The 72089-nt window shown below is 32.5% G+C and overlaps 1 protein-coding gene and 2 pseudogenes across 1 annotated transcript; 1 reads left to right on the plus strand and 2 right to left on the minus strand.

Moving 5' to 3' along the window:
- Positions 1–18059: 18059 nt before the first annotated feature.
- Positions 18060–35754, plus strand: LOC129287891 (regulatory-associated protein of TOR 1). Its single transcript, XM_054924156.1, has 23 exons — positions 18060–18766; positions 20948–21050; positions 21674–21756; positions 21840–21998; positions 22945–23061; positions 23175–23332; positions 24028–24182; positions 24313–24457; positions 24533–24611; positions 24804–24905; positions 25851–25934; positions 26052–26162; positions 26460–26813; positions 27292–27481; positions 28229–28828; positions 28970–29299; positions 29389–29503; positions 30618–30742; positions 30830–30975; positions 31100–31201; positions 34358–34443; positions 34638–34722; positions 34859–35754. Exons 1-23 carry the CDS (start codon positions 18464–18466, stop codon positions 35195–35197), a joined length of 4071 nt encoding a protein of 1356 aa, XP_054780131.1. The 5' UTR covers positions 18060–18463; the 3' UTR covers positions 35198–35754.
- Positions 35755–42250: 6496 nt separating this feature from the next.
- LOC129288235 (uncharacterized) lies at positions 42251–43543 on the minus strand (annotated as a pseudogene).
- Positions 43544–49006: 5463 nt separating this feature from the next.
- On the minus strand, positions 49007–50925 carry LOC129288960 (protein LURP-one-related 10-like; annotated as a pseudogene).
- Between the last annotated feature and the right edge of the window lie 21164 nt (positions 50926–72089).

The raw sequence follows: 72089 nt of genomic DNA on the forward strand, positions 1-72089 counted from the left end.
ATGAACCTTTAAATTTCATATTTAATTATTCTTTACATGTTTTGGTTTAATTTTAAATTTCCATTTATTTTGGTGCCGTAGGCAACCAAGAAGAACAGAATGCAAATATTATGTTATCCATTACATGTATGAGATAATTCAAGTTGAAAATACTGAAAGATTATAAGAGGTATTTGATTTTGTTATTTTAGTTTAAATTCTTGTATTTAATTCCTTTAAATTATTATTTTGATTAACTTTATCGTTTATATTTTTGATAACATGAAGCCTTATAATGAAGAAGAAATTGATGGCATTTGGGATATTTTGGCTTAACAATTTTTCTAAAAATACTTTTAAAATGATTGAATACAATTCTATAGTTTTTAGTAGTTGAGCAAATATATAGTATAATTATAACTTGTTGTAAAGTGATTGTGGTTCTGCTAGCTGGCTATTTATAATTTATACAATTTACATGTTTTCAATTGTGGATGCATAAAAAAAGAAAAAAAATATTTTTTAAAAAATAAACTTTTAACCATGGTTTTTGAAAAATTGCTGTTAAAAATTATTTTTAGCTTTATTTATCTATGATAACCATAGTTAAAAAGTCTTTTAACAATGGTTTTTACAAAACCATAGTTAAAATTCAAATTTTTTAAAAAATTTGAATTATTTTCTATGACAATTCAACGTCAGTTTTATATATATATATATATATATATATAACAAGTGTTGAAAGTAATTTTTGACATCAGTTATTTAATTGACATCAAAAAGCTACTTTTTGCTTTTCATTTTTTTACTTCTCCTTAATAACCAACATTAAAAATCTAAAATATAATCATTGTTAAAAGTTCATCCTACAGTAGTGTACCTTGCTTGAAAAATTGTCTATGGTACTAACATACCTCTCAACCATTATCTATGGTGGCCTATGTTGTCTTCTCTACTGCCTATATACAAATGGTGTTGGATCTAATTAAGCATAACAAAGAAGGATGGAATGTGGATATCCTTACCTATCTTTATTCCTAATAAACTTGTAATAGAATAATTCGATGAATTTTTCTGTTTTTTCAAAGGAAGATTCCATATGCAGTAGGAACCTACACAATCAAGCATGGATATCAACTAGCAAAAAACATAGAGGATAAGGTAGAACTTCCCCATATTTAGGACATTCTTTGAAAGATCAACCTATCGTATTGAATTTTGTTGAAGATTTGAAAAGTTATGAATCTTGTGATCCCAACTAGAGATGAAGTTAAACATCATTACATATCTTGAATATTTCTTTGTCCTTTTTGTAACAATGTAGATAAAACCATATATCATTTGTTCTTTAAATATGGTTTGGGTAAAAGCAATGCAGTTTGGTTTACTAGTCCACTAGCCATCAAAATTAAGAATATTTATTCCCCATTCTTTATATGGGTTAAGTAATGGCTGGCTCAAACAAATATAAAAAATACTCAGTAGGCAGAGGCTATTAATAACTGTCATTTGTTCATATCATTTTCCAAAATTTTGACATTTTTAAGGGTATTTTGTGCATATTAGAAGCATTTTAGATTATTTGGGCCAATTGTGTTATTTTGGAAACTTTTAAGGCAAAAGTGCAAATTTCTAAAAGTTAAAGGGAAAAACTATAAAATTTTCTAAAAAATAAAAAATTCATCATTTGTTAAATTTTAGTTCTTCATTAATTCCATAAATTTAATTTAAGTTAGTTCAACTTAAATTGTGAGTTATTCACTAAAGCATCCTTTAAAGTAAACTCTTTTTATACGTTAATTGTACTTTCTATGAGTTTTAGAAGTGTAATAGGTTTAGTTTTCATAACCAAGAACTCTTAGAAAACTTCTCATAACTAATCTCATCTCATATTCTTTCATTTAATCATTTTTATTCGTTTCACCACATTTTCATAATTCACACATAAATTGGATAAATTCATGAGACATATAGAATTATTTGTATATACCTTGCTATTTAATGAGTTTATTATTTGTTTTAGGCCATGGGAATCTTTTGGATGATAATGGAAGCTAGGTGTCACGATTCATCATTTTTCATGAGGTTAAGAAGCTCCGGTACGTTCTAGAACCCTCCAGAAGGCTCCCGAAAAAGCTCAAGAGTGCTAGAGAGTGGAAGAGCATTCTAGAGAAGTCTACACAACTCTAGCCTCTATATTTTAATATTTGCTACTAGATCTTTCTATGTAAATATCTAGATATTTATTGTAAATATCTAGGAGAGGATTCTAGAGAATCATTTGTAACCGTAAGATCGATTCAATCTCCATCGTCCATCAAGGAGGTGGGAAACATCTAGATCCAAGGGAGAGGCCTATAAATACCTCACCCTTGCTCATTTGTAACACACAACTCTTGAGTTCTCAAAACAATATACTCTCACATTCTCCAAGTTCTCTTCCAAGTAACCTTTACCCTTAAGCTTTGCCTTTCCTCAACTTAGCCAAGCATCTTCCTTTGATATGAGTCAGGCTTACTTAGCAACTTCCAGTGAAGATTGTTTAAGTACCGCGCGAGTCGAAAGCCTAGCCCCGTGACAGTTGGTATCAGAGCACGGTTCTAACCTTTGTGCTTGAAGGAAGGTATTGCACGATGGTAACCGAGGAAGCACAAGAGCAAGCTCATGTACAAGAGGAGCAAGCTCACACCAAGTCCAAGTGAGAGCGAGACCGGAGCAGGGCATCTGCAGGTGAGTCCTTTGAACCTCATGTTTCTACCTTGGAATCTAACATGGAGGAAGTGAGAAACATTATGGGAGGACTCGATGAGCAACTCAGCAATCTCATCCAAGAGAATGTTGAGATAACGCGGGTTGCCAAGTCAATGATAGCAGAACTTGGTGATGATTTAAGGGACGACATTCGTTCCCTTAGACATGATCTCGCCGATCTCCGCAAATACGTTAGAGATGAGGTGCGAGGTCTACGCTCCTAAATGGATGAGATTCGTCATGAGTGGGAATCTCATCACTGTATGAGTAGCCCTATTAGTAGTAGTACTTCAAACGCCACTTCTCAGGGTCTGAAAGTGCCCAAGCCGACCATGTACAATAGGACTCGTAGTGCCACGGTTGTGGAGAACTTCCTCTTTAGCCTAGAACAGTACTTTGAGGCCATGGGAGTCTCTAATGACTTGATTAGAATCAACAATGTTTCAGCTTTCCTTCGAGATGCAGCCCAACTATGATGGCGCAAAAAGCATGCCGAGAGAGAGAAGGGCCTTTGCATTCTCAACACCTGGGAGCTGTTCAAGTCAGAACTCCATAAGCACTTTGTTCCCTACAACGATGAGACGGAGGCTCGAGGTAAGCTCCGTAGGTTGAGACAAAGTGGTGGCATTCCTGACTACATCAAGGAGTTTACTACTATCATGCTCGAGATCGACGATTTATCCGACAAGGAGGCTCTTTTCCACTTCATGGACAGACTCAAAGACTGGGTTAGAGTAGAGCTCGACAGGCACAAGGTGCAAACTCTAAATGAGGCGATTGCAGCTGCTGAGTGCCTAATCGATTACTCCACCAAGTCCAAGAAGTCTAATCCTGGTAAGAGTGAGGGGAGACAAAGGAGGACAAAAGAAGAACTTTGATCACAAGGATGGTGGTAAATCCTCTGGTGGAAGCTCTAAACAGGACAAGCCATCCTCAACCAAGCGTGATGCCTTAAAGCCACCAAAGCCATGCTTCATATGCGATGGTCCACACTGGACTCGCGACTGCCCTAACCGCAAGGCTATGAATGCCTTGGTTGCTGAGATGAAGGAAAAGAGGGACAAGGAGCAACAGGTCAATCTTGGTTCCCTCCAACACTTGAATGCATTGACTAGGCTCTTTTCTCCATCCAAGAAGGAAGAGAAGGGTCTACTTTATGCTGATCTTGCCATCGAAGGCAAGGTTACCTCAGCCATGCTCGACAAAGGAGCATCTCATAACTTTATGAAGGCTAAAGAAGCTAAGAGATTGGGCATCCAACTCAATAAGGGAGAAGGAACCATCAAGGCGATGAACTCCCCAGCAAAACAAGTCCTTGGGATTGCCAAGGATGTGAAGGTAAAGATCAGGGACTGGCAAGGTATGCTGGACTTTACTGTTGTCCCTATGGATGATTTCAAAGTTGTGTTGGGACTTGCTTTTTTTTCCAAAGCACATGCCTTCCCTATTCCCGAAGCCAAGTCTATGGTGGTTATCGATTCCAACATGATCCGAGTAATCCCCTTGAAGCGCTTGGAGAAATCCAAACCTATGATTTCTGCCTTGCAATTCAAGAGGGGTCTCAAGAACTCAGAAGGATATGTTGCCACCGTACGTTCATTGGTCGAGGAAGAAGATGGCATAACCAATCCACGGGAAACCTTGCCCCCTTGCATCCAAGAGGTGCTATAGGAGTACAAGCACGTCATGCCGGATGAGTTGCCGAAGAAACTACCTCCTTGGAGAGAGGTAGATCATCAAATTGAGTTGGAGCCTGGTGCCAAACCGCCTGCCTTGGCACCCTACCATATGTTACTTCCAGAACTTGCTGAGTTAAGGAGACAACTGCAAGATCTCCTTGATTCAGGATACATCCAACCATCTAAGGCCCCATATGGCGCTTCGGTCCTCTTCTAGAAGAAGAAGGATGGTTTGTTATGGATGTGCATCGACTACAGGGCCTTGAATAAGATCACAATTAAGAACAAGTACCTGATACCTTTGATCGCTGACTTGTTCGATCAACTTGGAAAAGCTAGGTACTTCTCTAAGCTTGATCTTCGATCCAGGTACTATCAAGTACGCATTGCCGCAGGTGACGAGCCGAAAACAACTTGCGTGACGAGATATGGAGCATTTGAGTTCCTTGTCATGCCCTTTGGACTAACGAACGCCCTAGCAACATTTTGCACACTCATGAACAAGTTGTTCCACCCTTACTTGGACCAGTTCGTGGTGGTCTACTTAGATGACATTGTGGTGTACAGCAAGACTTTTGAAGAGCATGCTCAATACTTGAAGAAAGTTTTTCAGGTACTCTCTGATCATGAACTTTATATTAAGCTAGAAAAATGCTCTTTTTCCAAACAAGAGGTAGACTTCTCGGGGCATAAGATCAAGGATGGAAAGCTCATGATAGACCCAACCAAGGTTCGAGCCATTCAAAAATGGCAACCTCCCACCAAGGTCCTATAGTTAAGATTATTCCTTGGTCTGGTGAACTAATATCAGCGGTTCATCAAGGGGTATTTAACAATTACTGCTCCATTAACTGACTTACTCAAGAAGAATAAGTCTTGGCAATGGTCACTAGATTGCCAAGATGCTTTTGAGAAGCTCAAGCAGATGGTCATGCAAGAGCCTGTTATGTCCTTGCCCGACTACTCCAAGCCATTTGAGGTACACACCGATGCCTCAGACTTTGTAATAGGGGGTGTGTTGATGTAAGAAAGGCACCCTATTGCGTACGAGAGCCGTAAGCTAAATGACACAGAGAGGCACTACACGGTGCAAGAAAAAGAGATGTCTGCCATCATCCATTGTCTCTGAACCTGGTGCCACTACTTACTTGGGAGTAAGTTCATTATAATGACAGATAATGTCGCTACGAGCTACTTCCAAACCCAGAAGAAGCTCAGCCCGAAGCAAGCTCGTTGGCAAGATTTTCTTGCTGAGTTTGATTATCGGTTAGAGTACAAGCCAGGCAAAGCAAATGTGGTGGCGGACGCATTAAGCAGGAAGGCTGAGTTAGCCACTCTCACAGCAAGCATGCCCCAGAACGACTTCCTTGAATGAATCAAGGAAGGTATGTCTCAAGACTCAATTGCAAGCGACTTAGTAAAGCTTGCTGCAGAAGGTAAGACTCAAAGATTCTGGGTGAATGATGGAATACTCTACATCATTAGGAACCGAGTCTATATGCCGAAATGGGGCAACCTTCGAAAGGATGTCCTAAAAGAGTGCCATGATTCCATGTGGGCCGGACATCCAGGTATGACAAGAACCATTGCTCTCGTACAAAATTACTTTTACTGGCCACATATGCAAGATGATGTCGAAGCATATGTGAGGACTTGCTTAGTATGCCAGCAAGATAAAGTTGAACAACAACATCCTGTTGGTCTACTCGAACCTCTGCCGGTGGCTGAGAGACTATGGGAGAGTGTCTCAATGGATTTCATAGTTGCTCTCCCTAAGTCTGAAGGGTGTGGGAGCATTATGGTGGTGGTTGATAGAATTAGCAAATATGCCACCTTTATACCAACCTCAGCAGATTGCAAGGTTGACTAAGCGGCACGCTTGTTTTTCAAGCATGTCGTGAAATTATGGGGGATCCCTCGTAGCATCGTCAGTGATCGAGATCCCTGATTCACCGAGAAATTCTGGAGAGAACTTTTCAAGCTCTTAGGGACAGACTTGAATTTCTCAACAAGCTTTCATACTCAGAGTGACGGACAAATAGAGTAGATCAACGCTTTGTTAGAGCTCTACCTTTGGCACTACGTGAGCGCTCATCAACAAGATTGGGCTAAGTTGCTTGATGTGGCTCAATTCTCTTACAACTTACAGCGAAGTGAGTCGACAGGTAAGAGCCCTTTTGAGATAGTTACTGGGCAAAAACCTCTAACCCCCAATGCACTTGCCATACCATACAAGGGAGACAATCCAGCTGCCTATAAGTTTACCAAGGAATGGTAAAAGGAAGCCGACATAACTCATGCATGCCTGGACAAAGCCTCCCGTAAAATGAAGAAGTGGGCAAACAAAAAGCAGTGCCCTATTGAGTTTTAAGTTGGTGACTTGGTCATGATCAAGCTATTGCCAAATCAATTCAAGTCACTACGCAAAGTCCACAAAGGCTTGGTTAGGAGATATGAAGGTCCTTTCCCTATCGTCAAACGTGTGGGAAAGGTTGCGTACCAGGTACAACTCCCTCCCAGGCTTAAGATTCATCCTGTCGTCTATGTTAGTCTCTTGAAGAAATACTGCAGAGATGAAGAGGACCCATCTCGAGGTATCTCTAAGAGAGTACCAACAGCGATCGTCACCGAGTACGACAAGGAGATAGAAGAAATCCTTGCCGACAAGGTGATCAGAAAGAGAGGTGTTCCCAACTACACCGAGTACTTAATCAAGTGGAAGGGTCAACCAGACTCTGAAGCTAGTTGGGAACGAGAGGACCTCATGTGGCAGTTCACCAACTAAATCCAATGTTATAAGGAGGAAGGCGCGGTGAGGGAGTCGCGAAATTAAGTGGGGGAGAATGTCACGATTCATCATTTTTCATGAGGTTAAGAAGCTCTGGTACATTCTAGAACCCTCCAGAAGGCTCCCGAAAAAGCTCAAGAGTGCTAGAGAGTGGGAGAGCATTCTAGAGAAGTCTACACAACTCTAGCCTCAATATTTTAATATTTGCTACTAGATCTTTCCATGTAAATATCTAGATATTTATTCTAAATATCTAGGAGAGGATTCTAGAGAATCATTTGTAACTGTAGGATCAATTCAATCTCTACCGTCCATTAAGGAGGTGGAAAACATCTAGATCCAAGGGAGAGGCCTATAAATACCTCACCCCTCCTCATTTGTAACACACAACTCTTGAGTTCTCAAAGCAATATACTCTCACATTCTCCAAGTTCTCTTCCAAGTATCCTTTGCCTTCAAGCTTTGCCTTTCCTCAACTTAGCCAAGCATCTTCCTTTGATACGAGTCAGGCTTACTTAGTAACTTCCAGTGAAGATTGTCTAAGTGCCGCATGGGTCGAAAGCCTAGCCCCGTGACATAGGACTACACAAAGGACTGACCCAACAGAATTTCGACCTAACCCAAAGTCTAGTCTTTTTTATGAAAAAAACTGAGTTAGCTAACTTATAGTTTAGTTTGATCTTGGCACAACCTGAAGTTGAATAGGACCAGACTAGTTTAATAAGACTAAGAGACTGATCTCGATCTTGTCTAGTATCTCAATTTGTCTTTTTTTTTCATCTATAAGATGCAGCAATTTATTTCAACATAATAAACTCAATTAACATAATAAAATTATTTATAGTCATATAAAAGTTATCACAACAGCAATTATAAATCCATAACAATCTTCAATAACAACAAAAAGTATTTTAATTACAACATGAAGGATTCAAATTAAACAACCTTTAACATGTCTAAAGTTTATTACATCAAGTTAATAATAAATTTCACCAACAAAAGGAGAAGATCGAGGTTGATTTATGCTATAAGTATGCTCAATATTCATAACACAAAAAATTACCAATTATTATTATAAATTAACGTATTGTAATAATAATTAATAAATTAATTATAATTATATTAAATAAATTTATAGAACTAGACTGGACCAAGTCATTTAGATCCTCAGTTTCTTATCCAATCTAACCTAGAAGAAAGAGTCTGGTCTTTTTGGTCCTGAAAGATCAGTTTTTCTCTAGATCGGACCTGATTATCTCAAGTTAGACCAAACCGGACAAGACCAAAGGAGTTTTGCATAGCCCTAACGGAAGCCCACTTGAGCAAAATTAAAACCTTGGATGAGCTATTTTGATGATCAAAAGATCACAAATAGTTGACGAAATCTCAAGAAAGCACAAGGACAGTCATGATAATTTCATCTTTTAATTTTAATTCCCTTTTTTCTTATTTTTGTTATGCATTTTTCCTTCATCCCCCTCATGTTATTTTCAAAATTATCCTTTTATTTTTAGATAATTAGATGACTTTTATTTCTATTTATTACCATTTAAATAATTCATTATCAAAATTCATGACCACACATAAAATACCATGTAAAAAGATCCTTAAATGCACATGAGGCTCACATCACTTTAAGGAACTTAGTGGGCATAAATCCTATTCCTTGGATCAATCATTTGGAGCCTCAAACAACTTCAAAACATCAAAATTTTGTGTAGCAACATCATAATCTCCTCATTCACATTTTTCACTCATCTTCCACCTCTATTCATCCTTATATTTTCTCTCAATAACACCAATGAACCCTATAATCTCTTCCACCATTTCTCCACCTTAAAACCCTTCATTTTACCATCCAAAAAAACCATTCAACTCCCTTATCACTCCGCATCATGACCCCCTAAAAAAATCTATCATTCACTCCATTTCCATCTTAGCCAAATCTCAAGGTCTATTTTTGTAATGTTTTAATTAACTTTGGATCTATTTCACATGTGTACATATGCTCCTAAAAAGATGTGTATTAATAAGTAAAGGAATGAGGAGATATAAATAAATATGTTTAAAACAAATAAAGTAATAATTAACTAAATAAAATGATGGAGTATGTATATCAAGAGAAGAGGGAATGAATGGATAAAGATTGACAAGACTTGGAGAAAAAGAAAACAAAAGATAAGCTTGACAAATAAGATAATTTAATAAGTACGGATAAGAATTGAGTAGACTTGGTGAAAAAGAAAACAAGAGATAAGCATGACAAGTAGGATAATTTAATAAGTACATTGCATTTAAAAATTTACTATTCACTATATATATCCTTATTTCCTTAAAAGAGACAATGTGAATTTTACTAAGAGAATTAACAAAAAGATCAGAGTAAAAGTTGAAGATCAAGAAAGGTAAGATTCTTTCTTATTGAGTAATATGCACTATGTATTATACTATTTCAAATATTTTATAAAAGCATGCATTTACTATTCTTATATATATATATATATATATAACTAATATATGAGCGTGTAAGAATGTATAGGCCTTCATTCATTCAATATTTTATTCAACTTTATTAGAACAAATGTTGAATTTGAGAAATCACATGTGGTTCCAACAATATTCTTGATAGTTCATATTTTATTAATAATAATCAAAGTGAGGTATTTTATTTTTGCTATGGGTTTCATTTGCTGCCAACACATGGTTCTTGTAATGCTAAATTCTTTAATATATGTGCCCATCATCCTAACTTTATCAATATGCATATATAATGAATTGTCTATGGGTGTCACTTTCTCCAATTTCTATCTACACACATATATATAAAAATTACAATACTTGTAATCATTATTATGGACATAAGAATTATATTACTGCACATAATTATATCATTTTCCATGAAAAGTCACATTCGTGTTATTTCATACTTAATTTATGCTATTTATATTTTATTATACTTGTAAACTAAACTAGATGACAGATTTTCTAATATTAAGTTCTGTTAAAAAAGAAGAAGAGAATTTATATGAGATTATGCAAAGAAAATTATATTGTTGTGTGTTAGCATTCTTGAGAAAACTCCAATCTAAGTGAAAATAGGGTGAGATTTATTATGTGGATCCACATTGGGGGACGCCTTGGTTATGCTTAATGCTATATTTATATAATTATAATTTTCCATTGCTTACTCACATATATTTTTGATGCAAGGATGGAAAAATTTTCTGCTTAATAAGTAGTTGAATATTATTAATTGAGCTTTAATCTTTTATATCACTCACCTTATTGCATAATGTTCAGATGTCGATAATTAAAATATTAGTTCGAATCGAATGGGATACTCTTCATGTTTCTAGGATGGGGAGTTTCCTAGTTATTTGTAATATAAGTAACCATAATATTGCTAATGTACCTGTCAATCCACCTCTACCACCACCTTCGGTTACTCCACCAATGTTTTATGAATTCTACACTCCATCAGCAACTCAATATGATATCCCTCTACCAGAAGACTTTCTAGTGCCACCAATACGGGTGTCAGCTCCTCCTGTGATTCACATCGACACGGATGAAGACTTCTTAAAGACTTTTAAAGATATTAATATGAACCAGCCTAGCTCTTAGATTTATAGATACTAATACGATATGGAATAAAATGGCTTAGGCCCATTGCTTGATTATATATGATTTTGGGACAATGATGTAATTGTGGTGGATGCAATATTAATATTACGATGATTATCTTAGATGAATTATATGATTATCCTTTAAATTATTTCTTTCCAAATTTCTACATTATAGACACATTTAATTGAAGAAATGATTAGCATTAGTATTATTTATATGTTTAGTATGAATTAAATATATCTATATTCCTAATATAAATAAATAGAGACATATTATATAAGTTCCTTTGAAATAGCATACTATTTACTATGTGTCTGTATGATAATACATAATCTATAAAATAAGTCTTTTTTATAAAAATAATATTAGATTTCATATGGAGAATTTGTTTAGGATTTAGTGAATAAAGCTAATCTTCTTGCCCTTAGTGTGTATATATATACAAATATAAATTTTATTCAGTTTTATAATTTTCTCTCTCATTTCAACATTAAGTATTTATTTATGTAAATAAATAATATTTTAATTAGAGATAAAAACTATTACTTTGGAAGAGATAATATTATCCATGGTGGTTTCCAAAGTTGGTTAATAAAAAGAGACTATGGGGATGTAATGAGAAGTAGCTAGGCTTGTCTTCTTTTTCTAGGATACATGGATGAACTCTATTTGAGCTCTTGGATTTTGAGAATTTATCTTATCTTTTATCTCTTATTTAATTCCTTTATTTTTTATGCTTATGACACTGTAGTGATAGTGGTTGTTGGAATTGAATTTTGTGATACTTGGTTAAGTATTATATGAGATTTTTATGTTATTTATTTACCAATTGAGGTGCTATGATTTCAAATTTGGGGCTATCTAAATTTAATTTTATTCAATCCATTATTACATTTAATTTCTAGTTGCTTCTTGTGAGCTTGTGAGTCATGGTTGTGCATTAAGCACACTTAGGGTTAGCTAATCATTTTTCTTAATCAATTAAGGTCTCATTTGATTAAGGAAAAGGCTGGAATTGATAACGAACTTCATAATCAATTGGTTTTATTTGAGCATAATAAGCTCTAAAGATTAATTTAGGGTCTTAGATAATCCAAAGAATCTAAGAGTGTTGATTTCTAGTAGTTACTAGGGTGTCTTTTAAACCAATTGGAGTTAAGAGAAAATTATTTAGATAGAGCAAGAATTAGAGAGGGAGTTCATGTGCCTAGGAATGCCATCCATTTGCATTTTAATCATAAATCAATTCATTTTCCAAATTTGTCCAATGTTTAAAAAATACCAAAAAAATTAGTTTTCATTTAATTTTTGCTTGTTTAATTCCTAAACAATCAAACCTAATTAAATTATTATAGTTCTTAGTTAGTTTACATAACTAAGGTTTTAATTTTTAATCAACTCCATGAGAAATTCAATTTAGGTTGCGCTCTATACTCATCAGGGTGATTCTTAGTTTAATTTGAATGATTAAGTGACTAGTACACATTAGCCATCCAAACTCTAGTTATTATCATCTTATTCAGATGGGATGCCAAAAATGAAGTTGTTAATGGTGGTAATATCCCTCATCCGATCTCCATATTAGCAAGAGTAAGAAGTTTTTCTCGATCTTTCTTGGTTGCATTCTCTAGCCATAAGATAAATGGGAAGGTCTATAAATCTCTTCTTTGTCATTGGTTTGTAATATATGAGGATCAAGCTCAAAAAGAGGCCCTGATACATGGATGGCAAATTTTGTGGCAACATAAGCCTCGTTTGGTATAAAGGACTGAAGGACTGAGATTGAGACTAGGACTGGGATTGGCTAATCTTATGTTTTCATGTTTAGTAAGTAGGAATGAAAAATTTAATGCCAGGCCTAATCCCATCTAGGTGTGACTACCTAGCACCACCTACCCCTAGTATTGTAAATTCAATCCTAAGATTGAAAATCATCAGATCAAATTGCCTTTTACTCCACCCCTTTCCTTGTCAGAGTTGTCTTTAACTTTGTCCTCAATAGTGTCTTCCACCCTTATCAACGACGCTATCTTCCACCCTTGCAGGCAATGTTGTGTCAGTGACATCATCTTCTACTTATGGCAACCATCTTCAATCATTATTCTTGTGTATGAGATCCTTGATCGCAAGACCTCGCTTCTCAAATCTCAATCGTAAGGCTTGATTTTTTCTTGCATCTCAAATCTCAAATTGCGTATCAAATCTCAGAGCTTTAGGATTGGTAGTCCCTTCTCCCTTACGTCTCAGAGCTGGCTACCATTCCTCGTGTCCTTGTAGAAATGTGTCCTATAGCGAGAGTAATGGAGATAGCATTCAAACACCCTAAGAGCAAACTTGAATGAGATGTAGATGAGAGCGAGATGACACCAGTGAGATGCAGATGAAAGCAAGAGCTAGTAGAGGAAGAGGTTGATTGATAGCAGATGAAAGCGAGAGCTAGTAGACCAATCGTAAAGAAGAAGATGGACTATTGGGTTACAATTTTATTTTATTTATTATAAGGGGTATTCTATTCTTTTAATTTATATTCAATTGTAAAAAAATTAAGTATTCCCTGCAATTATTACTCAATACAAAACATGATTTTTAAAGCTTCATTCACACACTTAATCCCACATTCAATCCCAATCCTTCAAAATTTAGCCTGCGCACCAAATTGGGCCATAATATAATGAACAATAATAATGGGAAGTTTTTGCAGGTTACTATGCAGGTGTTTCATGAAGGGAAATTTATGAAGCGATTCATTTACTGGTAGTCAAGAAAACATAGCACACGAGAGTGGCACTATAATGTTTCAGGGGATTGCTATGGTGGATACACAATAAAGATTTGCTCATTTATGGACAAGAGAGACTGACCATCTTTGTAGGATCACACAATTCAAAATCTTCCATCTTATGCCAACCAAGCAGGATTCAATTCATTATGATTTGTGAGTTGCATCCACAAACTTTCAATCCCTATAAAGGATTATTTCTAAACCTTTATTTTTATCTTTCTTGAAGACTTGTTCTAGAGAAATTATGTTTAACCCTAGTGGTACTTTATTGTAATTTGCTCCTTATTACCCAAAAAAAGCATTAGAATAAAATGAAGAACATATTTATTAAATTGATATATTGGTAACTTAATTCAATCAAGTGAAAAAATTTTCCTGCAAATTATATAAATTTCAAGTAATTAGCCCATAAAGCAAATGATCAACACCTAAATCTAATTGAGTGTCAATTAAATGCTAAAAGACTAAATTTGAGAGGTAAAATTGTATAAAATATATCGCGAATAATAATTTTGATTCAAAATATAAGCAACGTTTAACTTACTTTTTAAGTAAAGGAGTTAAAAGTTGATCAACTCGATAAATTTATTCAAAAAAAATTATAATACTATCCAGTGTCAGCCTTTTTATGTGCATGAATTATCATGTTAAATACTCACATACTTCTTAATTTGAACTAAGCACAAAATAAGGGGGAACAGTTGATGCACTAGGCATTACTTGAAAGTAAAAATATTATAGATTAGAAAAGTTTTCTGAAGATTTATATTTTAAATGGAAGAAAATATTTTAAAATGAATCATATAAACAAAGAATCCCATGTATATTTATGCATATCATGGTGAGTAAATGTGCCTAGTGTCTCGTTCAATGCGCATGAAGGCGCAAAGCCACAAAATCGTGAGGTTCTTCTATCGGCACAACAAACATACTATGAATAATAATTAATATTTCATTTGATAGAATAACAAATACATTAAATGTATTTAGTAGGTGTCTAAAAAATAATGGCTTTCAATAATGCCCCATTTGGTAACGTGAAATAGTTTTTGATAAAAGTAAAAGTGGAGGTAAAAGTGAAAATAAAAGTAATAGTGAGTTTAAAAATATGTTTGGCGTGGAAATGAAAATGAGATAAAAATTATATTTAATATAGTTATATATTAAAAAGACCAAAATACCTTTAAAATAAAAACAAGTCCGTCATCTTCATTGTTCATCATTTAGCCTCCACCCAAACTAGAAAACCCTCCACCGCATTGAGAACAATATATGATGAAGAAAGAGATAAGCATAACAATAAATTTGTGATTGTAATCAACTAAAATGCGATAGCTAATAGTAATAAAATAATTTGAGTTATGTAAAGGAATTGTCAAACAAATTACTACTCTTCAATTTTTTATTTTACTTTTCATTTTCATCCAAAGAACTAGAAGAAATTATTAGATAGAGAGGCATAACAAAAGATTAAAATTTTAAAGTTCTTATCCTGATATGGACCGAATAAACTCATTTAAGTCAAGGTGGGTAGAAGAGTTTACGTGTTCTCTTCAAGAGTTTGGATCTCAGGAATTGATAATGTAAATCTGCTCCCTCTATCGATATCCACATGAATAGTTCTTTAACTCAAACAGTGTGCTAGTACTCCCAACATCCATTCTTTTGTGAATGTTAGTTTTCCTCTCTATAGGGTGTTTCATGACTTTCAAAGTATTTTTGCTATCAGAACTTTTCCAAGTAACTTGATAAAACATGTCCCTATCTATATATAGTATATGGATTAGGGTTTTGGTCTTTCACTTAAAGAACCCATGAAAATTTAATTAAATTTATCTCATAAATTTAATATATGATATCATATTTAATTCAAATTTATCTTATAAATTTAAATTATAAAACTGACATATTATTCTTTCATATCATGATATTTATTAAATTTAATCTATCATATAAAATTAAATTTAAAACTAGCACAATATAATATAATATAATATATGTTATATTATATTATATACATTTAATTTTATATATCACACACACACATGAATATGTGTGTATATATATTAAATTATATTTTAAATTTTGTATTTAATATAAATATATATAAAAATATTTAGCATATAAATATTCAAATATATATATATATAATTCATTTACTATATATTATATTCATTGAATCTAGACATATTCCACATTCTATGAACTTAAACATTATAGCTCGACTTAGGCTATTCTTGTGTGTGATTTTATAGGCCCATATGAAGTTGGTAATAGGCTAATTATGCTATTAGCTCAAAGTCACAAATGACCTCCAGCAAGATATTGGAACTACTAAATTTACATGAAGATCGATGATCCGATATAACCTATCATATAACTATATCACATTCTTTTTGTTACGCGATATTTCAGTTAAGTGCGAGACATGAAATTGTTATTCTCCTTTACCTGACCATTAGTTTCTCGATCTTTGAGTAGACTGACTATAGCAATAGAAAGACATTTTTCATTATAGTATAGCTATACATTTTTTTAGTCTTACTCATTGAGGGGTTCAATAATATCTCTCACTTAATGTGAGGGATAAATTCCATCTTGACCACTCATGTTTCTCCGCATGAATATTACTAAACTTAATCATAGCTTTTATAATCACCCGGTCAATGGTGACTTTTGATTAGGTTAAAGTTTAGTGGTTATCATGTAGGAGTCCATGATGATCTCAGGTCAAAGGGTTCAGTGATATAATTACATATGAGATAAATATATGACTTATATCATGCAGCTTTCTCATAGCGGGTCGGTCCAGCACCTTATACTCCTTCAAGTGCCCATGACTTTGATTTGTATCTCTATAATTAATCAAAGCCATACTAGTTTTGTTTCATCTATGATTCCTTATAGATGATCAACCAGAGGCATTTAGGTCAATCACTATAATTTGTTTAAGAATACAATCATCATAGTAAACACGCAACTAATATGATAACAAAAAAAAAATTTATTAAATAATAATGTGCATTGTACCATGATTGGTCCTAAGGTACAATTTTCAACAGAAATTTCATTTCCAATTTTTAGATATTTTCTAATGTGGAATTTTGGAACAAGAGGATGGCATCCTTCTAGGCATTTTCATTGAAATGTTCATCATCTTGTGCTTGAATGTTGTCAAAATCAAATTGAGAAGAAAGAGAAGATAAGGGGTTAGGAAGCCATTATTGGAACTTGGAAGATTTCATCTTTCGTCGGGAAACCAAAAACAAAGAAGAAGGTGGAAAACATTGTTTGTTTGCAAGTTGAGAATTGAGATCAAAGAAGGTTGAGGAGGAAGCGTTACCAAAGGAGGGGGATGCACTAAGGGGGAGACATCACAATTCATGAAGGACTATGAGACGAGAAGATTGGTGTTTTGAAAGGGAAGGATTGAAGGGTCTAGAAATTGCGGGTGAGGAGATTTGAGGGGAGTGAGAAGGACACTTGAAGTTTGAAGGATTAGAGTGAAGCTCGAAACATTGGAAAAGGTGGCTGTCAGTTTGAGGAACTAGAGAGACAAAATTTGTTCAAAACTTCAGAGAGGCACAATTGTCAATTGGTAAAATATATGAGGGTATAATAGTCTCACTCTCATGGAACCCGAGTCATTTTTATGGAGTAAGGTGAGTCACTTTTATCAAATTTAATGGAAGTGAGTTCCAATTTACCAAATAATTCAATTTTAAAATTTAACTTCCACTTTCACTTTTCTTAGCTCAATTCTAACGTATCAAACAAGGCATAAAAGAATACTTATAACAATTAAAATTACACTAAATGCAATTAAATATTTATTATGAAGCAAATACTTGATGTGAACTACTATAATTTACTGCCACTAAATATACTTTGTAGGTCCTATTTACATAGTAAAAGAAGTTAGTCAAAATTGACTAATAGTATTAACATTTTTTTTTTAACAAATCAACTTCAACTTTTGAAAACTTATTGTTTTACATCATTAATTACAATTCTTACTTTAATTAATCTCCCATCTCTCATTTTTAAATGAAGGATAATTTAAAAAAAAACATTCTTCAATGCTGTATTAACTTTCTATAATGACTTAAAATAACGAAAGAAGATACTTCATATTCATATACTATAAATTTGCATTAGTTAGGCAAAAAATTGCACTATAGCCATGAATGATTTTTCCCCCTTTCGGCCAAAGTTACGAATGATTTGCTCTGGCTTGATAAATCACAAACTCATATTTATTTGTGCATTATACACATATAATAAACAGGAAGTTGATAAAAAATCAGGAGTCATATTAATTTAATTAAGTTACCAAGATCAATAACCCAATTCATTCACTTTAAACTCCAATGACGGAGCAATAATCTCTCAGATTTGCTGCCCAAAAAAAAAAAAAAATCTTTCAGATGTAAGAAATTAAAAAGAGGGAAAAAGTTTTGGGAGAAAGGGGAAGCCAAGACGTGGTGTAGCACCAAGGCGCCCGCACTTCCGATTCCCCGAATTCTTTTATTCCCTTCACAGACTACAGCATTACCGGAGTGACGCCCCTGTTCAATGCGCCACCACCATCACCTTCCTTGGTTAGGGTTTCTAGGGTTTTCACACCTTTGCTTTTCATTCTCCAAGACTTTCAGAGCTGGATTACCTCACTTTCATCTGGCGAATCTCTATGCGCCGCTGGTTCAGCGGCTTCGTTGATTAACTTCCCAGCTTCACCAATCCCACAGCTTTGAAGAAAGAACTCTTCTTTTTGGCTTTCTCTACGGTTTTCCGGTCAGCTCAGGGTTGAATGATCCTCTGTAGTTTCGCTTTGTCGTTGGAGGGTTTTGGGTTTGGATGGCATTGGGGGATTTGATGTCATCTCGGTTTGCGCAATCGTCGGTGGTGGCGGTTTCGACCCGCTCGGACGATAGTGTCTCGTCAACACATGAAGATAGTGATTTGGGATCGCATAGAAGGGATTCTGAGGCTGCCAGCAGTAGTTATGGTAATGCCGCGGTGTCCGCCACCACCACAAGTATGGCGTATTTGCCCCAGACTGTTGTGTTATGCGAGCTTCGACACGAGGCCTTTGAGGCCTCTGTCCCCACCGGTCCATCTGAAAGTGGGTTGGTCTCGAAATGGCGAATTAAGGACCGAGTAAGATTTCACTGTCTAATTCAGCATATTTCTGATAGCAGTTCCGTTTGAGTGAACGACAAATATATTCTTTATCTTAATTGTTCATGGAACCACTCGGCTGTATTCTGTCTGACTTCTATTCTATCAGCTGTCTGATGAGAACTTTTAAATCCGGATGACTGGTCTAGTTGTCTTAAATTAATGAGTTGTGCTTTGGATGCTGTGCTTCGTGAACATTGCTTTTCATTTTCGTGTCATCTGCATTATGACGTGATTATGAATGTTTTTGTGTGTCATCAGTAAAATTAGTACCCTAATTATGTATTATTCGTGGTAGAAATTAGGCAATCAATACGATAGATGGAATGCGATGTTGTTTAAACCTAATTAACATAATATGTGCAACTTGTTTTGGGGAGGCTTGTCTCTTCTGTGAATCCCTGTAACTCCCACAAGTTAGTGGCATGTTAGATCGGAACTTGCAAATTACGTAGGGCTCATTTTAGTGGAGATTCTTAACGGAGATTGCTTCTATAGCAGATAGAACACATAATGATAAACAATATCCTTTTCCATGTATCTATGGATTTTATTCTGGCTTTATCCCCATCAGGCGGGATGATGACCTCTGATAGAATTCATGTTGCCCCAGATGATTGAATGATTTTCAGTTGTTACTAATTGATGTAATTGTTAAAAAAACATTTGAACACCCGTTTGTGTGGTACTGTAGATCGTTTTTAATAATTTGATTAGATTAGATTGAAATAAAGTTAGTTTGTTGGTAGTCGTACTTGATATATATGGCTATTGATGGAAGCCATATATTCTAAGTGCCTAAAGCTTGTATCTTTTACCTGGCATCTGAACCTTTTAAAACGGGCTGAAGCTTCTCTGCATTGGTTAGGTGTTGTGAAAAATGTCCCCAAGATGGAAGCTCAAATCATCTAAAGCATTTAGTTTCATAATTATGTTTTTTTTTTCCCTCAGTTCGAGACAAATTTGAAAGAGCACCTCAGACATAAACGTTTTTTTAACTTTAAAAACAAGCAGATATGGTTCCGTAACACATATTACATTGTAATCATGAACATCTTGTTTGATCTTATATATGAGTGGGAGTCCCGTTGTCACTAATTAAGAATTTAAGATTGTATCAACTGCGAATTATTTCGTTGGTAATTGTCCTTTGTGCTTTCTTCAATGGAACAACTTCTGCATTTGCTTTGTGCCAAGATTGATTGATGCTTACCCAACAAGATAACCTGATTTAAAGTGGTGATGACAATGTAAGCCGGCATCAGTAAATGTTTAAAGGCATTAATGGAACCTGAAAATACCAGGAATTCCGTGATTTACATGGCATTGGAAGGAGCTTTTTCATGTATTTGTTATAGAAGTGACTTGTATGGATGAGGTTTCTTGTAAGAAATATCAAATTCCTGTGGGAGATCATTTCAATTGGTGTTTGCCATACCGCTGATACTGTGGTGATCTTTGGTAAAACTTCCTAGCATGATGATTTCGGTTTTATGGAACAAACCTAGTTGAATATATTTGTCTTTGTTGGAATTCTATCTTTAGTTTGTTTTGGGACTTGGTTGGTGAGGGCTTTGAACAGATCAAATTCGTCTTAGATCAAATTCATCGTAGCTAAATTCTCTTTAACATATGAATTGAATTGATGGAATCGCTTGTTGTATAATCTTTCTCACATTTTACCTTTCCTGGTTAGAATAATTTGTCCTATGTTGCATTAGAAGTTCAAAACAGTAAATGTACATGTATATGGGACACTTACAGCACTTCAAATACATGTTACATATTCTAACATTTGTTATTACTTTTTTAACTCTCAAATGTTCCAAATCAACTATAAACTTTTAAGAAAATTCAACTCTTGGTTGCATGTTATGAATACATAATACTGCTTATTAAACTTGTTTAAAATTCAAAATATTTTATGTTCAATATTTTCACGCGTTAATTTGTTGTAATATTTCTTGTTTTCGTATCTTAAAATTTTAAATTTGTTGCATCTAATTTATCGCATTGTGTTGCACCTGACTTGCTGTATCTGTGCATCATAGAATTTGTCAATCAGATATGTCATGATGAATGCTCCTGGAAGATGCTTATATGTTGAATCTTTTGTGGATGCTTATATGCTTTATTGTAACTCCCAATTTTGTGGTGCAGATGAAGACGGGATGTGTAGCTCTAGTGTTATGTTTAAACATTAGTGTTGATCCACCTGATGTAATTAAGATATCTCCCTGCGCCCGAATGGAGTGCTGGATAGGTCTCTTTTTACTTTGCCAGTCTTAAATTTGTTACATATTATACTTTCTTTGGGTTGTGGACAAAATTTATTCATTGTTTTGAAAATTTTAGCATCTTTGTGATGATTGACTAATGTTTGGAAAGTGTTTGGTTTATAAATACAAGTTTTTTTAAAACCTTTTTCTTTTGTTGTCCATAATATTCTTGTTAATTTTTTAAACTGTGTTTGCTGATCAGTCTAAAACAGTAATTGTCTGTGCATTAGGAGTAAAGCGGATTTTGTTGTGCAATTTTCTAAATTATAATCTTTTTAGGGTGTATTGTAGATTGGTTACTGGTTTTCTTATGAACCTTTGTGGTCTAGGTTAACTCATATCATTTTTTGGAACTGTTTTTACATAATCCCCCTTTATCATCATGCATTGTTTCATTGCTGAGGAAACTTTTTCTGAATATCAAAACTTTAGATGCTCACAATTTTAATTATAGCACATGATAATGTGGGGGAGTAAATTGTATCATTTCAATTGTTTACTCGGCAAATGAATAAAATAATAGGGACAGTTGGAATTGTTGTTAATCTAAAATGAGGTATGAGGTAGGATATATTATTTTAAAATTTTGTCTCTCTCATTGCTGCAGATCCTTTTTCTATGGCAACTCAAAAAGCATTGGAATCAATTGGTAAAACTTTGAGCAGTCAGTATGAAAGGTGGCAACCAAAGGTGTGGATGCATAATTGATTTCCATCTCATTGTTTCTTTGAAGTTAGTTTCTACTTTCTAGTTAATGTTGTTGCCATGAGCAGGCCCGCTATAAGTGTCAACTTGATCCTACAGTGGATGAGGTCAAGAAGCTTTGTACTACATGTCGAAGATATGCAAAATCAGAAAGAGTTTTATTTCACTATAATGGACATGGAGTGCCAAAGCCTACTTCCAAGGGTGAAATTTGGGTCTTCAATAAGGTCATACCTTTTATAGTCCTTGATGTGAGATGTTTGTTTGGTTGATCAAATGGACCTGTCAACAAACCATGGATGATCAATGATGGCAGACTTGTGAACAATTTTAATTTCAAAAGAAATAAAAGATCATAGAACTTGGCATATAAATCTCTTTGCTTGCATGCTATTTAAATCCTAGTTTCTTGAAATTTTCATTTGGTGATATGGTTCCAAAGATAAAAGCCAGTCACATTATTTTGTGTGACACATTTTGGTAATTAAGGAAATAGTAACTGGCTTTTGTATCACTGCAATAAAAAGTTTGTGAAAACTAATCCATAGGCCCCAAGTCTCTATCTAGATCCCTCTAAAATTCTCTCCATTTTCACAGTTCACCATATTTTACTATATTACTTTTGACCTTTCGTATTGGGGAAAAGTGAAGTTAGTTGATTGCATGTTAATCTTTCAAAGCTTTGACAGCTAGCAAGAAAATAACTTCTGTGGATTGTTGCGCTTCCTATTCTATTGGTGTAGTTGCATTCCCCTCAACTGTTAAGTTATATGGAGAAATTTCTAGGTACATTTTGTATGGAGGAAATAAGTTTGTTGGGTACCATTCAAATACCTCTATTATTAATGCATTGCCCAACGTAAGATGTCTAGATCTACCCTTCTCAGTTTATGGAAGTGTAAATAGAGAAAAGAAGGGGAGGGGTTGGGGAATGGGAGGAGATACAATAAGATAACTAGGCAGCCAGTAATACAAGAAGTCCCATTTCCATGAATGAGTACGAGGGTTAACAACATTCTGATGTAGGAAAACATCCTTATTCTACTAATAAGAAACCAAATGCTGGGAATTTTAACTGAAAGTCCTGATGTTTCTAGTTCCCAGATAGCTAATTATAGTTAATTCCACTTAAAAATTATCTTTATTCTCATCCTCTGTTTGACCATTTTGTAGAGTTATACACAGTATATTCCTCTACCGATAAGTGACCTTGATTCATGGCTGAAGACCCCATCAATTTATGTTTTTGACTGCTCTGCAGCTGGGAGGATTGTCAATAGTTTTATTGAGGTACTCAGCGTCATAATGTTATCTAAAAGAAAATAACAAAAAGAATATTGGAACTGATTTATCACTTTGTAATTTGGATTGCCACATTGGTTGCTGGGCTTGTGATTGGGTAGCTTCATGAATGGAATGCTTCTAGCTCTACTGGGTCCACAAGGGATTGCATTCTGCTTGCAGCATGTGAAGCACATGAAACTTTGCCTCAGAGTGCTGAATTCCCAGCTGACGTGTTTACTTCTTGTCTTACAACACCTATCAAGATGGCATTGCGATGGTGAAGAATTTCTCCTTATCATTTCTTGCTTAGGTTATGCATATGTCTTGTTGGTGATGAACCTTGCAGTATGGAATCTGGGTTTTCTCCTCTTCATTTTTGAAGAAACTGTATTAGTCAGCGTGTGTGTGTTTGAAGAAATTCTAAATAGATGGACTAATATTGAGAGGAGAGGAGGTATCCTGTCAACCACTTTGCGTTTCTTATCTTTATGATTTATGATTCTCTCATGGAGTTAGAGTGTGAATGGACTAATAACAGGGTTGCCTTCAACAGAAAGATGCTTGTGAGCAATAGAAAAAAAAGTGCATTGTCTCATTCTGTGTGTTTATACATTGATTAAAGATTTTATCAATTATTTAATTTCAATGAATATAAAAGGAAAATATAATGGTAGAGCTATATGTATGAAGAGAAGAAACTTCCTCTTTCTAGAGAGAAAAGATATTTGACTGTAGTTTGTGGGGTACTTTGATGTCAGTGGAGTTGGGCCATTGTGTAACTATCCTTGATATTGTTTGTCGATGCTGGCTACCAACTGTTCAGAGTGTGGTTTCATTTTTTTGTTGTTGCATTGGATACTTTCTTTTCTGAAATTTTATTTATTCAGATTCCTCATTTTATGTGATTTTATATGCATACATATCATGTTAAAATGCTATTTGTAACTTTTTGTGGCATGATTCGTCTTCTAGGTTTTGCACTCGTTCATTACTTCACGAATCACTTGATTATTCACTTATAGACAAGATTCCTGGCCGGCCAAATGACCGGAAGACGCTTCTGGGTGAATTGAATTGGATTTTTACAGCAGTAACTGATACCATTGCCTGGAATGTTCTCCCACATGGTAGGCCTTAACCATCCTCATCCCAGATGGTGTGCATTTTTGACTCACCATTTTATTTTTTAGTCCAGTGGTTCTTTTATTGACTTTGTTGGTGTCTTGTATTATGATTATGTGTATTGTTGTCCGGCAGATCTTTTCCAGAGATTGTTCAGACAAGATTTGCTCGTTGCTAGTCTTTTCCGAAACTTTCTACTTGCTGAACGCATTATGCGATCTGCAAATTGCTCTCCAGTCTCTCACCCAATTTTGCCGCCAACCCATCAGCATCATATGTGGTACATAGGTGTTAATTGTAGAGTATTTTAATTTATGCTGACTATAGTTGTCACTGTGTTATATTCCTGCTGCAGGGATGCCTGGGATATGGCTGCGGAGCTCTGCCTTTCCCAACTTCCTTCATTAGTTGAGGATCCTGATGCAGAATTTCGGGTATTTTGGATATGTATATTTATTTACTTCATGTTTTTACAGTTGTCTGAGGCAGAAAAGTAGAGTTTATTTCCTGATACATCCTTTTATTCTTTCTGTACTGCATCAAAATTATAAAGGAATACCTGAATTATGATTGCTGAAGGGGTTTAGCTTTGTCTTACCTGCTGAAGTATATGCCTTTTCTTTCAGCCTAGCACATTTTTCACTGAGCAGTTGACTGCATTTGAAGTTTGGCTTGACCATGGTTCTGAACACAAGAAACCACCAGAGCAGTTGCCTATAGTTCTTCAGGTGTGGCACAAGTCTTTCTTTCTTTCTTTTTTTTTCCAATAAATCTTTTGAACCACTAATTTGGTTCTTTTCACTTTTGTTGTGCATGTTGCATAATTTTTGCAAAATCTGTTGTCAGGCTTTGTTCCTTTGTTGGTGGGTGGGATGGAACCGGGAGTTTCTTGCTTGAAGTTGTCTCATATATGTTGATGACTGTTATGATTCCTGTGGTGACTAGATTTGCAATATTTTATCGATGTTTAGCTTTATAATTCATTACTAGATCCAAAAGTAGTTATGCAAACTAGACTAATTTTGGGTCCCATTTGGCATTTCAACTTTTGGAGATTATGTCCACATTGAAGTTATATGCTATTTCTCAATGGCTTGGCCCGTCAATTTTCATGCCTTTTCAATTTGTATCTATGCTTACTAATCATTACCTTGTTCAATGTATTGTGACTGGAAACATTTGTTGATATGTCTATGATTTCTCTCAAGTTTAAAATATCCTTTGAGTTTACTTTCTTTACCTCCTTTTATATCCATTTATACAATATGCATTTAGTTTTTACCATTTGCTTTACTTGAATATGTATATATAATATTAATGATTATAATTATATAGCTCCACTGCATATATGATGATATATATATTTGGATAAAATATTTTCTACAAGTTATTCTTTTGAACCTATCTATAAAAATTATAGTATAAAACCCGTGCATCGCACGGGTACTTTACTAGTTACCTTGTTCAATTTATGGTTACTAGAAACATTTGTTGATATGTCTATGATTTCTCTCAAGTTTAAAATATCCTTTGAGTTTACTTTGCCTTTTGCTTTTTTACTTTCAAGCTTATCTATCGTTTCTTGTTCGTATCATGTGTACCTTCTTCACTCTGAAAGATTGTTTGGCATTTGGCCTTTGCATTTATTGGAGTTAGCATTGTTCTTACTTCAGGTTTTGCTTAGTCAATGCCATCGATTTCGAGCTCTAGTTCTCTTGGGAAGGTTCCTTGATATGGGGCCGTGGGCTGTAGATCTGGTAATATCTCACGTCTTTTTTAAATCATTAGCCCTATTTGGTATAGCCATCTTATATATTCATGATTGATGATTGATTTGTGATGCCATAACCTTATACCAAGTTTTCTACGTGTAGGCATTGTCAGTTGGAATATTTCCGTATGTTCTGAAGCTGTTACAGACAACAACACCAGAACTCCGGCAAATTCTTGTATTCATATGGACAAAGATTCTTGCGCTTGATAAGGTACCTTTTGAGGATCTTAGTATAATGGATGACTTGCTATTAATACATTTAATAGAGTCCTTATATTCATTAACTTGCTAGTAATATTTCCTTATGTTCCAAGTGGAAGTCTTCAGTTGTTTGAAAATGCTGATACACAAATTCCAATACGTTTAATAGAGTCCTTTTTGACCAGTTAATGATGTTATCCCTTATGGTACTAAAATTTGATCCCTTTGGTTTTCCTTTTACTTGATGTTTTAAGCATTACCTGTTTTATGTCTGCTCTTACAACAATGCTTAATTGTTGGGCTGCAGTCATGTCAGGTTGATCTTGTAAAGGATGGAGGACATATCTATTTTATTAAGTTTCTTGATAGTATGGAAGCATATCCTGAGCAACGTGCAATGGCTGCTTTTGTTTTGGCTGTGATTGTGGATGGGCACAGGCGGGGCCAAGAAGCTTGTATAGAAGCTGGTCTAATTCATGTCTGCTTAAAGCACCTTCAGAGTTCATCTCCTAATGATATGCAAAATGAACCCCTGTTCCTACAATGGCTTTGCCTCTGTCTTGGGAAACTTTGGGAAGACTTTACTGATGCCCAAATAATAGGTTTGCAGGCAGATGCCCCGTCTATATTTGCTTCTCTACTGTCTGAACCGCAGCCAGAGGTTTGACTTATTTATATCTAGTTCTATTTCTAGTGTGATCAGATGAATGTATTTTTTTAATAGATTTATATGGGGCATGTTTGTTTCAACGTCAGGCATTATCCCACTGGGAGGGGGGCAGCCAAATGAATTGCTTGTCACCATTGTGCACATGGATTTTTTAAAAATGATTTTCAAATATTTTAAAAAGGGTGATGGTTGTTTAGCTTGACTCAAAAAATCTTTTAGCAATAAGGGACATAAAAAAGCATTTTTTAAGAAAGTGGTTATTTTCAAAAGCTAATCCAAGTAGCTTGTCAAAATAAGCTGAAAACTTTTTTTTCCCCTGGAAAGTGATTATTTTAGAAAGCTTAAACAATTAATTCAAAACAAACAAATCCCTCATGTTAGCTTAATTAAAATCAGTTCTTTTTAAGGTTGAACAAATAGTTTCATAATCATAAAATTATTTAACTCGCATCTTGAAAATCTGTATCAGGTTAGGGCCTCTGCCGTTTTTGCACTGGGTACTCTTTTTGATGTGGGCTTCGACTCTTGTAAAGAAGGTGTTGTGGGAGATGAAGAATGTGATGATGATGAAAAAGTTATGACTGAAGTTACCATAGTTAAAAGTCTTTTGAGAGTTGCTTCAGATGGGAGTCCATTGGTTAGGGCAGAGGTTGCAGTTGGTAAGTTATTAAGCACAAGAGTTTAATTAATTCATTTTTTAAAGTTTACCTGTATGTATTATAAGAGCGTAAAGTACCAAGCATGGAACTCAATTGGTATTCTTAACTGATTAATGACTTACAGATTTGCTTAGTGCACTACTCTCTGTAGGCTTGTGTAAAATTGTTGAAGCGACTCCACTATCACCTTAAGGTTCCTCAACCCCCATGTGCTGGTGAAGGTGCTAAAATTGGGAAGAGAAAGAAGAATTATATAAATTATTATTAAAAAAAACTTTAACTATTATAATGTAATATTAGCAAATAAATTGATTGACCATAAAATTCATATATAATATTAAATGTTCAAAATAAATTAGGATAAAGTGATAGACATTCAACTACACAACCAAAAGAATGAGGCAGCCCTAATATAGCTTTGATTTAGAACTTATTAAGTTAACTAACTCTTGTTCCAAAGGTGTTTAAGTTGTGGGCCTGGCTGAAGGAGGCTTGCCTTATTCACTAACAGTTGAGGTCTCCTGGCTTCTTGATGCCTCATGCACACCTTTAACTTCATTGGCATGTCTAAACTCAACATGCATGTCTAAGGAAGGATGTTTGCCAATTTTTTGGCCCTTTTTAAAACCTTTTCATTCACCTCATCTGTTCATAAACTTTGTTGGACTAGTTAAGGTTTCTCGATTGTGGAACTTCTCTGGAATTGAAGTTGATTTTTCCTTATTATGGTTTCTTTTAACTTTTCAGCTCTTGCACGCTTTGCCTTTGGCCATAACAAGCATCTAAAGTCCATTGCTGCTGCATATTGGAAACCACAGACAAATTCTTTGTTGAACTCCTTACCTTCATTAGCTCATATAAAGGGTTCAAGTGGTAATTATCCTAGCCAAAACCAACATGTGCCTCATGGCAGTATAGTTTCATCGCAAATTGGTCCGCTTTTAAGGGTTGGAAATGATAATTCTTCAATGGTTCGAGATGGACGGGTCTCTTCTAGCAGTCCTCTCGCAAGTTCTGGAATCATGAATGGGTCACCTTTGTCTGATGATTCATCTCACCATTCTGATTCAGGAATACTTGGTGATGGTTTAAGCAATGGAGTGGTTAACCACTCCATACGAAAACCCCTAGACAATGCATTGTACTCGCAATGTGTATTTGCTATGTGCACTTTAGCTAAAGACCCATCTCCACGTATTGCAAACCTTGGTCGCCGTGTGCTATCTATTATAGGTATTGAACAAGTAGTGGCAAAACCATCAAAATCAACTGGCGTTCAGACTGGTGAGCCAACATCTAGTCTTGCTGGGCTAGCTCGTTCGTCTTCATGGTTTGATATGAATGGAGGTAGAGCCTTCTTTACCTTCTCTCCTTTTGCAATGAAGTTTGGTGTAGCTTCTCTCCCCTTTTTATCAGTTTGATTTTGTGATGATTCTTTCTATTATATGTCATTGGCCTTCTTGTATGTGTTGCATGCTGTTTTGGCAGGTCACTTGCCTCTAACCTTCAGAACTCCTCCTGTCAGTCCTCCTCGCCCAAGCTACTTAACTGGAATGCGAAGAGTGTACTCTTTAGAGTTCAGGCCACACTTGATAAATTCTCCTGATTCAGGTTTAGCTGATCCACTTTTGGGTTCTGGTGGAACTTCTGGGCCTTCAGATCGTAGTTTTTTTCCCCAATCAACTATATATAAATGGAGTTGTGGGCACTTCTCCAAGCCACTCTTAACTGCTGCAGATGACAGTGATGAATTATTGGCTAGAAGAGAAGAGAGAGAAAATTTTGTATTGGAGCACATAGCGAAATGCCAGCACTCTGGTTTGTGTTATGTTTATATTTTTTAATTTCATTGACTAATTTATCTTAATACCTTAAATCGATTATATAATTCATTCTGTTCTGTTCAGCTGTTAGCAAGCTAACAAATCCAGTTGCCAAATGGGATATAAAGGGCATTCAAAAAACATTGCTACAGCCTTTCTCTCCAATAGTGATAGCTGCTGACGAGAATGAACGGATCAGGTATGCATATTTCGTTGATGGCTCTAATAGCCAAGTGGAGACTGGTATTGCAATGCCATCTGGCTCAGAAGTGTACGGATGTATCATTGGATTTTTTTGGGGTGTAAATGTTTGGGCAATGTCCAGAATCATAATGGCCGTAAGCTGGAAAGGGATATAAGTGTATCATAATGACTAATAAATGTTATGGGGAATTAATGAATTAAATATCCTAATTATGTGGTATGGTATAAATGAAGAACATGAGGTTGACGCCAAAGAAATAGAAACTAGGATTAGGAATGGGGATGCCAATTATTTGAATTAGGAATCTAATTGAATTATGAGTCATTTTCAACATCAAGTTAAACATTGCTTGAGATTTGTGTAGTTTATAAAAGAGCACAATTTGATCGTTTTGAAATATTAAATTACACATAATAAGACTCGCTTGTTTATGCTGCTTTTAAATTCGATGGAGACAAGGTAGTATGGGAAGTCGAGTACTAGCTTTTCTAATAGGGCCAATTGATGGAGACTAAAGTAGCATTGGATGTCTAAGTACCACATGGAGTAGCATGATATGCTCTATGGGGCTTTTAAGTATGTTGGCACTTGGTTCTCCTATCTCAATAACTACCTTTTGGGGAGAGCTCCCTATCCTACTTGAGAATCCATTAAAATTATAATTCAATCATTGTCCAAGTAAAAAAAAAAAAGATATTAAAAGTCACATTAATTAGTATCTATGGACTCTGACTGATACCTGTGTAAAGTCATAATCTGATCGTCAAACAGTCACATCACATTTACTGCAAAAGTTCTGGGTTCTTAGTGGTGGGCCCATGGAAGAAAGTATTAGTGAAATAATACTATTCTTGTTTGGGCTGCCAAGATCCCATCCAACCTGATTACCTGAGGCTGGCTGGTTTCTTACATGACAGATTAGTCAGGGGTGCTGCGCAATTTATACAAATCCGATCATGACTTGTGACTTGATTTCTATAGTCTATCATTTTATTAGTTACCTTGAGTAGCTAAACAAATGCATGTCATTCCTATTTTAGATTTGTAGTTAATAGCAATTCATTTTATTGAGTTATTGTTACCAAATGTTCTGTGGATTTTTCTACAGAGTATGGAATTATGAAGAAGCAACACTTCTGAACAGTTTTGACAATCACGATTTTCCCGACAAAGGAATTTCTAAGCTCTGCCTAGTAAATGAGCTTGATGATAGCTTGCTTCTGGCTGCTTCATGTATTATTCTCCATTTCTGTTCCCCCTCTCTTTTGGTTGTATAAATATGTTGAACTCTAAATTTGTGATTCATTTGTTATGATGCAGCTGATGGAAGCATTCGAATTTGGAAAGATTATACTTTTAAGGGTAAACAAAAGCTTGTCACTGCTTTTTCTTCAATCCAGGGTCATAAGCCTGGTGTGCCGGCTTTGAATGCTGTTGTTGATTGGCAACAACAAAGTGGTTATCTGGTATGCAGCTCTCTACGAACTTGGGAGTGTGGAACATCTTCCATGCTCCAATGAATCTATATTTCTGACCACGTTTTTATTGTGATGATTCCTTTGATGATCTTATTCCTTGTTATTTCACTAGTATGCTTCAGGTGAGCTATCATCTATTATGCATTGGGATTTGGATAAAGAGCAACTCGTTAATCCTATTCCTTCATCATCAGATTGTAGCATTTCAGCTTTGGTAAGCCTCACTCATTTTATTTTTGGCCTTGTAGTTATTTCTTTGATATACTTATGTGAACTATCTTAGCAAACCTTGCGGCTGATAGCATGGACAAAGTTGATGTTTCCTGACATTTGATACTAGGCTGTAAATTCCATCTGGAAAAATTAGCATCTTATGAAGCCCTGTAGATAATGACTCTATCTGCTTTCTAGAAAACTGTGACTTAGTTTCTTGGTTTAGATTGCATTGAATCTTCCAAATTGTGTTCTGTAGTCGAACTCCAAACCCAATTCTAACGTTGTACATGTCTTTGCCAGAAGTAGATTCTTCCTGTTGTGGTCACTTGGGTTTCCTTCTCATAATGGCTACAAAAAGTAAACGCTCTAAGAAGCAACTAGTTATTTTTTGGTTTAACATATGGGTGGCTATGGTGACCCATGATCTGATCAACCATCATTGGTCCATCTTTGTGTGCCTTTCCCCCTATTGAAATGTACAGATCAAATGGATTTGGGAAAATTGGATCCAAATTTTATAGATATGGCTCTAGACTAATCCAACAAATCGCAGATATGTTGTGGATCCATTCACTTCTGATATGAGACTATTACAGAAAGTTGAATTAAGTGTTATTTAATCGTTATTTTGAATTTTGAATTATTTTTGAGAGATTTTGTTAAGATATCTAGTTATTTAGATTTTATTCAAATAATTACTTAGATATAGATATTATATTACCTATATATTGATATTATGAGATCTTTTTCAAATATTTAGGATTTTATTAATTATCTGGATATTTAATTATCTAGATTTTATTAAGTTATTTTGGATTGTATTTAGCATTATAAATATGTTTAGCAACTCAGAAGCTAGCATATCATGAATAAAATAGACTTTTGAACTTTTGGAGATTCTCCCAAGTGTGGCTATTGAGAGAAGTATGGAGCAAGATTTTTGTTTTATATCATCTTAATATAATTATTCTTCTAATTTTCTTCTATCAGTTCTTTGTTCTCTTATTAATAGATGAAGTTACATTATGATTGCATATTTCAATAAAGCTTTATTTTCCTTATTTCTCTCTACCTATCTTGGATTCCATTATTTGGTATTAGAGCCTTTGTACTAGGAATGAAACCAACAAGCCTCCTGTCACATCACCCAACAACGCGCCACCAAATATTGAAACCCTAGAAAATCAAAACCCGTTTGCACTAGACCTATTAGCTACTATCGTTTCAAAACTTGAGACGCTCAACTTGTTGAAAGAAAAAGCAGAGGCACTCGAGACCTCTACAACCCACAAAGGTAGAAGAACAACACACGGCCATCATACATGATCTTGTTGGAATGAAGAGAGCAAAGACAAACCAGAAAATCAAAGACAAAGAATACCTCACACTAAAATTGAATTCCCAAACCCTCAAGGTTCGATTCTAAAAGCAGAAAAATACTTTAGGTATTATGACACACTTGAAGAGCATAAGGTGGACGTTGCATCAATGTCTGGGAAAGGTAACATGCTTGATTTTTTTGCTTGGATCTACGAGTGAACACTTCTCTACTGGGATTGATTAGTTACAGCATTGCAAGAGAATTTTGGACCCCTGGAGTACCAGAATCCAGATGAGTTCCTCTGCAGCATCAAACAAGAGGGTTACGTGCAGGAGCATTTCTAGGAGTTAGCCAAACGATCTGCACAGGTGAACAATTGCCCCTGAACACTGCCTGTTGGGAGTATTCTTGAACGGCTTGCGTGAAGAAGTAAGAGATGTGCATGTTCACAAACCTAGAAGCATGTATCGTGCAATTAGTCTGCCCCTAGCGTTTGAGAGCAAGCTAAATGTGCATGGGCCCAAGCCCAACTCTTCCTGCAACCAAAAATTACTGCTGCAACTTACCAAGCACACGACCAAAATCCCTCTACGTGTACTCTGAATGCATACAGACCACTGTGTTCAGCAATGCTTTCCTCCCCTCCTAGCCTTGTGAGTTCAATGTCGGCTAAACCCACACCTATGGATGCCAAGCATCAAAGGAGGAGAGAGAAAGGCCTTCACTTCTGATGTGGTGAGGCATTCAGACCTGGACATCATTGCAAGGGCTCCTTTTCACTATTAGAAATTATTGAGGAAGGTGAGGAGATTGTTCAACCCATCATGGACGGTGTGGAAGAGAAAGAAGAGCCCCTTGCTGGCTCAATTTCCCTCTTTCCAACTTGAGGACAGGTTGAGTTTTCAAGGGAGGGGTAATGATAAGAGGCCATTATAGAAAGTTGAATTAAGTTTTATTGAATTATTGTTATTTTGAATTTTCAATTGTTTTTGAGATATTTTGTTCAGATGTTTGGTTATTTAGTTTTATTCATATAATTATGTAGATATAGATATTAGCTTATCCAGAGATAATATTAGGAGATCTTGGATTTTATTAATTATCTAGATTTAACCAAGTTATGTTGGATTGTGTTTAGCATTATAAATATGCTTAGTAATTCAGAACCTAGCATGTCATGACTAAAATAGACCTTTGAGCCTTTTGGAGATTCTCCTAAACGTGACTATGAAAAGAAGTATATAGCTAGATTTTTGTTCTATATGATCTTGATAGAATTACTCTTCCTATTTTCTTCTATCAACTCTATGTTCTCTTATTAATATATGAAGGTAGATTATGATTTCATATTTTAATAAAGATTTATTTTTTGTTTTATTTCTTTCTACCTATCTTGGATTCTATCAATTTCAGTCATTTCATGCACACATTTATACAAATACATGTAGACACGCACATGCATACTCATGTATCGGATGTGCCTATGCACATCCAGTATTTCCATGAAAACATACATGTGCACATATGTATGAATCACACTGCACATGCACGTGCCTACTGATATATATGAGAACACATATGCAGCATGCACGTGCACAGAGCCATGGATATACCAGTGCAGGTATATGGTCACATTCGTAGAAGCCCACAGGCATGGTTGCATATGGATCAGATGACTTTATCTGCCAGTTTTATTTTGTCCCATATGTCTTATACAGCATGCATGCATGTGGATTGGATGACTTTATCTTCCAGTTTTATTTTGTCCCATATGTCTTATACTGCTTACGCATCCAAATCTTGTTTTATTGATATATCATGTCTTGTAATCAGGCTGCATCTCAAGTTCATGGAGGACAATTTGCAGCTGGATTTATTGATGGTTCTGTAAGACTCTATGATGTCAGGACACCTGAAATGTTAGCATCCCAGATAAATGAATTTCTCTTTTCATAATTGTTGGCTTCTGTTTTCTACTCCCTCCTCTGTTCTTATATGATCTTAATATTTAGACATGTCTATTTCAATGCGAACTAGAATGATGCATCTGCTTTCAGTATAGAAGCCTCTTGCTGCCTCTCTAATCTATATTGTTGTAAAATGACGTTCTTAGGGTTGTCTCTGAATTACGGCCCCACATGCAAAGAGTAGAAAGAGTTGTGGGGATCAGCTTTCAACCTGGACTAGACCCAGGGAAGGTAAGAGTAGCATCTTGCTAGTTCCATGCCTTTGTAATTTGTATTTCTCATTACTCTTTTTGGGCATAATTGCCTGCAATCTGTGAGTCTTGATTCAACTTGGAAGATGAAATCATATGGCATGTTTTTCCTTCAGATTGTCAGTGCTTCTCAGGCAGGGGATATACAATTCCTTGATATCAGAAATCAGACCGATGCCTATCTCACCATTGATGCTCACAGGGGCTCACTTACTGCTTTAGCTGTACATAGACATGCTCCGATTATTGCCAGTGGTTCAGCCAAGCAAATCATCAAAGTCTTTAGCCTGGAGGGGGATCAACTAGGCTGCATTAGATACTATCCAACCTTAATGGCCCAGAAAATTGGTTCCGTTAGTTGTCTCAGTTTTCATCCATACCAAGTATTGCTAGCCGCTGGTGCTGCAGATGCTTGTGTCAGTATCTATGCTGATGAGAACACTCAAGCAAGATGAATCTACGCATCGCCCATGATAGATATTTTTCGGTTCTCTCTCCCCTTGGGAGTTGCCACAAGCATCATATCAAGAGCACCACACCCGCGGTTATATTTGCTATGCTGCTGCTCCCCTCAGCTGTGAATACATATCTGAAAATATTGGGTAGGATGCGCTCCGCTGATCGTTTATGCAATTTATTCGTTAGCCTCCATGGTAGCCGGTTGCACTCAGTCCTGAAGCAAAATCCTGAACATTGGTCTGGAGGCTTTGGCAAATAATGTCATTTTCTTTATATGTAAATAGCTTCTATTGTTATGCCTTTCTGCTTTGTGTGATATTAGCACTCTTGTCTGTTGTGTATATTTCTTTTATAGGTGGAATCATAATCTAGTGCTGCTGAGAGGTGTGATTGACTCCTGAAATGTGGGGCTCATCCACCATGATTGTAATTTCTGTTGAATTCAATCCTTGTTTTTGCTAACACGTAATTAAATTCAAGTTTGGGTCTGTTTACCTTTCTTGAATTAAATCATATAACATACCAAATTAATCCGTGTGCTGCGATTGGATAATTATTTTTTGCGTGTGGCATTGGGTATCTTAGCCTATTAACTCACGAGGCTAGACTAATTTGAACCGAGCCAAGAAAGCCCATTTCTCAGGGTAGGCTTTACAACACCCTTCTAGAGGGATTTACCACGTGGCTGTATTCCCAGACTCAAATTTAAGACCTGGTTAAGTTAGGAAAATCCCAATATTAGTTGACCTAAGCGTACCGTGGTTGTGATTGAATAATTTTATTCTAGAACTGTTATGCCTTTAATGAGCATAAAAATTAACACTAATTATTGTATGCTATAATTAAAATATTTATCTAAAACTAGAACATGCCTTTGCAAATGCAAAATAGGGGGGAATAAAACATACAAGTGGAAAATAAGTTAAAAAGAATAATAAAACTTCAGTAGCATTGATTTTATTCTAATAAATATTTTTTGCTGTATTTTTTTTTCCATAAAAACTTGTGCTCTCTCCATTCCTTTTAACAAGATAACATTTGAAGGTTTTGGTGTTTCTATTTAAAAAATCTATACAGTAATTAACATATTTTTCTAGGGTAAAAGGCATTTTTGCTTTTTAACTATTTATTGAGGAGCATTTGGTATCTTAACTTTCATGTGTGCAAATTTTTTGAACATTTGAAAATAATACATTAAGTATCATGTTATTAAAAAAGTTAATTTTAACTGTTAATTGATTTGAAATTTATAAAAAATGACTTTAAAAATTATATAAATGATCCATATAATTACAGATAAGTATCGTATAAAAAAATTAATATCAATTAAGTCTCCTAAATTATATATAAATAACAGGATACAAATGTTATTTTTTTATTTAAGTAAAAAGTTAAAATATGATTTTAACCAACAATTATTTTAAGCATTTAATCGATATTAATTTTCTTATATGGTATTTATTTGCAATCTTATGGTGTTTTTTATATAATTTTTAAGTTTTTTTTATAATTTTTTGACCAACTAATGATCAAAGTTAATTTTTTTAACGACAAAATATTCAGTGTACTATTTTAAAGTGATGAAGAGGAAAATTGCATATGTAAGTGTAGAATATCAAATGTTCTTGAGCGAACAGCTGCAAAAACACCTTTCAATCCTATTTTTCTTTTCCAAAAATGCCCTTGAGCTTAAAAGCCCCCGCTTTGCTTAAAGCTTCAATTTCTTCGGTCTTCATCGAATAGTTCATGCTTGTATACAGAGCTAGAAATTTGGACCAAGCTTAACGGGCTAGCCCGAACGTACCCAAAAAAGTTAGGTTGGCCTTGATTATATGATTTTTTTTTAAAGGGATATGATGCTTTAAGTTTGGCCTAAATTGAGCCCGACCATTGAAATTACCAGCTCTATATGTATATAACGAAGGTAATTTTGGCCAAACCCGATAAGCTATCCCAAACTTGACTGAAAAAAGTTAAGGTTGGGTTTGATTATATGAGTTTTTTTAAATGGTAGGATGCTTTAAGTCAAGCCATAATTGAACTTCGCCTATCTAAATTACCAACTCTACTTATGTAATACTTTTCCTTTCTTTATTTTTAACTCCCTAGAACTTCAAGCTTGAGTAAGCTCTGCTTCCTTTTCATCTTATTTAAATTTTGCGATGCCTGCTTAGAACTTTGAGCTTGTGCAGGCTTTATTTATTTTTTCCCCCAACTGTTTAAATTGTGTTTGCCCACTTGAAACTTCATGCTCGTGTAGACTCTGTATCTAGTGTCAATTATGATTTAATGTTATGCTATTTGACAATATTTTATAAGATGAATTCACAAAATTAACACGAGCATTCATAAAAGTCATGTCATAGAACTGTTTATTTAAAACTATTTAATGATTTCACCAAAAAAAATGAACCTTTAATTAATATAAAAACTAACTATTCACGACATGAAAACTACATATTTTTCATGCAAATTAACATGAATTTTCAACCCTGCAATTGGATTGACATAAATCAGACTAAAAAAATATGGGAACATGATTGAAAAAAAAAAAGAAATCTTATTCATGCATGCATTAGCTTGACTTACAGGCTATTTTTCACCAAATCAGATGAAATAAGAAAAGTGGTTAAAATTGGTTGAGGATTTTTATTTTTTGGTCTCTACTCTCTAGAATGCAACAGCTATTGTCCCCATCATTTTGGCACCGCTGGAAAGTGGGTTTCTATTGCAATATACGGAATTTAGCTCGCTACACGAATCCACATTTGGATGATATGATAACGAGCCCAGCTAGTGTTACTAAGGACTTAGTACCACAATGTCGCTGTGACTAAGGACTTGCGTGGATTGGAGAAAACAGAAAACGATGGCTGTTTTAACACATAGAGGGCGTTTTCAACTATTGCTGTCGCAGGTTGGTATAAAACCACAGATTGTGACATATGTAGTTGCCCATTTATGTCTTTCTTGTGAATAATAGTTCGGTTTAGCTTCCATGTAACAAATATCGCATGCTGGTTGGAAAGTGGATAAAGGAGATCAAATATCATTTTAATATGACAGATGGTTTGTCTTTTCAGAACCTCTAATGAAGTATGCCTCCCCTAATGTAGATTCTGTTTTTCATGCTAGAGTTTTGGATTTTTGTTATGCTGAGGGTAGTTGGAAAATAGCTCAATTATGTGAAAACCTCCAACTTGATGTCATTAGTCTCATCTCTCTTGTTCAACCTCCAAATCTCTTTGGAGATAATGATGTTTTCTACTGAAGGCCCTCTACCAACAGTTACTTCATAGTTAAATATGCTTATAGAGCTTTTGAAAATTAAAGAGACAATGCCATCTCTAAAATTTGGTCCTAAATTTAGAAATGATCCACTTATGAAAATATTAAATTTTTTCTTTAAAAAGCAGCTTTTGATCGTCTCCAAACTAATTTTACCTATTTTAATGATACCAATCACTATCAAAGGACTTGCCCCTTTGGCTGTTATACTCTAGACTCCATTATACATATTTTATACAATTGCAAGAGATCTAGAGAGGTTTGGATGAAATTGCTTAAGCATTCAAAATTAAACATTTTCTTTCTTTTTCCTTGACATGATTGGATACTATAGAATGCAAATAATAATGTGGGAGGTCCAAATACAAGAATCTCTTGGTAGAGACTCTTCGCATATGTTTGCTAGAACATATGAAAAAAAAAGATGCAAAAAGATCATTCTCAAGCATCCATGATATTATTAACGACCTCAATCCCAACGAAGACTTATTGTCTCTCTTTGCAACATGTAATATTAGGAGTTAGATGATGCCCCCTTGAAGTAGCTTGTGGTAACTCATTAGAAACGATCAAGAAAATTGGATAAAGAGATTCAAGAAATACCTTAGCTATCATCCTGGTACTACTAATGAACTCAAAGGTGTTTTAGAAGGTCTAAACATTTATTGAATAACAAATTTACTAAAGCCAATATTTATCTTGACTCTCTAGAAGCTCTTACACTCATTCATTGTGACTTCTCTGACAATCATCCTTTTGCTGAAACAACTAAAAGAATCAAGGATTCATTATGAGGAACTAAATAACCACTTTTGATCATGTGCCTGAATAAACTAATAAATGCATTGATTGGTTGGCACATCAAATTTTTAATAATAATTTTGAAGTTAAGGTTATTTATATGGGGGAATGGCATTAAGGGCCCTAAAAATAGAGTTTATTATGCTTATAGCCAAAATCAATCTGAAATTGCTCTGCAGGCCTTAGGGCCCTAATTGTAATATTTTTTAGAGAAAACAATACTATTTTGCCCTTTGTTTAATTTGAACTAGAAATGATACATGAACCCTCAAAGAAACAAAACAAATGAAGCATGATTCACTATTTTTCTTGTCTTCTTTCTCATTTCACCAATCATTGCGTTGTCATTGTTGATCGTTGCCGGCGTAGATGAGTGTAGAAGTCGTGGGTGTTGATAGATGAAGCACAGTTCATGATTTGTCCTCTCTTTCTTAGCACATCGCCAGCCATTACTGATCTTCTTCATTTTTCTTATTCGAGTGACATCATTTGTTTCTTAAAGCTTCTATCATTTTTATTTAGAGGTAAGGATCTTCAATTTTATTTCTCCCTCGTTGAGTTGGTGCATGTGTGTCTTTTAGTTGTTGAAGTTGTAATAGTCTCTCGTGTGAAGCACAGATGTTTAAGCCTGCAAGTTTACTTTTTTTTTTTTTTTATGATTCTACTACTGATCTAAGTAAAAAATTGCTGAACCATTTTGGCCATGAAAGTTTCAGAGTGAATTACTTGTTGTACAATAACGATAGTTGACTTGTTCATATTGAACTTTTACATGTGAACTGAATAAAATATGATCCAATACGAAGAAAATCTCCTATCAGAAATGTTAGAGTATTTGTTGTGTAAAAATGAACTTTGAGTTGTTGTGTATTTTATTAAGCATAGCCTAATGATAAATTAAAATCACATGATTTTTAGGTGAGAATATATGAATCTTGTGTTGTGCATAGTAGATGTTGTGCACTATTTGCCTAACTTGAGCATTTTGTTAAGTTTAGTCTACTTATAAAGTAGAATCGTATGAATTTTTAATTGAGAATATATGAACCTTATGTTGTGCATAGTGGGTATTGTTATACATTGTTTGCCCACTTGTGCATTTTATTAAGTCTAACCTATTGATATAAGCTAAAGGTTGCTAAACCATTAAGTTGGATGTGAAAGTTTTAAAGTGAATTAATTGTTGTACAATAGTGATGGTTGACTTATTCATATTGGACTTTGATATGTGAATTGAATAAAATATGACTCCCAATGTGAAGAAAATATGCTATCAAAGATGTTGGAATATCTACTGTGCAAAAATAAGTTTTGAGTTGTTTATGTTTAACTTTGAGTTGTGTAACATAAAAGTTAGGCTTCTATATGTGGACATTTACCTAGATTAATTTGTTCATTGTAAATTAAAATAAAAGAAGATTTATCATTGTTCAAGATGTGGGGAGGCTGGACACAATGGCAAGACATGCAAGAATCCTAACCCAGCATGAGAAGTAGTCACATTATTCCTTTTTAATGTATATAGGCAACTATAATTATGTATATAGAAGTATTCCTAAGTAATATTTTTTGAATAATTGAGAATCACAGATAATTTTTTTTGTATATAGAGAAGTAATTGTTAGATATTTTGAATATAGTGGTTAGCTTTTTGTACATATCAGACTTGAAATATCTTGTCAAATTTCATGTGGGTACTTGTTTTAATACCTAGGCTAGTACTAACATGAAATTCTATATATCTGATGTAATTATCCTTCTTAATATTGAAAATGCATGGATTTTTTGTTGAGCATATGTGGACATCATATTGTATATATTGAATATTGTGTCATGCATAGTCTACTTAATTTGTCATTTCTATTGAGCCTTGGCTTGTGAAATACTGGAAATGTATAGACTTCCTGTTGAGCATGCGTGGATATCGTCTTGTACATAGTGGATGTTGTGTTGTGTATGATCTACTTAACTAATCATTTTGTTGAGCCTAGGTTAATGAAATATTCAAAATGCATGAATGAGCATGCGTGAATATAGTCTGGTGCATAGTAGATGTTGTGTTGTGCATGGTCTGCCTAGTCATTTTTGTTAGAACCTAGGCTAATGAAATACTCAAAATGCATAGACTTTCTATTGATCATGTGTGAACATTGTCTTGTGCATAATAGATGTTGTGTTATGCATGGTCTACTTAACTGGTCATTTTGTTGAGCCTAGGCTAGTGAAATATTCAAAATACATTAATTTTCTGTTGAGCATGCATGAACATAGTCTGGTGCATAGTGGATGTTGTGTTGTGCATAGTCTGTCTAGTCATTTTTGTTAAAACCCAGGCCAGTGAAATACTCAAAATGTATGGATTTTTTGTTGAGCATGCATAGATATGGTCTTGTATATAGTGGATGTTGTGTCGTGCATGATATATTCCGTTGCTTTGAGGTTGGTGCAGGTTCTAAATTCAAATCAAACAAAGGGCAAAATAGTATTTTTGCTCTAAAAAAAATATTGCAATTGGGGCCTCAAGGCTTGTAGAGCAATTTCCTATTGATTTAGGCCTTAAGTACAATAAACTCTATTTTTAAGGCCCTTATTGCCATTCCCTCTACTTATATTTTGCCTCTAGGATGCAAAAATATTTTGTACTCTGACATGGCATGATTTTATTTCTTTCTTTACGATTTTCTTGTGATCTTGTACTTGAAAAAAAAATCCATGTAACAATATTTCAATGAGAAATCAGCCTTTTTGCCTTAACTGTATTATTAGAAATATCCAACGCAAGTAAGTTACAAACTCAAATATTCTAAACTCCATCCACCACTTCCAAAAGATTAAAAAATGGTGATATTCAATAACGGGTCTGCCCAAGAAAGAACCAACCCAAAAAGTGAAATAAAACCAACACTACCCTGTAATCATTTTGGCTGGAGTAACTCTTGCTTCAGATATAAACAAGGTGATTAGCTGGTCGATCCATTTTGCTCACCTTTAATACTTCTATCCCCACTGCAATGGAAGAAGTGCGGAAGCTTCACACGGCCACAACTCCTGCAGAGGAATTTGTATTAATCACATCTGAATCAGAAAAACACAAAAGCACCTAAAACTATTGAGAATTTGTCAGTTGCGGTAGATCACAACTCACATCGTTAGCTAAATCACATATAACAGAGGTATTTTCATTACTTTGTACCTCATTTTCCCCTTGAACTTCCCCCACACAGTATCTACAATCACTATGGCTGTTTGAATAAAATTTATTCCGGCCATTCAATGGTAATAATGCATATGATTTAGTGTGGATTTGTAGTAATTTACTGGATCCCATATTATTACCTGCTGTCAGTTACCAATGCCCTTTTGTTGTATGTTCCTATCTTAAGCTAGGTCTACATCAAGGGAGAGAAGTCATTCGTATCAGGTAGGGGAGAAAAACTGGACTCCGATGGTAAAGTTTAGCCGAGGAATTGTGTTTGGCTAGTGTTTGAGCCAACTTATCCATTCCCCAGTCAATCAAATGCAAGCCATCACCACCATAACGAGGAAACTCATGCATAATCATCACCAGCAAGCCGATTCCCTGGGAATTGATTTTCATCCCTCTGTGCTGGTAAGCTTATTTATAGGTTAGAATGAAAACATTCACTTGCTAAATTGTACAAAGCAAGCATAAATTTCACTCCACATTTTTCTTACTCTCCTTTTCATCTGCCTCTTTTCAGCATAACCAAGCACAACCTTAAATTATGGATCGTCAGCAAGATTAAGTAAGTTGCGTTAAGCAAGACACCCAAATGAACGAATTTATAAACCAGATTGAAAGAACATAAAGACTCCACAAATGAAAACGCCCAAATATTTCCAATACATATGATAATTTATACAGAGAGGGGCATTATTCAGGAAGAAACAAGGGCTTACCTGCATAGGACTATCACCCGGCTAGGTTTCAAAGCTTTTGGTCCATTTCTTATTCCTCTATTATGGGGGGAGACCTACATAACATACAAAGTCATTGAAAAAACAAATATGCAAAATATGACACTAGAACCAATCCTGCTTAAAATATAACATTCCCATATTATATTGCTTCAAATGAAAGAAATGATAAATGAAAAGATTAACTTTTTTTTATGGGACAGCCATGAGCTGATAGTAGGAAAACTAAACTCAGGCAAAGCGAATTGGCGTGATGCAACCCCATGGCTATTGCTCCCTGATAAAGGCGGAGTTGAGCGTTGGAATGAATCCATCTTTTGATTCCTAACATGTCGGTCATTTTCCCTCCAGCGTTCCCAAGAATGTTAAGTCTCGTGGCCATTGCTTTTGTTAAGTACCACCAATAGGCCTTTGGAAGACAAGAAAAAATGTAATTTTTATAACAAAACCATAAAAAAATTATAGATGATACCTGGGAATTGAAAACCAGACACTTCGATCAGTGAAAGTAAAGCGATCAGGAAATGGAATAGAAAATAAGGGACAGAATCACAGGAGAAAAAAAGGAATTAAAGAAGTTTAAAAAAATAAAAAAGAAAGCTTAATCGAATTTTATTGAGGATTGGAATATAAACGAAATACTCTAACTAGTGAAGAAGAAAAATAGGGTGCAGATATAGATTAAAATTTATATCAAAAAATAAAAAAAGCGGGGGAGGAACTTGAATAGAAGTTGAGAAATGAAATCCGTTAAGCATATTAAAGCCAAAGAAACAACAATGACAGATGGGGAAACAATATTCATACTATCAAAAGCAACACGTTTATATACATATTAAACTGAAAAAGAAGAAGAGGGAAAAAAAAAGAAGAGACAATCTCACCTAGGGCCCTTAGAGCATGAAAATTTGCATTTAGAGTCCAATATAATTTGAAAATTCTCTATAGGCCTAAGGGCTTTAAGCGAAAGTATGTTTTAACAACAAAGATACACTTATTAAAAAAAAAAATAAAGATACACTTGCCCTCCTTCTCTTTATGAATACGCAATATAATATTTATAAATTTTTAAGATAATCTCTTATAATGTACAATTGATTTAGTAAAAATTATTTAACTTAAAATGTACAAGTTGCACATGGTAAAGAAAAACGGTATGTTCATAAGTGTAGAACACAATATTCACAAAATCTCAATATAATATCTTGTAATATACAATTGATCTAGTAAAAATAATTTAACTTGAAATGTACAAATTGCATAGAATGAAAAAATAACAAAATGTTATGAATGTAAAATGTAACGTTTATAAATTCTCAACACAATGTCTCATAATTGGCAATAAAATGTCCAAAAATAAATGTATCTTTTTTTGTTAAAACATATTTTTTTACTTGGGGCCTTTGGCTTGTATTCGGCCTTGAATGTAAAATTTTGCGCCATGAGGCCCCTAAGTGAGATGTTCCCAAAAAAGAAGGTAAATATTCAAAGAAGATAAAATCGGAGATAGATGGAGAAGGTGCAAGAGAAACAAGCAAGCAAAGCAACTGAATAAGCTAAGGCGAGAAAACATGGACAGAGGTGACGCTTCCAATGTAAAGGGAATTTCCAATGTAAAGGGAATTTAGGGCATGTTTATCTTTTATTTTTAAAAATTATTTTCTATTTTTGAAAATAAAAACATTTAAAAACTTATTTGGATAAATGTTTTTCATTTAGTTATTTTTTAAAATATTTTTTAAAAAACAAAAAATAGAAACAACTTCATGTTGTTTTCATTTTATTTTGCTTATTTTTAAAATACATTACATTTGATTGATAAAAATTATAGATACCTTAATTAATTAACTTTTATTATTAATCACCACCACTGATTGTCTATAATTATTACTATCAATTCATTTTTTAATTCTAAAATTATTTTTAATTAACACAATCAACTAGATCTTAATTTATTTTATTTTGAAAAAAATTTTAAAAACTATATTACAAAACAGTTTTAAAAGAATAAAAGATGAGAATAGAAATCAAACAGACTCTTAGACACGATGGCTTAAGCAAGGAAGCAATAGGAGAAGCAGACACAGTTGGAGCTGTTGAAAATAAAAGTAAATACATGATATCCCTAATTTGATATCAAGCCACCAATTGGAATTAATTTCGAAATAATGGGGCGGAGTAAGATAAGAATAGCTTGCAATGCGAAAGGATTCAGCATGCAGAAGAAGGAAGCGCTCGACGTCGACGGTGCGATGGAGGGGTTGCCTTGAGTTTGAAGTTCGGACTTCACAGTGACCGTTGATCGATTTCAATGAGATGCTGCTGCTTCCCAAACGCACCGTCTTGAGAGCAACCTTATTGATACTCTCTAGCAGGACTATTTTCAGGCAGAATTATACATAAATCTCATATACATATTTAAATACTATAAGTTTCATTTACAGTTTAACAAAAAAATGGTAACTATTTATTTTTCTTTATTAAGTTATTAATAGATTTTCTAATATTTAATATATTGTGTGGGATCTCAAAGTAATATTTTTTTTTAAAGCCGGATTATATTAGTTTATTTGTGAACTGAACAATTTAAAAATAAAATAAAATTAAGTCTTTCAGTGTAAATAACACGTGTGTATATTTTACTTTATTACAAAATGCACTTAATTTTTTATTATTAAAAAATGACACCTTTTAAAATAAAAAATAGGCTATATTGCTTCCCGGGGAAGGCTTTCCTTATAAGAATCAACTTCAAATTTGCACACACATATAAAAATAATTATAGAAGTATCTCTAACTTTTCCCATGTCAACGTCACATCCCTTAGTTGAAAGAGATGACAGATTTTAAAATGACAGTAATATGCTTATATATGCGCCAAGCGTGTGCATTTTTCTTTTTACTATGAGAAAGAGTCACGTTATATTTGAAGTAATTTTTTTTTTCAAAAACCGTAATTGTTTGTTATATTTGAATACTGCGCCCATTCTTTATAATATTTATGGTTGTTAAATATTGAAAAACTTTTATGGAAGATAGTTTAATAATAATAATCTTTTAATTAAATCTCAAAACATTGTATGTGAGCTTATTTCTAAGAAAAAATAGCACTAAAGGACCACTAAGAAAATTAATATCAATCAAAAATCAAATGACCTAAAAGCTAAAAGACCAAACTACCCTTCAAGTTAAAAAAAACAAAGAAACTCCTACTGTCATCGACACCAATCATTAGAGCCCCTACTACCGACAACCAATCAATAGAGCTCCAATGTCGGTGACATTTTTATTTAAGAAATAATTAGTTTAGTTGGCCTATAAAGCCACCACTTCTTAAATACATAATTAGCACATATTTAAGCTTAATATAGAGTTACCATGATATTTACAATTAATTTAATAATTAAAGATGCCATGAAAAAAAAATAATCAACTTTGACTATGTAAAAAATTCAAATAGGCTAGGTAAGAAAGCTTTATAGAGATAAAATTTTATAAATTATTTAATCTCAAAATTAAGTTTAAAATGTCATGTAACCATTATAAACCAAAGTAAAAAATATTTGAGAAGCATGGAAAACATTTAAAGTTGAAAATAAGTCAAAACAAGATCAAAATGATCATTTTTCACTTAATAGAGACGCTTAACCACAGCTAGAGCATATTAAGCCGCGGCTGACACTTTTAGAGAAGATTTGGCTACAACCAAAATTGCCTGTAGCCAAATGGTCTCGGCCAACAATCCATAAGCCGCAACCAACAATCCGTAAGCTACGGCCAAAGATATGATAGTAACTGTTATGACAACTCTTCGACTATGAACTTTCAACCCATATAACTTTTGACTCAGATCTCCGATTGAGGTGATTCAAACACTCACACGTTAATAATTTCATAATCAACAAATGTACATTTAAGTTTTCATAACAATTCATTCAAAATTAATAATAATCAATTTTAGTTTTAACAAGTTAGAAAAACTAATAGGATGGGCTTAATTGTATGTGTTAATTCTTCATTAACAAGTATTCGTTCAGATTTTGAAAACAATCTATTCGTGATTAATAACAATACATTTGGACTTTAACAAGTAAACTGTATAAAGTTTTAAAACTTTTAAGTTATAATTATCCATGTCATATTAATAAGTAATATTTATAAAATAATAAGTTCTGTTTAGAAATTAACAATACACCGTTATGTTATAACATGAAAGTGGTTAAAAGCTTAATTTACTATTTATATTCTTTTTTTATAGTATATAATTAACGGGCTTGGTGTTCGCTTTTTAGATGGTAAGAGTCATGGAATCAATTTCTATAATTAAAGCATCAAGGGTGGATGTGTAGATGATGGCCTAGACCTAGTTTTGGCCTAGTAGTTAAGGCTTCATGAATATTTATTTTTAATTATTTTAAAGTCAATTAAGTTGAATTGAGCTTGAGCCTCCAAATTCATAATTTGGATGCAAACAAGATATTAAAAAATATGAGACATTTTGAGTCTTTTAAGATATAATTATTTAGATTTTTTGAAACTATTTTAATTAAGGCTAAAATTAATAAAGTTTTCTCATTAAAATATTCTATTAAATAATAATAAATATAAAAAATTTTGTATTTTTCAAAATAATTAAACAATGAGTAAAATACATTGACTATCCTTTTATTATACCTTAATTACACAAACCTCCCCCTCTATTTTGAAAACTCATAAACTTTCCTTGAAATTAAAATATATGTTACATAAATCTTCTTTGTATATTTGATATTTTATTTTCATCTATCCAATCGTTCATTGATCGTTAACTTTGACTTTAAAATTTTAATTTGACCAAAATGCCCCTTTTAAATACAAAATTTATCTAAAAATCTATATTTTCCAAAAAAAATATTCGTGAGCACATTTTGAAATTTTTATTATATAATAAATTTACTAATTTTTATCATGTTATTAAATTTTAATTTTTATCAAATCTTTTGAACCTTTATTTATATCATGTTATTAAATTTTAATTTTTATCAAATTTTTTGAACCTTTATTTATATATGTTCTTTAAAAATTTCTAAAAACATATTTTGTTCATCATATTATATAAGTTCAAGAGATTATATAAATAATTTAAATTTAAAATTTTTAAACATCTTTTTTACTATGAAATTATATAAATAATTTAAAATTTAATGTAACTTTCAAAGTAATATATTTTAGGATTTATTAGGGTGAGTTGTAAATTAGTAAATAAACTTGTTTTAATATAAATTTTAATTTAAAAATAATTTTTTAGAATCTTTTTAAAATATTTTTAATAGAGTTAACAGATTGGACTAAGTTTCATGTTTTTAAAATAAAGAAGAGGTTTGTGTAATTAAAGCAAAATAGAAGAGAGATAAGAGAATTTTACTTTTAATTAATTTATTGGAGGATGTGAATCGATTAAAAATGTATGAAGAGTAATGGGGAAATAAACAATTCAAGACACCTCCTGACTAATTATACTTCATCATAAAATGTGTTCTTCTTAGCATACTATCTTATTGTCAGCGTACAAAAACATTTGTTAGTTAATTTGAACTTGACTTGTTATTATGGTAAAAACTCATATAATTTTCTTTTTAAAAAAAATACACACATTGATGAATTGAAGTATTTTGTAATTCTGATGGCATATTCTTGCAGGCACAATATTTGAAGCAAACGACGACTCTATTGTATGCCTAACGCATGAACTGTTGTGAAGGAGAAACGCAATACAGGAAGAAGTACACATTGGCGAATGGTGATCACAAGGCACTCATCACATGACATTATTCACCGAAATAGGAAAAACCAACGATAAACGAGTTTTAAGATTTATGAACATATACGTACGAAGAAGAAGACACAGGGATTGTGTAACGAGTAGCAGTGGGGAGGCAACCAGGTGATGCTTGCTGAAAGCACATATTTTGTTATTACCTTACAGCACGACTTCATAACTTATGGTAACACCAATTAAACACTGCCAGCTGCCTCTAATCATCACCTTTGGCGTCCTCGTTAATTTCGTCCAGGATCACAATGAGAGCCACTATGAATGCATAATCCACGTGGGGGTATACAGTTACCGTGAAATTGTCCTTCCCAATTAATATACTCTGAACTGTGTGCTTCTTATGCATCTGCAAATCAAAAACCATACTCCCGCAAGATTGATTAATTAATTAATTAATAAGGTCATCACACACACATATATATATATATCTATCTATCTATCTTTTTCACATATATATAGACAATGAACGTTAACGTGCTTACCTGGGCGACAATGGTGTCGGACTCGCCGGCATAAACGATGCAAGAACGTTCGAGCCAGCTGCCTTTGACCTTAAAGTCGCAAACATCTTCTTTGGTGTTATTTGCTAGGAAGACATCTAATTTGGTCTTAAATTGGATCAAGGACGACCTCTTCAGTTGGAAGATCAGATCCTTTTCTTCTGTGCTTTCCCCCCTGAACGCTTGCCATCTGTCATGTGCCGTCATTATCTGTATCATTATATTCATTCCTTCTCTTTAATGCTCCTGTTACTCTAATTATATCAATAAATTAAATACTTCAATTCCTACAACATTAATTACTTATTAATTTAGTTGGGATTATGATTGTGATTTATGCAAACGCGCTCGCCTCAATTAATCGCTGCCTAGGTCACTAATTTACTGCACAATATCCCATCTAAGTATAGAAAAAGGACTCCTTTTTAATGATATTGAATCAAGATATACAATATAGTTACTCCAATATTATTATTCAATGGTGATTTTTTTTATTTCCCATTTTTGAAATAAAAAATATTTTTGAAAAATCATTTAAATGTTTTATTCTGGACACCAAAGGAAACCCACAGTGTTAATTGGTAGATGTCTGCTCTGTGTGTTTTCCTAAATTTTTATCATTAAGATTTTTGAATAAGGCGTGTAAATAAAATTTGTTACTCAAGGGCATAATTAGGATCACATGAATAAAATACCATTGATATTCTCAAACATAATAATTTAGTGTTCAAATGTTCTGAACATATATATTTTTCTCAAGAGTAGTAATGTTTACAAATTAAGATATTAAGTATATGTGTCATAATTTCAAGGATTATGACTTAATTGTCATGATGTGCAAAAACTAAAAGATGTTAACTTTACAAATTTTTGACTGGTGATTAGAAGTGTAATGTTATCAAAATAGAATGAAATGACCAGGTGAGAACGTGACGTGAGTATTTCCCGGGTAATAATTAAATACCATTCCTCAGTCAACCCACCGAACAAGGAATATTTTTCATGTAAACCAACAGATGCAACAAGATAAGTAAGTGGGACCGCAGAAAAGGAAAGAAAGGAAACAATTACGGGGAAAAAGACAAACCTTCCGGCGGAGGGTTACGATGGGGTTTCCGGCGGGGTCGATCAAGACGCGGCGGTCACGGAGGGTCAAGAGAGAGCCTTTAACCTTGAAGACGACGTTGCCTTGCATGTCAGCGACCACAAAGTTGCCGTCGGAGATGGACATCACCTTCTTCACAATACTCAGGTCCACGGGTAAGGAGCGCAGTATTGGGGGCCGATTACGGCGATCGGGTTGGGTGGCGCGGAGGCCGAGGCATAGGGCGCCGGTAGGTACGCGTAAGCCATGCCGCTAAGGAGAGACTTGCCTTCTCGAGGGCTAATCGCCTCTCTCTCTCTCTCTCTCTCTCTCTCTCTCTCTCTCTCTCTCGCTCGCACCGCACTGAAATGAACTGATGAAGCTCTCTTTCTTTGCCCACACAGTAATCCAATGATTTGGTTGGCCAAAAAAGGGAATTATTATTATTATTATTATTATTATTAGGGTAAGACTTATATAGTTTAATTTTATATACTTAATTTACTTTTATCTAATCAAATTGATTTGAATTTTAACTCATTAATAATATTAATAATAAAAATTTGTTATGTATTAACTAAAAATAAATAATTTAAAGTATATAGGTTTTTCCATTATTATTATTACTGTTATTATTACTATTATTGTTATTATTTGAGATTGTGGGAAGGAGCTACTCCCTTATAATATTTTACATGTATAATACCTACTATAGATCTATGAGTGGTGAAGACTTTTATCATTTAAATAAGTGATTGAGAGTTTGAATTTCAATTCTTATACATATGTCAATTTAACTGAGAAAGATCTATCATTTGCCTTACCTGATTTAGTTAAAATTTACTTATATTTGATAAGTTATAAAATTATAATTTATAACATTGTTAATTTTATGATTTATGATCATGTTGTGTTATTTCATTAACAATTAGACATATCATATATTTATTTCTTATATATATATATTTATATTATATTTAATAGTATTTTTCTTTAATTATTATGTCATCGATTTAGTTGCCAGCCTGATTGGGTAGACCATGAAAATTATAGCTTGTTGATTTTTCAATTTAATGTTGGTCCGCAGTTGAATGGCCTTTTGTGAACATTATTAGATTAAAATTAAAATATATTTGAACAATGAGATGCATTGTAGTTTACAGTAGAGTCAAGAATATGGACTGAGCCTGAAAATTTAATTTTATAAAAATTTAGGTTTAAGAAATTGTCCATTTTTTAAAAAAATTGAATTTCGAAAGACAGCCCCGATAGATTCTAAGAAAAAGGCTTGTGCCCTGACAATTCTCCAAGCCTAAGTTTCTCTTTCTTTCTTTTCTTTTTTTGGCCATCCCCAATGCAAACGAAAAGCTTTACGTGGATGCATTCCAGTTAATGTTCAAGTATTTCTCATGATCTAATTGCTTTGAGACATTTCTTGATTAGTGCTCATTACAAATCACAACCAGTAAGTGCGTTAATTAGACACTATTTACTACATATATCAGCTAAGCAGCACTAGATAATATGTATCAAAATTGTCGTGGTGCCTGAGAAGGCAGAGACAGTTTCTCTTCTAATGTTAATATATATATATATATAAAGAGAATGATAAAAAAGATTTGGATTTAGATTGATGAATGTTTTTATTTTTTTTATTTATACTTCTAAATATTTTTTATTTATTTTCTTGAAAATGATGAGAATCTTAACTTGCTTGATTTATTTAGAATTTTATAATATTTTAATTAATTTATAATATTTAATTTTAATTTTTTTTAAAACAGGCTTAAGGCCCCACATAAAAAAAAAAAGGACATTTTTAGAAAAGCTAGGCTTTAGAATCTGGGCTTATATGAGCGGAGCATACAAAGGCGAGTACGGACAAATAGGTTAGACTCAAGCTATGCGGCAAGATGTACGATATAAAATTAAAATAAAAATAAAAATTTTAAATTTAGACCTTACATATAAAAATTTAATATTTAATTTGAATTGTCCAAAATATATCTAGATAGTCAATTTATAAAAATTATGATATTAAATTGAATTATTCAAATTAAATCAATATTGTCCAGATTGATGATGAACATATTTATAAAAAAATTCATAAATTTTTATTTTTATAAATACAAAATTAAAATTAAAATTAAAATTAAAAAAATCTAAACCATTTAAATTTTTAATCAATATGGCTCAGATTTTTCTTAAGTGATGAGCACCTCAGTGCTAAGCTAGAAACCAAATCCAAATTCAATAGGGTTGCCTCCAATCTTAGCAAGCCTTAGTCCATGTGAATAAAGTTCAAATATATTAGATCCGTGAAACATCATTATATATATATATATATATAAAAGTAAGATTTAATGTTACGAGAGAATGCCATGTGTTTAGTTTTAGGTTTGCTGCAATTTTGTACCTCAGGATGCCCTTTGTGTGATTCTATGCTTTGGAAGAAACAAAATTGTATACCATGTGTTAGATCTAATATCTCAATTCATATATATAATTAAATATGATAGAATAAAGAAACATATGCATATCTGAAGAATTCATTGATCGCTTGAGAAAGCTCGATGACAAATACACAACCCACTAGACTCCAGAGTCTTCAGAGGATGCAAAGATAATGGACTAGAGAAAAATGTATTTTGTGTTTGCGGTTACCGACTGATCGACTTATTAGGATCAGATCTGTAATCGCTTCATTTAATAATTAAATAATTATATTTCATTATCTTTGACTCAGTTAGTTAAGAGATAGATAATAACTGATAGTTATTGGGTTGTGGGTTGGGCCTTTACCTATAGGGCTCATTTATGTAGTTCACCTATCAAGGTCTGCATAAGATCATAAAGTGTAACATCCCAATATAAATTTTAATAGTTAATTTGGGTTAATAGAAAATTAAAAAAAAAATAAAAAAAATAAAAAAAATAATATAATAAATAATATTATTAAATTATTATTATAATAAAAAAAAAGGTGTAAAAACAAGAAAGAAAGGAAGAAGAAGAAGAAAACGAATTTGCTTCGTCCGCCGCCTCAACAGTAACAGTAATAAAATAATAATAAAAAAAAGAAGAAGAAGAAGAGAGAGAAAATAATTAAAAAATGTGGGACCCACTGAATTTTTATAAAAACTCACCTGTTCCTTCATTTCTTCATTCCTTCTTTCGTGCGTGAGCTTCGGCAGAGAGAGCATCTGTGAGCCAAATTCACCGGTGCAGGGTTTTAAGGTAAGAGTTTTTAATAGGATATTTAGGATGTGATTTTAAACTTTTCAAGACTAAGTAAGTGTTCTAAAATTTTTTCTTAGTCATCCTTTTTCTTTTGTTTCTGAGTTTGTAGTGGTAGAAAATTTAAGATCTGGAAGAGGGATGAATTTATGTTGAATAAATATGGTTTTTGAGGTTGTTAGTAGTATAATAAATATTCTAGAGTATAAATTTATTGGTGATCTTTGAATTTGTGGCTTATGGATCAATTCTAGACTAGATCTGAAAATATATGTTGATTTATTGAGGTTTAGATGATTATTTGGGATGAGAAATGAATTATTATGGTTATAGGATTATGATTCTAAACTAGAGACTTAATTTTTAATTTTTGAGTATTTTAGGTACGAATTTATAAAATAAAAAGAAAATTTTGATAATAGAAATTAGTTTAAAATTTGATTTTTAGATTATTAATGTTTATGATAATTAAAAGAGGAGTTAAAAATTATACTTAATAGTATTAACTATAGATTTGTATTAAGATTGAGATTAGGAATTATGTTATATTTTTAATTCTATTATTAGAATTATTTTATTAGTTTCAAAAATTGAAACTAATATTTATAAATAATATGTTATTTGTAGATTGTATTACTGGTGAAGATTGTGGTGAGAGAGAAATTTTAAGGAATAATTTATTGAAAAAGCCACAAGGTAACCATGCTTTTAATTTGTGATTAGTGTTACTTCATGTTAATTGGGTGATTATTGAGAAAATTATGAATTTTGTAATATTGTATAATTGTGCAATATTATTATGAATTTGTTTATTTATTGTGGGAGGTGTTGGGAGACTTGCTATTATTGTTGTATTTATGTGCCACGTGGTATGCCCCTATTGGAGCTCAATAGGTGGTTTGTAAGGGCTCGGGCTAATCTACCTTTGGCCGGGTAATTTAGCACCGAGTGAGGGCTACGGCTCGAGGTTAATGGAGGGATATAAGGATGGTTGTTTGTGTTATTATAATATTCCTTATTTGTTGGAATTATATTATTTTTAATTCTCACTTAGTAAGCACACACTTAACTGTTTGTATACACTATCATAAATTGGCTTTGGTTACTGGGACTTTTGAGTCTCATTATGTGGTTAACAATTTTCAGGAGAAGAGCCACGAGTGACACGTGGAGGAGCCCCAGAGGCTTAGTGGTATAGATCCACTGTCTCTTTTGAGTATTTAATTTATGATTTATAATGTATTATATTGCCAATATTAGGGCTTTTTGTTTATTGTCAATTATATGAATATATAAATGTAATCATGCCTTTCAAACTATTTCTATTTTTAGTACAATTTGGATGACTGTAATTTTAATATTTGGTTTACTTTGGATTGGTTAAATGGCATGATTATAAGGCCAAATAACTGGCTTGTGTTGAAAATTTATTAAATTGCTTATTTTACTTGTTGGGAGTATAAGGATGGACAAATGTGATTTAGTTTACTTGTTGGGAGTATAAGGATGGACAAATGTGATTTAGCCTAATGGCATGTGGGAGGTAAAAATTTATCTGAAATGTTAATTATAAAATATTTTATATTGAAATTATTGATATAAAAATGTGTTGGGTGGCTGTAACCCAACTATGGTTGAGTTAAATTATTTTAAAAAAAAATTTTTGGTGTGTTAAATAAAGACCAATCTGTTTGGGCTTATTAATTAATGTTAATTCATAAATAAATATTTCAACAATCTTTCACTTGGATTGCATTAATTAAGCAAGTTGTATAAGCAAGCCACAAACAAAATTCAAAAAATAAAACTCCACAAAATTACTGGATTTTATGGGGAAACAAGTGATATAATATCTTATAATCTGAATAAAATATGAAATTTTATTTCAAATGCAGCTCAATAAGATAACAATATAAATCACTGATTTCTATGGGGAAACAAGTGCCATGCATAACGTACCACAACAGATGTGATTAAATTGTATACTTTTTTTATGACAGATGTGATTGGAAGTTTATTTGGAATTGGATAGTTGGAGGAGCCGATCATAGATGGGAAGAAACAAAAAAAAAATAGAAATAAGCCTAGAAGATGCAAAGTAATATAACACAAATTTCATTAATTAATATACTTGAAACCTTATTTTTTATGCTTTAATTTTTGGTATTTGTGACCAAAATTACTTGGATACTATTCTTATCATTATAGGAAAAACAAGGTGAGTTGTACTCTGTGAGGGCTTTTGGAGATGATATACTAAATTTGACAGAGGAGGCACTAAAAAAGCTAGGTATTATCATATTACAGCGGTTTAAAGTTAAGGAGTTTAACAGTATGTTACCTTACATGAATATCTAAATGATATTGATTCAATCATATATGTATTCTCTCTAAATGTTTTGATTCTTACATAGAAATGAGGAGGCTTACTAGCACAATGTATTGCTCACAAGTATTTGTACACCCTTCAATTCCAAAGGTCTTCAGTTTTATTTCTAAGTGAGTCTGTCATACCATCAAACTTTGATTTGGTATGTTATTTATGTTTATACTATTGCCAATGGACTATAATTATGGTTTTGATAAGTAAGTTATATGAATATAATCTTATTTTTATTTTTAGTCTTGAGGCATCAGGTAATCACTTGGATGAAGACATAGAGCAACTGACTAGCCAAAATTCTCAATCTATTGGTGAATCTTTACTCGCAGTGTCAAATAGGGTTAAGATTGAAGAACTATCAAATTGTAAACATGTAGGTGTTATGTATATTGTAGATATATTATGAATATTATATGGATTTTGTATGATGGTTAGAGTGTAATATGACATTCTAATATAATTGTAGTAGGACAAGATTGTGACTCTTGGTACCATTGTTGACATTAATACCGACAAAGATAAGTTCTATAATGCATGCAAGAAATGTAATAAGGGAGTACTCTTTGATTGTGATGGGTTCTATTGCACAAACTGCAATAGAAAAGTCAATACTATTATACCAAGTTATTTGTTAAAATTGTGTATTAATGCAAATAATATTTGTTTATATTCTAAAATTTTACATGTATTTTTGTAGGTTCAAAGTGACATTTACTGTAGCTAATGATGCTGGGTCTAACACATTCATTATGTTTGATCTTGTATTTTCTAAGTTTGTAAACTGCACTGCTGCTCAACTAAGGAGATTCCTAAGGTATGTATTCAATGCCATTTGTATGTTTAATAGCAATATGAATACTGCACACACATATTGAATATCAACATGCAATAGCAAAAATGGATACTATTGAATTAGTGATAATTTTAATTTAATTAATATTGATAACTCTATTGAATTTTTTTTAAAATTTTATACTAATAATTAAATTTTGTAAAATCAAATATGATACTGAATCATAAAAATGCATTATCATCAATGTAAGACTCTAAAGATGAGGTTGTCATTTCGGATTGTTTTTTTGAGTTTATTAGGAAGGAGTTCATGTTCAAGGTCTCCATTAGAGACCTTGCCAAACAAGGCTTCTCGGCTAGCCACGTAGTGACTCATTTTTGTGAAGATTCAAATATATTAAGAGCATATGACGAAGGCATAGATGACCTTCTAAATTAGTCTAGCTAATGACAGTCATACGAAAACCACAACTATAAGTATTTTTTAAATTTGTTTTCTAAATATAAATAAAATGCATGAAATATTTTTTTTTCATACAAATTTTATCCTATCAGAAATGTGATACTTTAAATGTAGACTTGGAGGTTGATAATACAAGTGAAAGCACTCCTTCACAAAGTATTAACTCTAAAACATGCCTAAAGTTAAATGAAAAAGATGCTAATGATGGTAATTTTTTCATGAATGTGAAGAAGATATGTGACCTTCCAATTGGTGCCCCAATAAAGGGGAAAAATATGCATGATATGACTATTGATAATAATAGTAGCAATGATGAACTTATTTTGTCAATGATGAATCGTGTCAAGACAAAGAAATGATCAAATGTATTTTCATAATCATTAATTATGAGCAGTGATCAAACTTTTTCTTAGTCTAACTACTCAGGATATTCTTTTCAATTTTGTTTTTCACTTTCTTTGAGATCTTCATATTTTTTTGTTGTGTCCTTCTATCGGTATGATGACAATAATTTTTTCCTTTATAAATTTAATGGTTCTTTATTATTCTACACATAGGCCTCTTTATTATTTTATATTTATTTAAGATCCTTTTACAAACATACAGGGAAAATCCTTCTGGCAATAGAGTAAATAAAGGAATGATATTGAAATCAACGTTTAGTTATGTTTAGATGTCCATCTAATTAATTGAGTTCAAATTAATATATGTCTTTGTAATTAAAAATTTATTAAAAATAATTTGTATTTAAAAATTTCAATATACTTTGACTATTTCCTTGCATTTCAATCTATCCTTATGTTTTTCTAAATTTTAGCTTGATATAATAAAGTATATATAAATCTATTTGAATTCAAGGCAAGTATCTATCTAAACATTTAGGTAAAATAACCTAGTTTAGATATTAAGATATATACTCATTATTTTCAAAAATTTGGATTATATAATAAAGTATATATAAATCTATTTGAATTTATGGCAAGCATCTATCTAAACATTTAGATAAAATAACCTGAGTTTAGATATTGAGATATATACTCATGATTTTCAAAAAGTTGAATTATATGATAAAATATATATATATATATATATATATATATCCAGTTGAATTCAAATTAATATATACAAATTAATACCTAAGAAAAATGACTTCCAAATTTTAACTTCCTTGAAAAATATGAAAAATCAGTATTCTTTTAATACATGACTTAGTTAGGATTTCAGGTCAGATTTAATATTGGTATTAAAAAATATTTATTAATTGATATATTATATTTTTTAATTATGTAGTGATTGTGATAAATTTTGTCAATTTTTTAGAGTCTAAATTACTTTCCATAATTCATGTTGAAATGTGTAAAATGTAAGAGTGCTTTTATTGAAGAGAGGGAAAAATATTAAATACTGACTTGTCATATTACGCTTTGTTTCATAATATATAAGATGTATAGGAACTTAGTTGATTAGGAACTCAATTATTATTATTATTATTATTCTTTTTGGTGAGATTGTTCTTAAAAACATAATTGGATGCAAACTAACCCAAATGTATATATGTTAGCCTCTATTATTGGAGGTATAGTACTACAAATATTTTTTATTTTTTAATTTTGTGAGATTGTTGGTTAAATAAATTCAAATTATACATGAATATTTGAAATCAGTGGTGGAGCTAGGACCTAAAGTTAGAGGATACAAGTTTTTATTTTCTATCAAAGAAGGGTTATGCATATAATCATGTGTAACTATACATGTTAATATTAAAACTATATGAAAATTAATATATTTTTATAAATATTTAATGGTTATGTGAAAGAAATACATGTATGAAATTAAATAAATTATGTACTTTCATTTTTATGAAAATTTTATAAATTAATATTGTAAAAAATTTGATTTATAAGCCTTATATATTTATTATTACTTACTTAATTTTGAGAGAATCTCAAGCATGCACGCAGTTTAAAATGAGTACGTATATAATCTTGCTATTAATGTTCTTTTATTAGGTTATTTTATTTTCTATTTAAATTCAAATTATAAAAAATTTAAAAACTATTGATCCTAAATCATGTTTAATTAATTATAAATATATAATGTCACATATCAGGTATTTAAAATCACATCTTAGAAAACATATACACACATGCAAGAACAATACAAGTTTTCTATCTCTCAAAATCTTTTTAATATATAAAATGCAAAAATATAAAAGAAAAATATTATTGCTATTTTATATATATATATATTAAAAAGTATATTTCATGCAATTGTTTTTTAAAAATTATTTTTCACAACACTTTGACTAATATTAAATGTTGATTCCATCTAATTAACAAAAAGTAATCACTTGCCTTAAAAACTCAACCAGCATTAATATAACAAATGAGACAACAATTAATATAGCACTTTCATGCAAGAAAAAATCTAAACTAAAAATACTACATAAATACATGTGTGCAAATAAAAAAGTAGGAAAATGAACTATGTCTATAATTTTAAAAGAAATTAAAAGAACTATGTCACTTAATCTCATTCAAGATTTAATGTGATATAAAACCATCTTAGCTCTTTGTCTAAAGTGCATAATTGACAATATTTAGTGTAACCATTGAAACTGCATATTCTTTTCCTTGGTTGGTCAAAGCATGTTGATTTTACACCCCATGCAAGTTGTTCAAGAAATTCCTTCATATCATCTCTAATTGTATTAAAACCATCTCTGGCAAGAACATGTGTTAGAATTTTTATAGCTTCTTTAAAATTACATGTGCCAAAAAAACATAAAATGTTTGTTAAGATCAGCACTGAGTATGCATATTGTGCACTAACATGTCTTTCACTTGCTTCAAGGTTAAGAAGTCCTAGCTAGACTATATAACAATGAGTCTCGCCTTTTCACATAGCCTATGATTCCTCGCCTAAATAAACTTTTAGGATTATCAATAAGTTGGCACATATATATGAAATATCATTGCAATTAAGTTTCAAACTAAGGGGGTGGGTCTATGTTTTTCAATGATGCGTTGTTATGGAAAAAAGTACTTGAACCACCCAGACATCTTAGCTCTCTACACGTATTCTTGAAGAATGTATATGACACGAAATCATCAACTGCAAACTTGATCATTAAGTCTATTAGAATATCTATGGGGAGTTGTACAAGAGAATCACTTTCAATTTCCTCCATGCTTGGACCAAGCGTGAGACAAGTTATATAAAATGCTTAATATAATAGTGTGTATATATAGATACGGATATATGAAAATATCAGTTACTTTATTATTACTTTATTCTATGCTAATTTGTATTAATGATATATATCAAAATCAAATTTTTGTAAGGATAGATCTACTAATGGTAGTCTCCTAATTATTAATGAAAAATATCAATTTTAAGGTAGCCAATAGAATTTTAATGATAAATTCTTGAAGTGAAAGATGCAATCAAGCTCAATCAATTAAATATCTTTTCAAGTATGTGATCAAAGGACATGATGATGGGGTTATAGCTGCAGTGTATGCTGATTCACGTGATCTAACTATTGGGAGAATCTATGATAAGATTAAATTGTATTATAATTTTAGATATTTGTCTCCTTACAAACTGTATGGAGAATATTTGCTTTTGATATCAATTATAGGAAACCATCTACTGAAAGGTTAACTTTCCACTTGCCCAACCAACAAAATGTCATATTTGATGACGATGAACCATTAGATTTAGCCGTTAATCGCAATGCAAGAAGGCTATAATGCTTGAGGCATGGTTTGATGCTAATGATTAAGAGGATAATAATGAGGCTAAAGGCTTAACATATCCTAAATTCCTAACCCAATTTGTTTATAAGAAAGATTTATGTGAGTGGCAACCTAGGAGTCGAGTTTTTTAATTGGAAGATTGTACTATACCCCTCTAAGTAGTGCTGAATTATATTATTTATGTACCCTACTAATCATTGTCAAAGGTTGTACCTTATATGACAGTATATATGCCATTGATGGAGTCATCCACCCTACTTTTAGAGATGCCTATTATGCACTGGGATTACTAGATGATGACAAAGAATATATTGATGGCATTAGAGAAGCAAGCCAATGGGCATCTGGACAATTTCTAAAAAAGTTGTTCTGCACTGCACTTATTTGTAATTCTTTCTCCCGACTAGAGGTTGTATGGGATAATACATAGGTCTTCTTATCAAATGATATTATGTACATGCAAAGAAATATTATTGGACATCACGGTATGTGGTAATTACATTAGCATTCTTTAATTTATTCTGCAATTTAATAATATCAACTATAGTTTATATAAATTGTCAGACAACACTGCTAATGTAACAATATCATTTTCACAGGATTACAATTAAATGATATTGATTTACACAGCTTTACATTGATTGAAATTGAGAAAATACTTTAATCTAATGGAAAAAGTCTCACAGATTATGAGTCTATGCCTTTACTTGACATGTCAAGCTGGTTGCATTGTCTACTGAATTGGCAAGGTTGCTGTGGACACTAACTCCTGAGTAAAAAACAATTTATGATAAAATCATTAGTGCTATTACATCTAACAAATGAGGAGTTTTGTTTCCTTTATGGACATGGTGGTACTAGGAAAATGTATGTTTGGAAGACACTATCTACTTCATTAAGATCTAGAGGTAAAATTATTCTTAATGTAGCATCAAGTGAGATAGCTTCTTTATTGCTTCCCAGAGGATGAATAGCTCACTCACAATTTTGTATTCCACTTTCTGTGACAGAAGACACTATATGTAGCATAAAACAAGGAAGTAACTTGCCTAAGTTATTAGTTCACACATTTGATTATATGGGATGAAGCTCTGATGGCACACAAGTTTTGTTTTAATACTTTTAATAAATGCTTAAAAGATATTTTAAAGTTTAGTAATCCATTGGCTACTAATCTTCCATTTGGAGGAAAAGTTGTCGTGTTGGTGGAGACTTCAAGTAGATCTTTCTTGTTATTTTAGGTGGATTTAGAGAAGAAATTGTTTTTGCTACCATTAACTCTTCATACATAGGGGATAATTGTCAACTACATACACTAATAAGAAACATGAGACTAATGGCAGCAAATAATATGGCATCTAACAGTGCTATTCAAGATTTTGTTGACTAGAGTATCTTAATTAGTGATGGGACTGCTATTACAGTTAATGAAGGATTTATGGATATTAAGATCCTAACTAATTTGTTATTGTATGGTTCAGATAATCTAATAAAGTCTATTGTTGATTCAACTTTCTCAAATTTCCTTAACAATGTCAATAATTCTTCATATTTTAGAGATAGGGTTATCTTAGCCCTTATGTTGGTTGTGGTTGAAGAAGTAAACAAGTACATACTATCCATGATCCCTGGAGAGGAAGTTGTATACTTGAATTCTGATAGTGTTTTAAAAGATGATGGAGACATGAATTCATTTGATGACTTGTACTTTATCGAATTTCTAAATTCAATTATAATGTTAAGACTCCCGAATCATGAAATAAGGCTAAAGGTTGGTGCCTCAATTATTTTGATGTGAAACATTGATAAGTCTATAGGTTGTGCAACGGTACACATCTCATAGTTACAAAAACTAGAAAACATGTTATTGAGGCCTAATAAATATTTGAGTTAACTACAGGGATGAAAGTATGCATACCTCATCTTGTTATGTGTCAATCTGATTCTAGGTTTCCATTTACTATGAAAAGGAGGCAATTTCCTATTATAATAGCTTTTGTAATGACCATTAATATAAGCCAAGACTAGGGCCTATGTAATATTGGTTTGTACTTGCCTCATCTTGTTTTCATGCACGACCAGTTATATGTTGTTGTTTCTTGTGTTCAAAGCAAGGAAGGTTTAAAAATATTGATTTTTGATGATAACGGTCAATCCACAGACAAAACTTATAATGTTGTTTATAGGTAAGTTTTCAATAATTTAATCTAATTAATTATAATTTTTTATTAATATGCTTCTTCTCGTATCCATTCACACTGTATTCATTTAGTTTTTACATTTACTTAACTCTAATATGCATATTTAACATTAAAAATGATAATTATATAGCCCCACTATCCTATATGGAGTATTGGATCGAAACAATATGCTACAAGTTATTTTTTGAGAAAAATCTTCATCCAAAATTGACATTTATTTATAAAAACTTTAATTTATCATAAATGATAGATATGTCACTTATTAAAAAAATTATTAAATATGACCCATGCATCACACGGGTACCTTACTAGTTTTTATTTAAGCTACAGTTTCAACCATGTGCCAGTACGGTAACCTCATCCACATGGATCAATGAGAGCACTAAATTATTAGACCGATTAACAAACAGACTCTGGTCCTCAATCTTAATTTTCAAATCTTTTGGCACTTATTTAAATTTAATTCAATCTATTAGCCATTGAATGTCATTCACCCAAATATTATTGATATCCTGCAATAAAATATATAATTTTAAATCAACTTCAATTGATGTGAGTGGTAAAGATTCTTATCATTTAAATAAGTGGTTAAAAATTTGGATTATAGTCCTATTATATATAGCAACTTAATTGAGAGGAATTTATCTTTTATCCTTGGTATTCTAAGAGAAATAACTTCTCACGCCATGAGGCTATCAGTGTGTGTGTAACTTTTACTCCCAAGATCTCTCATATTTCTATTAGTGAGGATGGCTCTCTAAAGATCGATAGAAGTAGAAATGAAAAAAAAAGTTGTACATGTTGTCTTCAATGCGTCCGCAACAATTTTCTTTATATTTAATTTGCCTCCACCTATTCCAATCTTTGAGTGCAAGTTGAATTGATAGTAAATTTTTTTCAAGATACAATAAAGCCTATTGAGTATGGTTTGGATTACAAAGACTTAAATGAAGGAAACAATAATTTTTGCAAAATGCTAATCTGACTTTATCTCTAATGCATTTAAAGAATAAAGGCAATGAGTTTTAATATATAGATGTCAATATTATATGTATAAAATGAGTGTTGGTTAATGGTATTTATAGATATTATAGTGCTGCTTTGAAGTGATACTTTTTGAGTAATAAAATTCTCTTTATAAGTTATGGCCAATGTTGGTTTATAACTTTTATATTGTTCAAGAATAATCTTAAGTTAATTTGTGAAAATCCTTCAGTTGTTCATAAACTTACATAGTTTAATAATTAATATTAACAAAGGCTTATTCATATTATCTTTTTAAGAAAAGAAACATCCTTTTAATGTGTAGAGTTTTCGTTAAATAGATTTCCTTTTTTCCAAAAGTACCTTTATAATTTACAGAGGCATAATTTTGATAACTGTAACTCTTTACATAATCGTTCATAATTTTTTTTAAATTTATAAGGACATGACTTTTCAAAGGGATATAATTTTTAAAAAATACATATCTTCATGAAAACATTCCAATAGTTTTAGTATTATAATCTTTAGAAATCTTGACTTTGGCATTAATATTTCTATGAGGTCCTTACTTGTCATTTTCTCTAAATTTTTTATTTCTAAAATTTAACAATATATCATTAAGCTGTTAATTTTATGAAATAATTCCATATATTGTAAGTGAGTGTATTGATTTCCTATTAGAAAAGATAGACACATGCATTACATAAAACATCTAATAACTTTTTTTTATCAGATATCTAAATTTTCGGTTCAAGCGCAAATATAGTATGCTCTTCCAGGACTCTTGCTCTTGTCAAAACTACTTGGAACAATTCACTCCAGATCATGAGCGTGAGGTGAGGATATCGGTTAATTACCTTTCACTTCTTTTGTTCATGTTTTCCAATGGCTTATGGCTTTGAACTTTGTTACCTTGTTTTTCCTAAATGAAAATTTCCCCTTTCTGATCATATATATCTTTATACAGTTACTGTACACTCTTACATGATTTTAAGTTGGGTTTTTAGGCAAAAATGTCCTGAAATTTTTTCTCCAGAGATACTTGACATCTTAAATATTTTTTTGGACTATTTTTGCCTTGGAAGTTTGAAAAAGAGAGTATGTTTGTTCTATCGTTAAATATTAAAAATGTTGATTGTTAAATTGAAGTTTGACCAATGATACTTTTGTCTTTTGCCCTCCATTTTTCTATATTCAATTTCGATTGCATTCTTTAATGAATTTTTTAACTTTTCTTCCTCTAATGAATAAAAATGAAGAATGAAAACGCAGAAATGAAGATGCCAAAATAGTAAAATATTTAGTTAAAATTTTACTTTAACAGTTGACGTTCTTAATATTTAACAGTGTGGTGAAAATGCTTTTTTTTTTTTAACTTTCGAGACAAAATGCTCTAAAAAAGTTAAAATACTAAGCATCCTTAGAGAAACAGTTTTAGGATACTTTTACCCTTTAACCCTTATAAAATTAGTATTTTATTGTCAAATTTTAAAAACTAAAGTTTCTTAGAGCACGTTTAGTAACATAACATTTGACATGTAGAAAGTTACTTCTTACTTTCAGAAAATCTAATGTTGTTTCAGTATAATTTTTTTTGAAAAAGAAAATCTAATGTTGTTTCAGTATAATTTTTTTTTTCAAAAAGACTTTCTTAAAAGTACATTCAAATAGGTCTCAAATAAATTTTGTCAATGAAAATATTTAAAGTTTTTGAGATGTAGATTTTGTTAATGCAAGGCAAAGATAACCGTGCGCATATTTTTCAAATATTCTTAATTTTTTGTATTTGTATAACAAATATTATAAATTATAAAAATCAACATTCTTTTTAGTAATTTTTCATTTAAAAGCACTATTCATTATATATAATTCAAACAAATTTGAACTTATTAAATTGATACTTTAAAAAATATAATCAAATATACATTTTGTTACAATAACTTCTTTTCGTTACAAAAAAAGCTTTGACAAAAATTTGTTTTTGACCAATGAAAAATTAAATGGGCGCTTGGACAGTATAAAAAAAAGTATATTTTGACCTTTTTTTTAATATCCATGCCTATCTTCAAGCATAATAAGGTCTATTTGGGTGACGTCACTCAAGGTTATCAGTACATCTAGACAAGGTAAGCACTACACTACTAAAAAAAACGTTTATATATAGTGCCCTCTGTATAAAAGTTATTAAATAGCTATTATATAAAAGAGGCGGGATTTGGTGTCACTGATTATATAACAGTTATGTACAATGATTATTATTTAATCTCTAAGTCTATATAATAATTAAAATTAAAACCTGCTACATAGTCTATATTTTTTTTAGTTTTTTTTTCAAGAGACTATTTAATAGTTACTTTGAAATAAACTATATGTAGGTTATTTTAAGTAACCATTAAATAGTCCTAATTATTTTTTAGTTTTTTAAATTCAGAGCCTATATAGTGGTTATTATGAATTAACCATTATATAGTCTGAAACTATTTAACAATTATTTCAAAATACTAAATAGTCTCATTTAAAACTTTTTAACTGCCTCCATATTTCATAAGTCATTTTCTTTGAAAAACTAAAAACACTCTTTTTCTCTCATGAAACCTCTCCCCTTCTCCACAAAACCACTCCCAATCATCCTGAATCCCTTCTTTCGGCCTATCCCTATCAATGAATGCCTAGAAAACATCATCGTTGTCATCATTTTTGTTCGTTTAGCCATGTGTTTCACCTCCGTTATGGGTTCTCTTCTCTTGAGTTGGTATTTCTCTCCTTTCTCGCATCCATTTTTATATGTTGGGTGGTTGATTATCTTCTTCCACCATTTGCATATTGGGTGTCTCTATTTTGATTATCTTGTGATTCTATGCTTGTGCACTGTGTATGTCTTCAGTTGTGCTTTCCTCCTTTGTGACTCAATTTATATTTCTTTCTTTCTTTGTTGAATTTTATAAAAAAATGTTACACACACACACGAATATGATTATTACTTTATTGAATACTCTTGTTTTATTTGTTAAATTTACTTGTTTTTTTGAATTTAATTCCTTTGTCCGTTGCTGTCTTTGATTTTATGGTAATGTATACTGCTTTGTTTTTGTTGTGAAAAACAGGGCATTGTTATGCTTGAAAAATTCATTTTTGTACTATTATGTTGTCAAAATTTTGTTGAAATTATTGGTTTTGCATATGTTTGAAGTATTTTTTTAAATAGTATAAAAAGAAGGCATAAGGCCTGAGGTATGATGATTTTAAGTGATTATGCTGCCAAAATTTTTTCTAGTGTAATAGGACATTATTAAAATCATGTTTAATATACTGATGTTGATACTACAATCAGAGAGGAGTAATATGTGATAGCATGTAACTCAAGCATTGATTCTTTCTCACTTTTAACTAACCTAGTTGGCATTAAGTCATTAATCACATTTTATTTCTAAAAAATTAACACTAGATTGACATTATAGATAAGAGATGGATGTCTACTAGGAGTACATCTTAAGAATACTAGGATGGGGTTCAAGAATTCATTAAGTTTGCAAGATAGCATGCCAAAGATCCAGAAAGAATTATTTATCCTTGTTTGAAGTGTAATTCTACAAGGCATGCTTCTCCACAAAAACTTAAAAATCACTTGGTGAAATTTGGAATTAGTTAGAGTTAGAAGTGTTAGACACTACATGGGGAGACACTGGATGAGATTAATTGTAACCAGTGGCACAATGAAAGTTGTCATTTTCCTAATTCTGACACAAATCCATATGTGGCCAATAATCTCAAAGAGTTGGAAGATGCCATGAAAGTAGTGCTTAAGGATTTTCCAAAAATGTTAAAGAGCTTAAGGTGTGATGCAAAGCCACCTTTGTATGAAAGTTGTGAATGCACAATATTATTTGCAATATTAAGATTCTACAACTTGAAAGTAAAATATGGTTGGAGCAATGCAAGCTTTATGGAAAATCTCTTTATCATAAAAGAAATACTATCAAAGAATAACAAGTTTTCAAGACAGTTGTATAAGACAAAACAAATGTTACGCTCTATTGGCCTAAGCTATGAGAAAATATATGCTTGCATCAATGATTATATTTTGTTTAAGGGTAATCATTGACCATTTGCTTTAAGTGCATGGCACCATGTCACAAGAAGAATGGGAAAATTTTAGAGAAAGTAATGTGATATTTTCCTATTATAGCAAGATTTATATGCTTGTATAGAATACAAAAAGGAAAAAAATATGACATGGCATGCAGATGAGAGGATTAAAAATGGCTTGTGTCTATATCTTATTGATACTTCTGAGTAGAAAAATTTTGATTGTAAATATCCTAAATTTGGAAAAGAAGATAGGAACTTGCACCTCGCATTGGCCATTGATGGGATGAACTCACATGGGTTTCTAAGCAGCACCCACAATATATAGTCAGTAATGTTAATAATTTATAATCTTCCTCCTTGGCTTTACATGAAACATAAGTACATGATATTGACAATATTAATATCAAGACCCAAGCAACTTGGGAGTTACATAAATATGTACTTGGCATTATTGATTGAAGATATGAAGTTACTTTGGGAGACAAGTGTGGAAGTCTTGATGGCTATAGGAAGAAGTTTAATTTGAGAACCATGCTTCTTGGTACAATCAACATGGAAGGTTGCCCTTACTAATCCACACTTAGCCACAAAACTCTAAGGGAAATCAAGGGATTAACCTAAAGGAATTATCATCTCATAAGACTCATTAATTTTTAGTACTAAAATTAATAGAAATGAGATCCTAAGTTTTCAAGTTTAACAACATAATAAATAAACTTTTACATACCAAAAATTAGAGTAAAAATGTTTATGGAAGAATAGAATACCAATTTGTTTCAAAGTATTTGCATCAAAATTTGAAAAACAAGATTTCAGTGTAACAAAAAGAGGATGTGCCATTGCATCTCATCCATGTGCTGCAGTACATTACACAAAATGAGACCATTGATGCTATCAAATTGATAGCATCTGGGGTGAAACTCAGACTCACCTTATTTCCTCATCCAATGTCCAATTAAGAAAAATCTAAGTGTCTACAGAAAACTCTTTTAGAGTTCTAGCTAATGATAATAGTCTCACTCTTAAATAGTTTCTCAATTAAACGTAAGACACCCATTTGCAAACTTACTTCTTTATATACTTAAAACAAAATTAAGGTATCCAATTTCCTTCCCAAGTGCCAAGAGTTTACAATCACCCACAGACCACACTCAATAAACTTAATAGGGCTTGTGCAATACACCACAACAAGACAATATCACATACATAACATTTTTAACTTTCAATCCCTTATTCTCAAAAATAGCAAGGGGAGCCAATTTTCTCATAAGTCATCAGATATTCATCACAATCATGCATTTACATGTTTTCTTACTTGCACTAATATTTTAGCCATATTTAGATATCATAGACATTTCATATACAACCTAGGACCTAAAATATACCATTTAGCTTAAATAAACTAATAGTGTAAGTAAGTTAAGAATGTGACTCCCTAATTGGAAATCATCAAATCAAAATACATATAATTTAAATTATTAGAGGCTTACAGTTAGGATTAATAGATTCTAAGCCTCTAGGACTTTTCCTCTGTCCTGGCTCAAGCTAGCTTTTGTAAATATTAAAGAGAGAGGGGTGAGTATAACCACTCATAATAAAGGTACATTTTACCTATACTATATTAATGCATGTCAATCAATTACTTATATACAAGTAGCAATTAAGACAATATCACAATATCTCATAACTCATAAGTCAAGTCAATCACATTACTATCAACATATGAATCAAATGAACATATCTCAAAAGGGTCACAATAATATTAACTATGCACCCTTAATAATGTTTTACAAGACCATAACAATAACAACCATGTGGTCATGATATGATATACATGATCAATCAAATCCATCCTTATACTCCCTTAATATTTTTGACATGAAACCATAGGCCGTCAATGCAACGGGATTCGTCCATGTGTCTTAGATTACCTAAGTCTTTTAATTGTAAGGAGCTACCTAACCAAGGCTACTACACTCTCTTGTGAATCATGGTTTCCCCCAAAATCTTACATTATAAGGTGTCATACCTTAGGCTAGGTTCCTCTTTGAACAAATGAAAACTAATTAAGTTCGAGTTTCTTATCAAGTAAGTGGGATAGTCCCTCGTAAAACAAGTAGAACAATATATATAATTAGAGGTAAGCCATCAAACTTCGAATGGCAACCATACCACATAGATTTAGAATCTCTACTCCCCTCTATAAGCAAACTCTGGCCTTATATGATCATGCAATATACAAAAGCTTAACTTAAAACATGCATCCAATCATCAAAGCTAACATGCAATTTTTCATCATTATCTTCATCATATCTTTCTCACTACAACTCAACATAAAACTCCACATACACTTACAATTTTCCCTATAAAACTCACCAATTCCCAATCATTTGATAATACTTATTCAAGACATGAAACAAAGCACAAGTTTTACTTAAATTAATCTATATCACAATAATTATTCCATTTGCAAGTTCACACACACATTTATCTTTTCAATTTCTCAAACATTTCATGCCATACTTGCATAAAAACAAATTCACATATCTCAACATTAGTTTATAAAACTAAATAACTAATTAACATATAAAAGTAAAAGTAAGAGTTTCCCTGGTTATCTCATATTGTTGAGAGGTTAAAGGTTTATCCTTCAAAACAAATTACTTCCAAAGCTATTCTAAGCTTGAATGGTGCTAAGAATGGTTAATCTATAATTTTACCATATCAAAACTCATTAATATCCTTATTAACCAAATCTCAACTCCCTAACTCAACACTTTTTTTTTTCTAAAAGTCCCAATCTCTCACACATAACCATAACCATAAGGTTTATCAACCTACTATCTGTAATGAATCATCAAACCATCATTAATGGCTGTTTAATCTAACCACCTTATTTAATGCCATTTTCAGCCAACAACCTAAGGATGCATAAATTCACCAACCCTTGATTTCAGTAACTTAAACAACTTTCATTAACTCTATTTAAATCAATAAGTGTGAACCCACAACCTCTAACAATTGAAAATTAACTCTCATCTTCAAACCTAACTCAAAACTTTGAGAAAATGAATGAGGAAGGAAGGAGGAAAGTTAGAAGACTTACCTTAAGTGATTGCAACCACTGAAATGCTTCCAATTAGACATAAGATGTAGCCCTAGCACAGCTCCTCGCGTGCTCTTCGATCCTCCCTCGTTTCCTTTTCTATTTTTAAACTGATTCACATCCTTACTTATCGAGATTTTTGGCCATACATCACGATGCTCATAGTATGTGCTGTGGCATGTGGTACAGAGAGCTAGGCTTCTTGTTTTGGGACTTATGTACCGCAGCACACACCATAAGCACTGTGACATATGGTATAAAGAGCTTCCTTTACTTTTTTGTAAACTGTAACATCCCAAATTAATTTTTTTTAGTTAATTTAGGTTAATAAAAATTTTAGAAAATATTTAGAGGTAAAAAAATTATTTAGAAAATAATTATTGAACTAATTTAAGACAAAATTTTATGTTAAGATTCTTAAAAAATATAACAATGATTATTACTA

Source organism: Prosopis cineraria, unplaced genomic scaffold (genome assembly GCF_029017545.1).
Source record: "Prosopis cineraria cultivar Desert tree isolate PC_DT_omini unplaced genomic scaffold, ASM2901754v1 PC12, whole genome shotgun sequence".
NCBI lineage: Eukaryota > Viridiplantae > Streptophyta > Magnoliopsida > Fabales > Fabaceae > Prosopis > Prosopis cineraria.

Excerpts from the sequence above, each read along its gene's own strand:
- LOC129287891 (XM_054924156.1), top strand. The coding sequence starts at position 18,464 with ATGGCATTGGGGGATTTGATGTCATCTCGGTTTGCGCAATCGTCGGTG. Across the intron at positions 18,767-20,947 it reads AATGGCGAATTAAGGACCGA|ATGAAGACGGGATGTGTAGC; the intron begins GTAAGATTTCAC and ends TTTGTGGTGCAG. Across the intron at positions 21,757-21,839 it reads ATGAAAGGTGGCAACCAAAG|GCCCGCTATAAGTGTCAACT; the intron begins GTGTGGATGCAT and ends TGCCATGAGCAG.